This window comes from Marmota marmota, unplaced genomic scaffold (genome assembly GCF_001458135.2).
Source record: "Marmota marmota marmota unplaced genomic scaffold, marMar, whole genome shotgun sequence".
Lineage (NCBI taxonomy): Eukaryota > Metazoa > Chordata > Mammalia > Rodentia > Sciuridae > Marmota > Marmota marmota.
Genome location: NW_026000019.1, coordinates 28,664,657 through 28,735,518, shown reverse-complemented (window position 1 = coordinate 28,735,518; position 70,862 = coordinate 28,664,657). Strand labels below are relative to the sequence as shown.

The following is a 70,862-nucleotide window of genomic DNA, read 5'->3' as shown; positions in this document are numbered from 1 at the left end:
GCTGTTTCATAAACATGCTTAAGGAAAAACCATCTCAGAGCAAGATCCTAGACTGGAGACTTTTCAAATTAGGTAGGAAGTTGCATTAGGAATGACAAATACACAGCACATATATCCAGACTTTGGCTTTTCCAGGGCTATGTCAGATGCAACTAATTAATTATGACACGCTTTTCCCACTGAGCCCAGATGTAACCCTCAAGTTACCCCTACCAACCAATTAAAGTTAGGAACCGAGATGAAAGCTATTAGCCATTCCTGCCCCAGAAAATTCTTAAGATCCTTCCATTATTAAGAATGAATTATAAATTAAAGAATAAATGAACAGCCAGGCACTCGGGTACACACCTTTAATCCCAGCCACACAGGAGACCGAGGCAAGAGGATCACAAGTTCAAGGCCAGCCTGGGAAATTTAGGGAGATCCTCTTTCAAAATAGAATAATGAAAACGGTTGGAGATGTAGCTCAGTGGTCAAGCGCCCCTTGGTTCCAACCCCCAGTACCAGAAGAAGGAGAAGGAGAATAAGAGTGGGGAAACATTTGTATCAGTCAAGCTTCTTTAACAGAAATCAACTCTAGTCTTAACTAAAGTAAATAAAAAATTCACTAGAAAGTTGTGGGTAGCTCAGAGACCCAAAGAAAATGCTGACCAATCAGGTCACAGAAAGGACAAAGCCAGAGACCTTGGGGATGCAGACCCTGGGGCCTGAGTGGAAGTATTCTTTTCAGTTTTCTGTTCCCTGGTTACTCAGAGAAGATTCCGTTGCCAACAGTGAAGCTCGACTGGACTAGCTGGGACCACGGACTCTTTTTTTGGGGGCGGGGAGGGTGGCGGGAATAGGGTAGAATTATAGGACATCTTGTCAGAGGCAGCCGTTGGTTCAATAAAATAAAATACCAAGCCTAGCAGGTGGTGTGTGCCTGTGATCCCAGCTACTTGGGAGGCTGAAGCAGAGGACTGTAAGTTCAAGGCCAGCCTGGGCAACTTAGGGGGACCCTGTCTCAAAATAAAATTTAAAATGGTTGCGGGATTGTAGCATAGTGGTAGAGGCCCTCTGGATTTAATTCCAGTACCCTCCAAAAATAAAATAATGAAATATCTAAAAAAGAGAAGTTTGAACAGAAATCTGTAGAACAGGAAAGGCATCCGTCTGTTCATTCAGTAAGCATTTGCTTACTAGGTAAGCACCTGCTAATTATCAGCATCAATACAGTTTCAGAGATGACTAAATAGTAGCATCACTGTCCCTGTCCTCAAAGGACTCACAGTCACATCAGCAAATGATGCCAATGAGCAATCAGCCCCCAGCAGGAGCTCTTAGGCATATACTGTCCTGGGAGACGTCTGCCCCAGGGAGGGCCAACTGGGTCCCCAGGGAAAATAGTGAAAGGGCAGAAACTTTGGATTAGGAACAAAAGTTTCATTGACAGAAATTGAAAACGTAGGTGTGGCCTGGTAGTTTCCCGGGGCAGGTCTTGCCAGAGCAGCAGAGATTTCTTTAATCAGAGGTTGTCTTCAGCATCCCCGATAGAAAGATGCGGTCTGCTCACAAGGGCTGGGGCTGGAGCCTGGTCCCAGGGTGAAGTCTGGCCTGCCTGCCTGCATGCACGTTAGTGTGCTCAGTCCTGCCTGCCAGACCCTCCTGTTGGCCTTCAATCTGCACCCCCTGGCTGGGAAGGGTCCTCGGGAGTCTTCCAAGGTTGGATAAGTCGCTAAAACTCTGCCTAGCTGGACAGAAAATGAGGAGGTTTTCTGAGCTCCACCGGCTGCTCCCCACCTGCCCACTGGTCAGTCCACTCACCAGGTGCCCACCTTTGGTCAGCTTCATTGCAGGAGCTCAGAGCTCCAGGGTTCTCACCATGGTTCTCCTGACCAGGTCTGAGAACCAACACCCCCGCCCCAGTCCTTCCAGCCACCATCCCTGGTAATCTGGCCTTCTTCCTTCCTTGCTCAGAAATACCATGGGATTCCCTTGCCCCTCATCAATAACAATAACCCTACAGCCTAACCTTTCCAGAAAATTCCTAACAATCCCTACACATACTCAGAGCCTTGATTTCTGCCAGCCCTGAACACCCATGTGCAGCATGTCTCTGAATGAGAACATGAGAGATGCAGATGGTGGAAGGACTGACCACAGGTCTGGCCACTCCAGGAAAAAGGACAAGAAAGACAGGGGAGGACTGAGGCTCTCAGCTCACCTGCTGACCTGAAGCTTGGACAGTCAGGAGACAATGGAGCTACCCATTACTCGCCTGAGAGGGAATTCAAAACTGAAGGCCAAAATTAGCAGCCAGAGCCTCGGCCAATCCAAACAACAGTTAATGCAGAGCCTCTTCTCCGGGAGGCTGTGCCCCAAAGGACAAGCACCACAGGATGCCTGTCAGTCCTCGCCCTGTGCATCTGTCTCTGAAGGCCATAAGACAGAGAGCATCACCCTCACACCAAAGCAAGAAGGCGGCTGCTCTGGCTAGGGCTACAGAGGCCTGCTCTGGCTTTGCTCCACAGGCAGCACACCAAGGGGACACCCACCCAGTGCTCCCTCCCGACCTGATCACACTCCAGGAATCCAGGATCCTAGGATTTTCTCTCCAAATGGTAATTTGGGGACTCCTTGCCTGGATTCATCCTGCCAAAGACGGGCCAAACCACCTATTACCCTAAAGTCTGAGGATAGCTTTGAAGAGGGACCTGGATGAAGTCCAGAGCAGCCACATGAGTGGGCCCAAGGCCCTTCATGGTGCGGGATGGAGATGTGGCTGGAAAGAGAAGAGGTCTCTCCTAGGGCCTGGAGCAAGGGACTCGTTTTTCCTACACCATCAAGTTTTGGTATGAAACCCTAAAGAGTCCAAGATTTCTGAATCTAAACTTGACCTTGCAGTTTATTTAAAATAATAATAATAATAATAATAATTTTATGTAACAATTTGTTAGCTTGATTTATAATTATAAATGTTAAGGGCAGGCCTGAATATAAGAACTCCTCCCCTGACTTTCTTTTTTTTTTTATACTGAGGATTGAACCCAGGGACACTCTACCACCAAGCTACACTCCCAGCCCTTTTTAGTGTTTGTTTATTTGTTTGTTTGTTTGTTTGTTTTGGATGCCAGGGATTGAACCCAGGAGTGTTTAACCACTGAGACACAACCCTAGCCCTTTTTATCTTTTATTTAGAGACAGAGTCTCACTAAGTTCCCCAGACTGGCCTTGAACTGACTATCCCTCCTGCCCCAGCCCTCAGAGTAGCTGGGATTACAGGTGTGCATCACTATATCCAGCTTAATCATGAACTTTTTTTCTATCATAATTCCCATCTATCTCCTAAATCTGAGAACCCTCCAACCCCACCAATGACTAACAGCAACCCCCTAGTTCTCACTGCAGCTCAGGAGTAGCAGCACAGCACAAGAGGGCTGAAGTCAAACTTGGGACAGTAGACCCTGATTTCCCGAAAGACTGAACTGTCTGTCCCTCAGAGTTCATTCTCTCAGCCCACCTTTAATGAGCACCTACTAGGTGCCAGAGACATTGGGAATGCTTCTGTCAATTAGACAAACATCTCTGCACGCAGGAAGCTTGCAATCAAGTAGGGAGAGACAGACACTGAGTGAATAAGCACAAATGTTTGATTTAAATTGTGCTAAGCTCTGTAGAAGAAAATAACTGAAATCCTTGAGCAAGAATAGCAAGGGGCGCTGCAGGTGGTGATGCACACCTGTACCCCCAGCTGCTTGGGAGGCTGAGGCAAGAGGTTTGCAAGTTCAAGGCCAAGCTGGGCAACGTAGCAAGGTCTTGTCACAAAATAAAAAATCGAAAGGGCTGAGGCTATAGCTCAGTGTAGAAAGGACATTCAAGCTGCATCCAGCAGAGAGAGTAAGAATTAATAAAACAAAGGGTCTGAAGTGCCTGCACTCTGAGGAGCCAGCAGTGTGGAGCCCTTCTGGAAAGACCTTGGCATCTGTGAATGCACGAGGGGAGTCCCCATGGCCAGGGGTAATAAGCAGGAGGGACCCCGGGGAGGAGACAACAGCAGAGGTCAAGGAGGGCCTCGTTGGACATGGTAAGATTTAAATTTTAATTATAAATGTAAAAGGAGGCCACTATAGAGCTTTAAGAAGGGAAAAGACGTGATCAGACTTCTGAAAAAAAAAATCACTCTGGTGCTGTGTGGAGACTAGATTAAAGTAGGGAGACGGGAAGCAGGAAGATGAAGTAATTGCAGCCAACCTAGCAGAAAATGACAGTAGCTTGAAATCAAGATGGACACAGGGTGAAGAAAGAAGTGGATGGGTGCAGGAAAAATATATGGGAGCTAGAATAGGCAGGGCTCAGTAGCCTCCGTTCAAGGAGGGTCAAGAATGTCACAGGGTGTCTGACCTGAGCATCCAGGCAGATGGTGGTGCCATGCACATAAACCGGATATACCCACAGAAGAGTACATTGTAGAGTGAAGTTGAGAGTTCATTCATTGTTTTATTTATATTTATATTATTTATGTATTTGTTTTTATGGTCCTGGGGATAGAACTCAGGGGTGCTCTACCACTGAGCCACATCCCCATATCCTCTTTTTGAATTTTATGTTGAAACAGAGCAAACATTTGGAGGCTTAACAATATGCTGGGATGAATCATGAAAATTGTCATTCTTGCAAGGTTAAAAATGAGTCACATATAGGTAATTTTATATGCGTCAACCTAATCATTTCAATGGACATTTACTTGTAGGGGGAAAAAAAAAGAATCCTCCTGTGCCCTGACTCCACTCCCAGCTAGGACAATGAATGGGGACGTGCTTATAATCAGGTAGGTTTTCACACTGCAGGTCTGCCAGGTTCCTTCAACATGAACCTGAGGACAGAGGGACTGCAAGATATCTTTGGGTAAACAGAACCTCCCACAGCACCTTCAACCCCAACTGGTCCAGGGTCATGGTGTCCTGGTCAACTCCTTTGTCATCTGGCCAGAATTCTGCATACCAATTTTTAGAAAGTTCTGGAACATTCAGAACCCAAGATTCATAATGGTGGGGAGTGCTTGAGCTGCCTCAGTAGCCATGTGGAACTGTCCCTGATCCCAACCCTCCCCCGGAACCCATTCCACCTCAAGCCTACCCCTACAGCATTCAGGGTCCCACATGGAGTGTCCAAGTGGAGCCCCTGATGCTATTTAAGGGGGGGTATCCCAAGCAATGACAGTGACTTGGTCAGGTGGGTACGGTCAGACACAGAAGCCACAGTGTATTACTCACTGCAAAAGGAGCTGCTTTTCTAGATGCCATGACTGTTCCTCAGGGGTAAGTGGAGAGGAGCTGCCCCAGAGTTAGGAGGCTGGAGAAAGTCACCATTGCTGGACAGTGAGGAGGGTGCTTCTTATTATAGACCAGTACCTGCTAGCAAGGGGCTAACAAGCACAGGGCTGGAGCAGGGCTGAAACAGGCAATGTTTCTGGCAATCCAGCCACTCTGGGCTGCAGATGTCCTGTATCCTTCCCAGGGTGAATGGGTTCCATGAAGGAGGAGAAAGCAGAGAGTCTGGGCCATGGGGCAGGAATGTTCCTAGGACTGCAGAGAAGGATTCTATGATCTGTCATGTCCTATTCCTAGAAGCTGTGTCCATCTGGCCATCATTGTCCCCAGTGATTGTACTCCCCCCTCACTGCCCAGCCCCCGAGAAGATTGTCCAACCATCAGTTTGAGGGATGCACAAACATCCATCACTACCACTTCTCTTTACCTCTGGGGCCAGCACACCCTCAATGCTACCATCAGAGTGGCCTCATTCCTGCAGGGCTAAATCAACCATGCTCTGTAAACTGAAGAGAAGAGCAGTTCCCTTGCACTGTCTGCTTTGGGGAATCCTGGGGAAGATGGAGAGAAAGCTGGAGTGTTGGAGGGATGAGGCTTCAGTGGGCAGTGAGCAGCAGAAGTAAGGGCCTTTGGTCAGGAGCCAGATGGCCTGCTGGGAGCATATTGGTGGGCAGGCACACTTGACTCCTCTCCTCACTCCATCCCTAGCTCTCAGGGGCCTTAAGATGGAGGTGGCAGCTATCAGCAGTGCCCACTCACTCTCTGCTTTCCAGACGGGGCTCCTGTCTGTCCCCTGAACGTGACTTACTCATGCACTTTATCTCTTTATCCAGGATCTTCTCCCTAACTCCCAGCCCCGGCATGTACTCACTGATCTATCTTGCTTTCTAAGCAAATGATTACAGGCACAACCCCAGGCACTCCTACTTGCAGAAGCCTTCCCCCCGAATGATCTCATAGCATGTACACTTTCCAGGGAGCTGAGTCAACAATTGTATGTATCATTTTTAAATTTCTCCAAATGCATTTAAAGGTATCTCTTGGGAGACTGGTTGCTTCTGGAAGGATCAGGTTTAATACCCCAGTCCTACCACTCACTGGTGTAAATACATCACCAAAACATACTTCTAACTAAGTGAATGCAGAGGGTGAGGAATGTGCAGGTGGACAATACATGGCTACTGTTCAGACATCCCCTCCATTGAGGAAGCTAGGAATCCCAGGTTAGGCAATTCCAGGGCTACACCTCCCCTTTCCAGGCAGGATAACCAATAGGCTGGACTTCAACAACCCTCTAAACATCTTAGGAAATTCTCACCATCCATGAGAGATTGGGCTGCTTCTCACTAATGTCTTACCTTCTCAGGGGCCATGGCCTGGGGATTAATTCCTGTTGCAGGTGGTCCAACTCCCCCATCCCTTTTCTTTCTTTAACACAACATTTATTCTCCTTGGGAGGCTGAGGCAGAGGATCAGAAATTCAAGCCCAGCCTGGGAAACTTAGTGAGACCCTGTCTCAAATTTTTTTTAAAAAGAGCTGGGGTTATAACTCAGTGGTAGAGTGTTCCTGGGTTCAATTCCCCAGTACCGCAGGAGAGGAAGGGGATTAAAAAAAATATTTATTGAGTGCCTCCTACATGCCTGGCATTTTTTAGGAGCTTAAATACAATAGAGAATAAAACAGACCAAGATTCTGGCCTTGTGCTACCTCCTTGTAGAACTGGTAGGAGAGGGGAAGAAGGGATGAGTCCATTAGCAAAGATCACAACAAATGAATTATAAACCATGTTAGAAGGGAATGAGTGCTGCAAATTAAAGAAAAAAGTGGGGCATAAGGGCAGTGGGTCTCCTTGTACCATTATTTGAGGTCATCTTAAATAAGGTGGCTGTAATAGGCCTCACTGAGAGGAAGACAGGCAAGCCAAGATTTGAAGAACCGAGGATTTAGTCACTGGGGAGTCTTGGCAAAGAGGACAGCCAAGGCAACGGCCCTAAGGTGCTGGAGAAATGATCCAGTAGCTGGAGTGGAGAATACTAGAGAGAGACAACTGGTAAATCAGGTCAGAGAGGTGACAGAGAAGGCCTGGGGACCAGTGTAAGTTACTTGACATTGAGAAGTCATTTGTGGGGCTTGAGCAGAAAAAAAAAAATGATTTAACTATCACCCTGGCTTCTCTTTTGAGAATAAACTGCAGGAAGAAAGGAGGTATAGAGACCAGCCTGGACATCCTTGCTGAAACCCACACAAGAGATGAGGGGCAACTGGGAGCTCCAAGGTAACGGGAGAGAAGGTTGGATTCCGGCCCTGCTCTGAAGGCTGAGTCAGTAAGGCCTCCTGACTGGTTGCATGTGGTCAGAGGAGGTAAAGGACAGAGGCACCATGATCTGAGAGGGGGGGAGACAGTGGAATAATTTACGGTTGATCCAAGGTGGTTTGGGGGACGTGTTAAATTTCAGCTGTCTGTTAAATATGTAAGCAGAGCTGGACAATTGCCTATAATCCCAGTGACTTGGGAGGCTGAGACAAGAGGATCCCAAGTTTGAGGTCACCATAGGCAATTTAGTAAGACCCCCGTCTTTAAAATAAAATAAAAAGGCTGGGGATGTAAATCAAAAGATAGAGTATGGGGCTCGGGTTGTGGCTCAGCGGTAGAGCGCTCGCCTAGCACGTGAGAAGCCCTGGGTTCGATCCTCAGCACCACATAAAAATAAAATAAAGATATTGTGTGTATGTACAACTAAAAAAATATATTTTTTTTTTAAAAAAAAAAGATAGAGTATCACTGTGTTCCATCCCTTTGACCAATCAATCAATATATATCCAAGCAGACAAGCATGAAATGTAAGAGAGGGCCCTGGCTTGGGTGCCTAAATATGGGTGCTATCGGCACATAGATTTTAGGTGGCTAAGTAGGAAGATGGGGCAGCTGGGTGGGATATGACTCCTAGCCCCTCACTGTCTCAGGCTGAGTGCTCGATTCCTGGAAAGGCTGATGTTTACTGAGAGGAAGGAATCAGATTTCTCCCCAGGAACAATGTTATAATAGCAGGTGAGGCTCCTGACCAAGGATCTGTTGCTCAATTTTTTAATAGCACTGCTCAGAAACATGGCATATCCTCAAGTTCTTAACAAACCATTAGTGAGAAACCTGTATTCTGTACAGGAAAGAGCTTTGACAGAGTCGACTAGTCAGAGGAACAGGGACACCATGACCCAGCCCGTAGACATGGCAGCTTGCCCTCACCTGAAGAGCCGGAGCACTCGGGACTGATTCACAGGCCTGCCTGGCTCTGACTGCCCACTGTCCTGGAAAGCAAGCTGCACACGCCCCTTTGAGATGAGTTTGGGCTGGGCATGGTGGTGCACTCCCATGATCCCAGTCACTCTGGAGGCTGAGACAGGAGGATTGCAAGTCTGAGGCCAAGCCTGAACAATCTAGACTGTGTCTCAAAATAAAAAATAAAAAGTTCTGGGGATGTAGCTCAGTGGCAAAGTGCCTCTGGATTCAATCCTCAGTACAAAAAAAAGAGAGAGAGAGAGAGAGAGAGAGAGAGAGATTTGGGAGGATATGTTTGGCTCGTTCCATACTATCTGAAGCAGTGATAAAATATTTTATATATATATATATATTTAATATTTATTTTTTATTCACCCCATAATGAAATAAGAGGCTCTAGGACATATTCTATCCATCACTCCAATTTTTATCTACCAATTCAAATAGGTGTTGGTGTTTCAGCACTGGGGATTGAACACAGGGACACTCTATACTGAACTGAATCCCCAGTATTTTCTATTTGATTTTTTTGAGACAGTATTTCACTAAATTGCCAAAGCTGGCCTCCAACTTTTGATCCTCCTGTCTTAGCCTTCTGCGTAGCTGGTATTACAGGTGTGCGCCACCACACCCCACTCAGAAAGAAATTCTGAGCTCAAAAGGGAGTCGATGTTCAGAATGGAAGAGACAGGGCCCTCCTCTCAGGGGAAGTCCAGGCTGAGGGAGATGAGAGAAGGACAGGACACTCCCAAGGAAGGACATAGATAATAAAGGACACACCCTTTCCCTTGTCTGGAAGCAGGGAGAGACTGAGACAATGGGACTGGGCAAGGCCAAGTCGGCTTCCTGTGGAGGCGGGCCAGGAAAGAGGAGGAGAAGGGAGGTAGGGGAGCTCTCTCTGCAAGGAAAACTGACTTGGTCAGGGAGCTGAGGCTAGGTGACGGCTGAGGCTAGAGCAGGCACTGGGAGCCCAAATCCCAGCCTTTGGAGATAAAAAGCCAAAATGCTGCAAGCAGACAGGCAGAAGACGGGGACAGGCCAGAGAATGACAGGAGGAGAGTCCCCAGTTAGGGTACAGGTTTGCAGAGGGCTGGAGGAACCCATTTTCAATGCCGAGTTGATTTCCATGAAATTAAAGAAAAGCTATGTGCACCCTGTGGGGAAGGTCTCTCCTCAGCTTTGGGAAAGTTGTGTGGATGTTACCAAAGTCCTAGACCAGAGGCCTGATTCTGGGGTCCAACAAATCAGGTTCAGCCACTCGTCCCCCCCTCCAAAAACAAAAACAAACAAACAGACAGAGAAAAGGAAATGATGAAAAGCAGGAAAGGAACTTTAATTAGTTATACTGGGGAAAGAAGTGGACCCACATCCTCAGCCCTTTGAGGGTCTGACAGTGAGCTTGAGGTCTTATAGAAAGGGATATGAAGGTAAGAGTTGGGGGTTACCTAGTTGGAGGATTCGCACAGCTGCCAAAGCAGTTGATCTTGATCAGCTAAGGTCTGGTCCATCATTATTTTAGGGTTGACCAGGTGGGCCCTTATCAGAATAACAAAGTTGCTATTACCTAGAGGTATGTCTTGTCACAGGATGTTTGCCAATGAGACTTATTGTCCCTGGAATCCAAAGTGACTCAGAGCAAAGGAGACAGATGCAAATAGAGGCAGAGACACCAAATCTTTTAATCCTGCTTTTAGCTACCCATTGAACATTCCTGGACAAAGCGAAGACACTAAGACTTTAGGAATGATCCACCAGGCCTCCCTGGTGTCACAACCAATGCTTTAGAGGGCACCCCAGGTGGATACTAGGCCCAGAGGGCAGCAGGTATCTCCTGAGTTCCAGGAACTGAGAGCCCGTCGAAGGGGAATGGCACAGGAGGACACACCCTGGTCCAGGGAGGTGGCCCCAAGGACTCTGGAAGCTCATGAAGGACCCTGCCAAGCTTGTGTTTCAGGCACTCCCTGTTATTATTAGTATCACTGTTACTAATGAGAATTCTTGTCAATATTAATACCTGCATGTGACTCCAGGCTTCCTCAGAAGTGTGTCCAGGAGCCAGAAGGGCGGCATACTAGTTCTCCTACTTCAACACCTGCTGTTTCCTACATCCCATGCTCCTTCATCCACATGATGCAGTCTCCATGCTCAATCCCAAGGCTTCATTCTTCCTGCTCCAACCCCCTCCTTTTGGACCTCCCACTGCTCCAACTCCCACCTCTGTGTGGCTAGCTCTGTGCCTCCAGGCCTGTCCTCTTATGGGAGATGAAATTATAGATTAGGGATGTGGACCAACCATTTGCTGGGCACCCGCTATGCACCAGGCTGTGTGATATGCACATCACACAAAATAATCCCATCCTCTTCCGTTTCACAGATGAAGACGTGGAGATTCTGGGAGTTAAGTAATTATGAACTCAGGTCTGTCTGACTCCAAAACTGAGGCTCCTCTGCACATCTGGGGAGGGGAACATGGCTCACCCGCAAATATTTCTTACAATTTTCCTTTCTTCTTCCTTCTTTTCTATCCCCCATTCAGGACCCACCATCATCTATCTCACTTAGAGGGGTTCCCCCCCATCCTCCTCGGCCTAATTTCTGGCCTTTGTCAAGGGCTCCAGTCTCCTTCCTCCTGCACGGTGTCCCATGCCATTTGTCTTTTCCAGAGCATCCATATGGTTACCAAGGACCATGGTCACAGAGGGGTGGCCGATGGCCATCTTGTTCACTCTCCTGCAACAGGCACAGTGACCACACCTAAGCTCATCAAGATTTCCCAAAGCAGCCTCTCCTCCCCCTCCCCACTTCCCTTCAGCATACCCTTCCTGGCCCAAGCAGCAGCAACGGAATGCAATCAGGTTTGTTTCCATGCTCCAGGAATAAACGAAATGATTATTCCAGATGGGCTGGACAGATGAAGAATGTGAACTCCAGAGCAGGGTTTCCCAGGCTCTCACCAAATCAGGGTGACAATCCAGGAGAAGGCTCCTCGAGGAAGCTTGGAACCAGGGTTAAAGTTTTGATCCAGTCCCCTGCCTACTGCAGCCCACAGCCTGTGCACATCGACGTTAGTAGTTTTCTAACTCTGGAAGGATAATAGGTAATTACCCCAAATCTCTTGTTCCAGTGAGTCTGAAGATAAAATTAAGTTCCCTCCCCTAGTCACCCCAGTTTGGGGCTGTGGAATAACTGAAATGAAATGGACATCATTACATTTATTATCTCTATGTAGCTATGTCTATGTAAGCACTACTCGAAAAGGACTGCCTAGACAATTCACCGGAATTCCAACGGCTTTGAGAATTTGGAGATTAAGAAAAGATGGCTAGAAGATGACTTCCTAAATCTGGAGTGGAGAATCAGAGAATGCACTGAGGCAGCAAGGACTCAGAAGTGTCTCCAGGAGCCAGAGTGATGGCACACACTTGTAATCCCAGGGACTTGGCAGGCTGAGGCAAGAGGATCTCAAGTTCAAAGCAAGCCTGGGCAACTTAGCGAGACCCTGTCAAAATAAAAACTAAAAAGGGCTGTGGATGTAGTTCAATAGTGGAACACCCCTGGGTTCAATTCCCAGTATGGGGGGGGGGAAGAGTCTCTAGAATGAAATTCCCAAAGATGGATACTCTGGGAGGAAATTCATAGAAATTCTACGGATGATAAATTAGGTTTCTGATGACTATCCAAGAGTGGCCTTGGTTCCCAAGGAGATGTAAATTACCTCCATAATTTGTCAGTGGCCAAAGGAATTATAATTAGCCCTGGCAATTCTGAGGAGAGATGCAAAAGGCAGAACTAGGAAGAGGAATGGAGACAAGACACTTCAGGCTATTTGTGTCTCTCCGGAAATACTGACAAAAACAGAACTATCTTGAGATCCCCACACTTAAGGCAGCACTTGTATACCTAGTCTTCCACTTGACTGTTGCTAGGGTCTGGATAAGTGTCTCTCAAAGGCTAAGTGGTGAATAGCCTACGGTGCTATTGGGAGAGGGTGAAAACTTTCCTTCTTTCCTTCCTTTCTTCCTTCTTTCTTCCCCCTCCCCCACCCGCCCCTTCCTTTCCTTTCCTTTTTATGGTACTAGGAATTAAACCCAAGGGTGCTCTACCATGGAGCTACATTCCACAGCCCTTTATATTTTTTTTATTTTGAGACAAGTTCTCACTAAAGTTGCTGAGGATGGCTTCAAACTTGAGGTCCTCCTGCCTCGGACTGCAAAGGCCCTGGGATTATAAGTGGGNTGGGCCTAGTATCCACCTGGGGTGCCCTCTAAAGCATTGGTTGTGACACCAGGGAGGCCTGGTGGATCATTCCTAAAGTCTTAGTGTCTTCGCTTTGTCCAGGAATGTTCAATGGGTAGCTAAAAGCAGGATTAAAAGATTTGGTGTCTCTGCCTCTATTTGCATCTGTCTCCTTTGCTCTGAGTCACTTTGGATTCCAGGGACAATAAGTCTCATTGGCAAACATCCTGTGACAAGACATACCTCTAGGTAATAGCAACTTTGTTATTCTGATAAGGGCCCACCTGGTCAACCCTAAAATAATGATGGACCAGACCTTAGCTGATCAAGATCAACTGCTTTGGCAGCTGTGCGAATCCTCCAACTAGGTAACCCCCAACTCTTACCTTCATATCCCTTTCTATAAGACCTCAAGCTCACTGTCAGACCCTCAAAGGGCTGAGGATGTGGGTCCACTTCTTTCCCCAGTATAACTAATTAAAGTTCCTTTCCTTTTTATGGTACTAGGAATTAAACCCAAGGGTGCTCTACCATGGAGCTACATTCCACAGCCCTTTATATTTTTTTTATTTTGAGACAAGTTCTCACTAAAGTTGCTGAGGATGGCTTCAAACTTGAGGTCCTCCTGCCTCGGACTGCAAAGGCCCTGGGATTATAAGTGGGTGCCACTGTACTCAGCACGTGAAAACTTTAGAAAGTAGAGCTACAGGGAGGAAGTTAGATCACGAGAGGTGCCCTAGAAGGGGACGTTGGGACCTTGGCTCCTTATCTTCCTTTTTTCCTCTCTGCTTCCTACCTGCCATGAGGTGAGCATCTTCACAGCCATGATGTGCTGCTCTGCCACAGGCCCAAAGGCAACTGGACCAGGCAACCATGGACCGAAACCTCTGAAACCATGAGCCAACAAAACTCTTTCCTCTTCTGAAGTTAATTATCTCAGGGATTTTGTTGCAGTGACGCAAAGCTGACTAACACCTGGTGACGTGGTCCTAAATTTTGCAAGTCAATTGTTAAGTGCAGTCACTGATTAAAAGTAAAGTATTTAAGCTTACAATTAAATAAGTTATATTAAAACAAAGGTGGAAAGTACTGAAAACTCATCCTGATTTGATTATCTTACTACAGTTCTCTATTATTTAAGCTCTTGAGGCTATTCACTTTTATTCTATCTGAATTGTGGAAATACTACAACGGTCTGCTACTGAACCTTTCTCCTACTTCCATGCCACTAATATCAGGTTAACAGTTGAAAAGAGCCACAGTAGGAGTATTTACATCATAGAGCTTCAGCGATGCTACCAACCAGAGCATCCCTGCTCACCTCCCCACCCCAAGCCCAAAGCCACTGGTGAATATTTATCACAAGTGCCCTACTCCAGCATTAAACAAGGTTTCAGACAAGAGAAATGAACAAAAAAGAACAAAGTGTCCCTGCAGCAAAATCCTTGGAACAGAAAGCTCCCTTCCTCTCACCCTGGGACTTTGAGCAGGGTACCGGCTACAATTTTGGCTTTGGATTTAAGTACTCCCCTGGCTTCCTGCCTGAGCCACCCTAATCAGAAGTTGTTTCCAGATTCTCTCTGAAATCTCAGCTGCTTTTGAATGGGCTGAGCCATTGCCAGAGCCTCACTGTTTCCACCTCTCTGGTGAAGGCTAAGTCTAAGCATGGCTTCCTGGCTCCCAGAATAGGGCAGATAATATCACTCAACACAGTCCATATGGCCAAATGGTTGCCTCCGTCCCTCTGCATCTTGCAAGAAGCTGAGCTAAAGGAGCCCCAGGCTGGGAGCACCCTTTCCGGGTCAACCTCATCAGCCCCCTGTCTTAGGGCAAAAGTGTGCCAGGTTCAGTGCCCTGCTGAAGATCTAAATCTATCTGTAAACAAGACATCTGATACGTGCTCAGAAGTATGACCAAGTATGTGAAAGGATAAATGGTTCCCAAATTTTTCTGCTCCCTCTCTGTGCAGTTCCCCTTCCTGTAAACCCCTGCCCATTCCCTAATCACCCCATCTCCAAGCTTCCAGGCCAGTTGTCTCTGGTTCTCTTTGTCTCCCCACTGTCTCATCTCTCCTCCCAAGTTCTGTCAAGGCAGATCCAGCAATGCATTGCCCCTTTGCAAATACCCAAGCCATCTCCAGCAATTCCTGCTTATGTATTACCAGGCAGGGTTTAGGGATCCCTAAACCCAGTTACTCTAGAACCCACGCATACCCCATTTCAAGTTGCCCTAGGGTAGAATCAGAAAGAATTCAAAAGACTGCCTTCTTTCCAAAAAAAAAAAAAAGAGAGAGAGACAGAAAAGTATCAAGGCTCTCAGCAAGCAGGTGGCTGGGGAAAGACTAAATGTCCCTGAAGTACTATTCACTTCTGAAAATCCCCTACCTCTAGACCAGACAGGTGTCCAGTTCTATGTCTCTTGAACTTGACTGTATGGAGGACAACCGCTTAGTTCACAAGAGGCAGCTGAATCGGAAATATGATGCTCTGGACTCCCTGAGAGTAGAACTTGGACCAAGAGATAAAGGCTATATGGTTCAATAGAAGAAATGTTCTATTAAATAGCCTGCTGTGGGAGATAGTAAGCTGCCACAGGAGGGACATAAGAAGTTGGAATATCCTTTGTCAGGGATGCCACTGAAGGAATTCAGATTCAGAGGAACAGCCTGATGTTCTGGAGTTAAATATTTCTAGACCAAATTCTGAATTACTACATTTATTGCCTTGGTTGAGATAGCTAATACTCCTGAGCCTCAGTTTCTTCAAAGTAAAAGATGAATAAAGATAAAATATTTAAAAGCACCTGGCACTTAGTGGGTGCTCAATAAATTTAATTTCCTTCCTATAAATTGAANTCCTCTCTGTGGAAAACAACAGGCGGGCGGGTGAGCAGGCTCCTCCGCGGCACGGCGTGGGCACGGCCTGGGCAGAGCTGGGGGCTCTTGGCAACCTCTCGTCTCCCGCACCTCCCTCCACCTGCCCCTCTCCTCTTTCCCTTGGCCTCAACCTACTCTCCTTTCTGCACCTTCCTGGGCCGGCGACCCTGCAAGCGATCCCAGGTGCCACCGTCCCATCTTCCAGACAGGACTTGTCCACACGTGTTCGAACAACCCATCCAGGCGCCCTCCGTCTCTTTGTGAAGTTTCGCAGAACTATCACGTCTAATAGGGAGGGAGCCTTACAGTTCTGGGAGCTGCACTCCCCTAACCTTCTCAACTAACCCTGACCTTGCGCACTTTCTTCTCACCTCCTTTACCCATCAGTCTTCTCCATCTTTCCCTCCATCCCCAAGGCATTGCAATCATTAGCACTGCTAGTCTGGTTCTAGTTTTATTTCTAGTTTGCTTCTAATATAAGTTATTAGCACTATTCTTAACTCTTCTTCCATAAGCAGGTCAGAGTTCACACCGGCGCCACACAAGGGAAACGGGAAAAACCGTAGGCCCTGCCCTCCAGGAGCTTACAGTCTAGACAAGACAGACAGAAGGGTGCATAGGCTGGAGAGAAATGGAGGGCAGGGGAGCAGAGGTGGAGACTGGGAGGGGAAAGGGGGGAGACAGAAAGCCATGCGACGAGGTGCAGATCGACATGCTGCAGTCCCAGCACTCCGTGGTGATGGGTGGTGATGGCGGGCAGGTTTGGGGTGGGGTTCCCAGCCGGCCGGTGGCAGGCAGGGGTGAAGAGGGCAGGGCGCCGGTCCCCTGCGGCACAGCAGCATGCAGCATGCATCAGGTTTTACCTGATCTCACTAGCCAAGTCGCCGCCGCAGGCCCCTCCGCCGACCCCGCCGCCGTAGCCGAAGGCACCCCGGGCGCCACCAGACCCGGAGCCTCCGCAGCAGCAGCAGACGAGCCCCCAGATGCCCAACGCCAGGCAGGCCAGCATGAGCAAAGTGCCCAGTATGGCCCCGATGATCATTCCCACACGCCGCGTGTCTGTGGAGAGAAACGGAGGGGCGGGGTGGAGGGGATCAGGTTTCTGGCAGCCTGACCGATGCCTAACTAACCAGGAGTTGCCAGGGCAGGGATCTGTGGGAAAGACGACTGGAGCCCCTGGAATTTCCAGGCCCTGGGACACCCAGTGAGGAAGGTATGGGGAGATACAAGTTAACCCCTTATGTCTGCATGTTTATCCCAGAATTTCCAGTTACTCTAGCAGTAGAAAGACAGCTAAGACTCCAAAATAGAGCCAAGGGTCTGGGGATGTAGCTCAGTGGTAGAGTATTTGCCTAGCATGTGCCAGGCCCTGGGTTCCATCCCCTGTGCCTAGGGTGGTGGTGGGACACACACCCAGAAAATAAAGCCCAGTTCCCTCCCTCCAGTTCTACTCTCCCAGCCAAGAACCCTTAGAGCCAATGCACCTACCTGAGACCTTCACCTCCACCACACAAACACTGTAGCCCACATGGTTGGCCACTGTGCACTGATACAGTCCATCATCCTCTTTGGAAACACTTTTCAACACCAGCTCTCCATTGTTCAGGCCTGAAATTGGGGAGCATCAGAGGGAGATAGTAAGGCAGAGAATCTGGCATCTTACTAAAGTTCCCACAGCATCCTCAGCCCCTGTGGGGTAGGGGATGAGATGCCTCTTTGAAAAGTATGCAGGAGTACCCACACACACAGATCCACTCCACTCTCCAGGTGAGCCACCCCCCGCCCCCCAGACAGAGGTAAGGAAGGTCCACTCTCCCAGCAACACCATTAATTCACTCTGTGACATTGGGGAAAATCCCCTGCCTCTCCTCATTTGTACAGTGCAGACAGGATTAGGCCAGAGGAACACTAAGGTCCTTTCTAACTCTGTTATTCTTTAATCATTGATGTTGTTCACCTTTTCTATATGCAGAAATTTTATACACCTCATCCCCTTTAATCCTCATAGATCTCTGAAAGGTAGATGTTACTATTCCCTTTCCATGTGGCACAGAGAGGTTAAGCCATTTGTTTAAGACTATCAGCCAGTCGGTGTCCCAGCCAGGATTCAAGCCCAGCTCCTTCCATGGAAGCCCATGTTCCTTCCAAATTACCCATACTGCTTTTGACTGACTCCCCCACTTTTGCCTTCTCTTTTTCCTTCAATAGCAGCTGATGAGACAGTCCTAGAGGAGCAGTCTCCCACATAATTCCAGGTTTGACTTGGTGCCACTGATGAGCCAGTGAAAGCCCCAGCCGGTCCCAGAGTCCCTGATCATGCATGCATTCCCTCTCTGCCCTCTCCAAGGCCCGCTCACCTGGATTTATGGAGCTGTGGAATGACTCCTGATAGGACAGCTCAGAGTGGAAGCTGTGCTGGGAGTGGTAGGACCCAGCTCGGTAGGGGTGAGTGTGCCCGCTGATCTTGGCCCACCTGTAGGAAAGGGGCTGGGAGCCCCCGTTGGCAAAGCACTTCAGCACCACATCATTGCCCTTTGACATGTGGCCTTCAGCCCAACACATGGGTACTGCAGGACGAGCTGCAAGAAGGCAGGCAATTGTGAGCCAGGACCCAGGCTGGAGGCACAGCAGGCACAGAATGGCCAAGCTGCCTTAGCTCTAAAGCCTGGGGAAGGGGACCCCACGGGAATCTAGCCATACCTTGGACAGTAACAATGACCTTCCGGGTGGCCATGGTGGTCTTCTTCACCCGGCACTCGTAAGTGGCTGTGTCGGATACTTGCAGGTTCATGAGGTTGATGGAGGCATCATACTGGCTGGGGTCTGAGGCTGCAAAGCGAACCCTCTGCTGCAGATGGGGGAGGTTGCCATGGTTGATCCTTTTATCCTGGTAACTAAGGAACTGGGAAGAAGAGAGGAAAATAAAGGTGGTGAGACAGGCAGAGCCACAGACGTGCCAACTGCTCTGGGCAATTGACTAAACTCTGAGACTCAGTTTTCCCAGCTGAAAATGGTAATGATGATGCCCGACCCACTGACCTCTTAACAGAATGGGTGAGATCCCTCAAAGAAGTATAAGGTCAGGCTGGGAATTTCTTGAGGACAGAGACCACACCTCATCTTCCCTTTGGAATAGGGTGGGAGGAGGGAGAATGCCTGGCGAGCTTGATTCCCAGCTGCACAGTTTTTATGAGCCATTCCCTGAGAAGCCTTGGGGTTCTTGGAGAAGTACAGGGTCTTGGTTTCTTAAATTATTCTCCTTCTCCCCTCAGGATATTGGCTGCCCGACAGGTAGACATCACAAAGCACAGAGTAAGAAGAGCCCTGCACCCGGCACTCACCACATTCTCCCTATGCGAGGGGTCTGAGTTGACTTGCATCCACTCAATGTCCAGCCCATTGGGACCATAGTCCTCAGGGTCCAGGATATAGGGACAGCCCAGTCTCACATTATCACCTTCCGCAAGGTACAGGACCTCCTGGCCATCCCCGTTGATCCGCACAGCAGACAGCAGTGCTAGGGTAAGGGCAGAGCAGATGGGGTGAAGGAAAGCAGAGCCAGAGTTTGAGCAGTCAGCTTCAGCCTCTCCTTCCACCGTTTCCTGTCACCTGTCACCCAGGGCTCAGTGGGGCTTCGCTAGGGTGATCCTGCCCTAGTGAGTATGTGTGTGTGTGTGTGCGTGTGCGTGTGTGTGGTGTGTGTGTGTGCACACGCGCACATGCACATGCACATGCACATGAACTGAAAGAGGCATATCTGTGCATACTTATGTGACTTATTTATTCAGGCAGCAGTGTCTATGGGTGCTTGTTGGTCCATATATATTTTTTCCCTATGATTATGTAGGTTTGTATATGAATACTATTTGTAAATACATAGCTATTATGTATGCTTGTGTGTATGCATTATTGTGTGTATATGTGTATTTATGAATAAATATATACACAAATGTACATTGTATGCTTATGAGTATTTGTAGCTGCAAAGATATTCATACACACTACCATGCAGGATATCCACTTACATATTTACATGATAGTGTGGATGTTTGTGTATGTGTGTGTGTGTGTGTGTGTGTGTGTAGGCATGTGGAGCACCAAGAGTGGCTATTTGCTCCAATGGAAGAATCTGACTCCTTAAAAGTCAAATGTGGTGGGTCAAATGAGGTGCTCCTGCTCAAAAGCACAAGGATGGACACAATGACTTCTGGGGTCCCTTTCTAGCCTGAGAGGCAGATTGAGTGTGTCTGTGTGTCAGTATGTGTGTACATGTATGGGTATGTCTGTGTGTGTCTGCAGCTCTATGCCTCTGTATGGTATGTGACAATGTGTGCCTGACTCTGTAAGTACTCTAAGTGATAGTGTGTACCCTTGGGTGACACTGGGCACTGTCAGACAGTGACCCGGCTACATTTATATTGATGGGAAGTGATGGCATCTGCCTAGAACTAAGGCAGCATGAGATGAGCCTTGCATGACGATGTATGGCGTTATAGCTCATGTGTCCTTCCCCTGTATGACTGACACTCCCATATTCTCACTCCCACTGGGGCCCCTCCTGCCCCTGAGTCAGAGGCAGGTGGGCAGAGTTAGGAGCCAGGACCTGGAAGCTTAGAACTGAGCTCCTCTCCCTCCCTTCTCTGAAGCCCCAAGGCAAGCACTAGCCCCAACCGGTTAGACCAATAGAGGGATAAGAGGGAGGTTGGACCCAGGGCCCCACCCTGGGCACTCAGCACCCTGCCTCCCAGCCTCCAGCATCACTCCTCCCCAGGCCCCTCATCCAGCTTGTCCACTCTCCATCTACAGCTTTTTCTGAGTCAGCACATACTCTGGAGTTCCTGCCCCAAGTCTCAGCAATCATGTCCTTCCCTGGCTCAGGACACTTGCACTCTTAGAATCACAAACACAATTATACAGTGTCAGTGTTTACTTACATATTGACACATACCCATCCTTACAAGCCTTCAAAATGCAGCCACATACCCATGCAATCCCCTATTCCTACACACACACAGACACTGTCAGGTCTGTACAAACACGGGCGCATATTTGCAGGCAAACACAGTAATCCAAAAGACACGCCCACGGCCTGCTCATACAATTTCATCTGCATTCATTCAAGACCAGATGTATCTGAGAAGCCATGCTTGCCAGGTGAGGCCAGAGAGGCTAGTGAGAGTCCTGGGAACCCCGGCTGGGCCATCAGCCATGCCCTAATGCAGTTAGATTCCAGGGTGACCCAGAGCAGGCAGGCTGGCTGCTGGGGCTCTAACGGGACAGGAGGATGCCTCTTCCAGCACCAGGCCAAGGGAACACCAGCTCATTCCTGAGATAAGGATCCTAATGTCATCTGCCAGATCTTGGGGTGGCCCAAGGCAATTTAGAGATGAGCCAGAAGTCAGGTGCAAGAAGAGACTCCACCCTGGGAAAGAGCCACTGGAAGCAACCCTCCCAACAAGGAAGATTCTCTTCGCCCACACCATGGAGTCCAGTCAGGCAGGAGGGTAAGTATTCAGGAATAGGGGCTCGGGATGGAGGGATAGGCTGGAAGAAAAGTGTCTCCACCCTGTGTTAAGCTGAGTGTCTTTCTTCAATTGTCCCAGGCCAGGAAGCCTCACCCCAGCTTCTCAATCTCCTTAGAAGCTTTCTCAGCCTCCTCCCAAAGCTTCCAGCCTTTTCTGTACCTCCTCCCTCTTTGGAAGTTGTTCCTGGAGTCTCACCATGATTCCTCTTGCTGTGACACTGAGGAAGTACTTCCAAGGAATGTGAGAGAAAAGGGAGGCTGGGGAGAGGGAAGAAAGCCAGAGGGGATGAGAAATCTGGTTGGGAAGACTTGGGGAGAGAAAGGATCCTGAAGGAGTCAGTGGTGATTGTCCCCCCACAAAATTGCCAGGGGCTGGCTACCCTCTAGGAGGTGTCACCTCATTCCTAGTGACTACTCTCAGCTGGTAAAGCCTTTCTGAATTTCCCAGCTGTTTCCAGACAGGAAAGTGAGAGAGGGGAACTGAGAGAGGAGAGAAAAGTCACCTCCACAAGAAGGCACTGGAGCATAAATACACACGGCGTCTGTGCTCACCCACCTCCAGACACACACTGCAAACATGGAGATGTCCCAGCACTCCAGAGCACAGCGGAGCTTCCCGAGTGGGCTCTGCCAACCTCTTCAGACCCAGAGGACGTCACAGACATCCTGCCGTACATGCCAGAATCACACACGTACATACACACGCAGAGGCCGAAATGGTCCCCCCACCCCACCCTCCTTCCTACTTCGTCATAAATTCAGACCCCAGCTCAGTGGCTCTTGTTAGAACTTGCCCAACCTGGGCAGGCAGCCACCACATCCACACCTGATCCCTGCCCTCCAGCAGCACCCCAGCATGCTGAGGAGGCTCTGGAAAGAGCCATCTATCACCACTCTCATCTTGGAGAGGCCACAGACCTGAAACTCTCACAACACACGACGGAAGAAACATATCCATCCAGATTTAGCCCTTTCGAGGGAAGCAACTCCCCGGCCCCATGCTCTGGCCTAGGGAGAGCAGGCCCTCCCACTACAGAATATCCGGTGAAAACTGAGCCTTCCCAGGCTCCTCCTCAACCCCCACCCAGAGCTGCTGCTCACCTGACTCCTACCCCACCTCCAGCTCCCGCAGGTTACTCCAAGCCAGCCCCATCCTCCAGTTCACAGCAGGAACGCTGCACGTGGAGCACCTGCACATGTGTGAGCCCCACAGGCCTCAGACACCATGAAGAGCCACGCAGAGACCTCTGCACACGGACACTGCCCCCAAACCTTCAGGTACAGGTTCTCCTGGGGACAGGCCTCCCTCTTGACAGTATCCAAACCCAGGATGGTAGCAGGGTGAGGGTGGGTGGTCCCCTACCAGAACCTTGCAGGCCACCTTTGAGGCTCCTCTGGGAGTACTTGCTGCCCTTTTCCCGGCCCATCTGGCCTCACGCTGGGCATCCCTGCCCACTGCCCAGCCCCATACCTGGGCTCAGGCACAGGAGTAGAAGTTGGAAAGCTCCTCGAACTCCCATGTCTCTAGGCTCGGTATTTTTCCTCCGCCTGAGGTGGGTTCCCGTGGCCGGTGGTGGTGGGTGGAAGGCGCAGGTGGAGGGAGGGGGAGCCGAGGGCCCAGACACTGCCCCGGGTGGCAGGAAGGTGCAGTGAGTGCCCAGCTGGGGAGCAGCCAGAGTTATTTCTATGGGAGGGAGGGGGCCTGGTCCCCGCCTTGGGGAGGAGCCCCAATAACCCTAATTAGCGGGGTGACAGGATGGCCTACCCAGGCATTACCCAGCCCTCACCCAAGCTCTTCCCTGTCTTGAGAGTGGCACAAGGCGGCCAGCGGGACTTGTAATTAGGCACCTGTTAAACCTCCACTTCCTCCGGGCCACGTCCTCGGGGTGACAACAGTCGCCCCATTTGACAGCGTCCACAGAGCTCCCCTCACCACTCATTTGCTGCCTCCTTCCCTAGGGGAAGTGGGAAAGAGGAAGGAGAAGCCAGGCTTGGGGGGGAAAGAGAGGCCAGGCCAGCCTTGAAGAGTTAACACTAACAGGGGAGGGGCGGGGTGTTCTGACACACCCTCCCAGCTGCAGGCCCAACTGTCCAAATCCCGCCCCCTCCAAGCATCCCTGACCCTCCCGGAGGGACCCCTTCTAGGAGGAGGTCTGTGAGAAGGTTCTCCAGGGAAGGAGACCCTTCCCCCAGGCTGGGACCCAGGACTGGAAGGAAGGCCTGGCAGATGAAAGGGGTCCAGCCTTCCCCTAGAGGCCTCGGATCTTTCAAAGGGAGTAGGGCCCCCTGAGCTGAAAGAGGGAGAGGAGGGGTATGTGAGGGGACAAAGTCATCCCCGGCAACTGCACCCCCACCCATGCCTGACTCAAGGACTCCACGGGCATTGGGACCCCTGGGGACCAAAGGTGTCATGGAGGACCCAGCCCCTACGGCTCACACAGATCTAAAATGGTTCATGTTCAACTGAGGATTATAAAGATGGACCAGGGCATGTGGAGGGAGGGAGGTACAGGGATGGGGTAAGGGAAGGAGCGGCCCTGGTGAGGGAGGACTGTGTGAATATGTGCACCCTCACGCGGTGTATAGGTGGGAGGGAGGCAGGGTATCAGTGTCATTGAGTGAGGCTGGCCGCTCTCTATGTGCTTCCCGTGAAGGATGCCTTGGTAGCCTGGCTCCTATGCCCAGGAAGAGCCACCAGGCCTGAAGAGTCAATGAAGACCTGGTATAAACTGAGCCCTTGAGACCAAGGACCCCCGTGACCTTGACTGGTCATCAGGATGACAAAGATGGCGTAGTCCTAGGAAGGCTGGAATAATTGGGGTGGGTAGGGTCTCAACCAGCCCGAGGAAATAGAAAGATGGCTCTTGCTTTTGGTCCCCTCATGCCTCCCCCTGGACTCCAGGACTGCTCCACAGGAGGAAGGTCACGAGGGGCCCCATGCAACTGCTTGACTTCCTTCAAGGAGCCAGGAGCCCTCCCTTAGCCCTGACAGGGGTCTCAGTAAGGACAGAGGGGGAAGGGTCTTGGGGAGAGTTATGGGGCTCTGGGATGCTGTTGGGACCCACCCCTCTGGGAAAAACAGGAAAATTAAGGAAGCAAAGAGTCCATGCGTCTCTAAGTTCCAAACCCCTCTACCTGAACTCCCGACAAAAACAGGGTGCTCTGGGGCTTCCCAGATGTACACAGTGAATATCCTCATTTCCTTATTTATTTTTAGTTTTACGGGATTGTCTTGTGCCCTCTGGAGAACAGGGCTCATTATTTCCATTTTACAGATGGGGAAACAGAGGCCTGGAGAAACATGAGGATTTGGCTTAGTTGATACCGCTGGGGCCTAAGTAGGAGACAGCCAGACATCCTGACTCTTGGCCCAGCGAAGTCCAAAATAAATGGCTGGGTGAGAAGAAAGCGTAGAAGGTCAGTGGTAGGGGAAGGGGATAAAAGGTGGGATGAGGAAATGAGAGAGTGAAAGGAAAGGAGTGAAGGGAGGGAGTTTAATTGGGTTCTGAATTTGAGCTGATGTTGGAGTTGGGGTGAAAGCTGGAAGTGGGATTAAGTGTGGGATCAGTTGAAATTATAAATGAGGTTGAGGTCAGGTTTGAGGTTGGGATTGGAGCTTAACTTGACATTAGGGTTAAATTATAGTTGGAACTGAGGCTAGGGTTAGTGGCTGGGATTTGTGTTATGATAAGGAATAGGATTTTTAGTTTCATTTACAGATATGCTTAGGAATACATCTAGGGCTAACCTGAAGGCTCAGTTGAGATTGACCTAGGATTAGTTACAACTGGGTTAGAACCGGGTTTAGGATTTGAGTTAGAATAGGCTGTGGTTGGGGTTAAAACGTGCATTAAAGATATATGAATGGAGGATTCCCAGCAATCAAAAATGATATTTTATTTATGATACAGAAAGACATCAGCTTCCATCTGCTAAATTCAGGTTTGGCTGGAATAAGTCTGGGAGAATTCCAGTGGTACATATTGACTGGGATCCCAAGATTTGGGGGAGGGATCCCAATGTTCATGAGTCCATCTGTGGGTATGAAGTAACTTAATCCCATAACAAATGTAACCTCTGAAGACCTGTTCCACCACCCAAGCGCATGGTTTGGTCAAACTCCAATAAAGGCACTGGTAAGGGGATGCAAGAAGCTATTGGTAATGGAGAGAGCTCAGACACCAAGTTGAACCAGAAGAGAAGGCCCATGGGAAGGAGTCTTACTAGAGGGGAGCTCTGGTTTTGAAGCAGGAGATGGGGGTTGGGGAAGAATAAGGACCTAGGTGCTTCCAGAAGAATAGCCACTTTTCAGGAGACTATAAAGGGGGTTCTCAAAGCCTAAAAAGGCAGAGCATGATCATTGGTCCCCTTGACCTACTGATGGCTAATTGCCTCCTCCTTGCAATTTGGAGCCTATAAAAGAAGCTGCCAGCCTTCTTGCCTTGTGCCTTGAGCCCTGCAGGGTTTGGGGGGAGTGGTGATAGAGGGAGGGTACCGGGGATAGGTCCAACCCACAGTCCTCTCCCTGGGAGACCAGCCTACAGCCCATGCCTCTCTCTCTCTGGGCCATCCTCAGTAGGATGGGCCCCAATCCTGGGAGGCACCCTACTCCAACTCCTCCTTTTCCTTTCCCCCTATCCAGTCCTCACCCCAAACATTCCATTTCCCTGCCCACTTCTTTTTCAGGTCCCATAAAAGTCCAGGCAGATCTGAGAGTATTGGATTTCTCTCTCTCTGAGGTGGGTGGGGGGTGGTAGGAAGAGTAAGAAAAAGGAGGAGGAGGAGGAGAGGAACTTGGAGGAAATAATGACTAGTTAAGGGGCAGAGACTGAGACCATCAGAAATACATGTGGCATGAGAGAGAGAGTCATAGGAGGCAGAAAACTCCAGATCATAGCCTAGAACCCTGCGAAATCTCTAGCTTTTCGGGGGCAAAGGGCTCCAGTTTGAATGGCATTTGCTTCTATTCTAAGACATAAACAGAAAGTCTGAGACAGAGACCTAGAAAAGAGTGAACAGAGACACAGACGAGGAGGAAATAGGCAGGATAGGGACCTAAAGACCTGAAGCCAATCCTCTGAAATGAGGTGCAGCCCAATCCCAGAGCCTTTGGGGAAGGACGGGCAGAGGTCTCAGTCTACCTACTCTTCCTCTGAAGTTCTCTTTGCAGCAACTCATATGACCCTATAAGCCCTCCCCTCCCCTGCCTGGACTCTGCCCCAGGCCCCCTCCCTAGGCTCTGTAGGCATGGGCTCAAGCTCTCCATCTCCCCTGCCGTGGCCAGGACTCCCCATTTCTGTCAGCAGGTCCGACAGCCTCCTCTCCCTAGTCCCCATGTAGAACTAGGCTCACTCCCACAATACCTGAGGAGGAGCCACCTCCCAGAGAAAACCTTTGAGGAAAGAGCCCAGGCGCAGAAGTTACGACCATCCCATCCACCATTGTGGAGAGACAGGGTCTCGTTAGCCTTGGAGGCAGGTGCTCACAGAGTCTCCAAGAAGCCACTGCAGCTATTGTCTTTCCACCAGCTTTCAGTGAAGGTTTGTGGGGGGAGAACTGCCCCACCGGGTAAGGCCATGGTTGGATGAGAAGGGCAGGGGTTTCAGAGATAGGACAGGTGACATGACAGAAGCCGGATGATATCCAACAAGAAAAGGCTAGAGTTAGCTGGAGAAAGAGGGATGAGATCTATGTGTGGGGTTAAGTTTGAGGATGTGGGTTCAGGTTGGAGACTGAGGCTCAAATCGGGGCTGGCAGGTAAGAGCTTCAAACACCGGTGACCAAAGAGTCCTTGAGCCCCTGCTCAGATTTGCATCACAGAAGAAGAGGGACACTAAGAGGGAGCCTAGATATACCCAAATCTCTCCCATCAAGCAGCATCTTAGAACTGTCCCAGATTCATAAAAGAAAGCAGAACAATCATAGTCACCACCTCTGAAGGAGTGGCCTAACCCACCCTCCATCAGGAAAGAACAGTAACAAAGGGTTGTTGGTTGAAGGCCATCCACTGAACTGTTATCAAGCAATTAAATGAACAGAGACAAGAAGAAATCCCTTTTAAAGAGTGTGTGAAATCCTAATGACCAGAGGAATAAAAGACCCTGTTGATTAAAAAGTATCTTCACCTCCGAGAGATCAACCACATGCTGCAGAACCTTCATGCACTCTACAACTGGCTGGGCTTTGTGTTAGTCCCTAGAGACACTGATGGGGGACACAGACAAGTGAAGGGGCACCTAACCCACAGTGTGACAAGCTATGCTAATGTGCTCAAAGTCCAACTCAGTGGAAATGATGTTTAACTCGAAATTTGAAAGATTGTCCATTGATGTACCAGGAGGAAGACCAAGGGTGACCAGAGAAATATTTCAGTGTTTGGGAAATAAGCCAGGCACCAGATGAAGTGAGGAAGTGAGGTGAAACAACTGGTGATGATTTTTGGACTGTGGAGGGGAGATCCTTGAGAACTGAAGTTCTTGGAACCTTCTGCCCAACCCCCACAGAGCACCTCACTGAGATCAGCGCCAGGCCCTCGGATTGAGTTAGGTAACTAGGATCGATTGGCCTGATCCATACGTCTGTGAGTGGAGAAGGAGACTTTGTGATGTCTTAGTCCATATGTCCAGGGAAAGTTTGGCTTTTGAATTTGTAGAAATAAAATTCACCTTTGCTTTGCTACCTAGATTCAGTGGCTACATATCTGCAGAGGAGAACAGAGGTCCCCTTCAAGTGTTAGGGTGGCCCTGGGACTGCCTTGCCCAGGAAAAGGTGTGGGAGCTAACAGGCATCAGAGGGAAGTCGCTCCTGTAAGCCTGACCTGACCAGCCCTCACTCTGCCTTCCCTGTTTGTTTCCTGTTGCCTGGATACCAGAATAAGGGACTGAGAAGGGAAGGTGGCGCCAGAGGGATTGGGCCTCAGAGAGAACACCAACCACTCTGCCAGGGCTGGCCGGGGATGGAAGTATTAATCGGCAGGAAAGCAACAGGCCCAGCCCAAGGGAGAGAGAGCCAAAGTTCCCCTCCAGTTCCCTCCCCTAATTTCCTCCCTATAGAACCTCTTACCTGAATTGCTAGAGAGCCCTATGTTTCCAGAACTACATGCACCTCCCCATATAGGGTCAAACTGCACAGCTTACGGTAGGAGACAGCTGAAGGGGTTTTAATTATGAAAAAAAGAGCCTGGACTTGTTTTGTGTGATCCCAAAGAGCAGAAATAAGTCTATGCATTTGATGACAGGAAGACATATATTGACACTGAACTTTCTGAGCTCCAGGGCTGATCTAAGATGATTGGGTTGCATTATCAGATAGTGAGTGTCATGTCTGTCAGAATGTGCAAGCTCAGACTGCCCAGCTGTGGGAGATTAAAACACCAGAAGATCTTTGAGGTCCCTTTTGGCCTTGGCATTCTATAATTCGGCACTCATCCCCCCAGCCCAGAGATAATCTTTCTCCAGGGATCATGCAGAAAAAATCACTAGCTCTAGCAATTTCTTCTAAGCCCCAGGACCTTCTGCTCTCTACTCCCACCCAATGCTTTGGCTCCACTTTCTCTGAGTCTTTTAAGAAAGCCACCAAAACCTCAATGCTATTTCTGTCCCAGCCTCCAAGTTGTCAAAGGACACTAAGAAAACTGATCATCCCTTTCCAAAGTGAGGGTGGGGATGCAAAAATAAATGTGGAGCTTATACCTCATGGGGCGTATCCCAAGCTAGGAGAGGCCAGTGTGTGTGAGCTAAGACAAAAGGAAGGTTTGAGCTATTAGGCTATCCAATCAAGAAAGATATGTGATGTTGGAAATGAGGATCTTCCAGGAACTCTTGGCGTGAGTTCCCTGATAAATCTCAGAGTGCAGAAGGAGAGGTGGGTCACCTCGGAAAGCAGCCTTGGATGGGAGAGGGCCTCTCGTTGACCTTTAGGGAGCCATCTCCCAGGCTCCCACTCTTTGCATAATAGAGAATGACTTCTGCACCCAGACTTTTTGTCTGAGACTCCTGCGTCTCCCCTCTGCCATCACCTGAACACCTGCCACCCTTTCTCACCCCAAAAGCCCTGCCTGGCTTTGAACTCTCACAGACCCTTTCATCCAAGTCTAATCAAAGTGCTTTTACTGAAACCAATTAATGCCCAGCTGTGACCCAAGTCACAGATGGGGATGCTGGGCCTTCAAGGGCACTGGAGGACATCCCAGCACCCCACTGAGTCAGGGCCTGCCTGGATGGGCCACTGGGACAGGCTGCTGAATCATGCAGCCTTGAGCTGCTTCTGCTGCAGGTGCAAAGGTTCTGAGACCGCCCCCAAGCCACAGCAGAGCGTGGTGCCAGGAAGAAGCACGTGAGGGCAGATAGGACAGCGAGCCCAGCCAAAAGCTGAGGGAGACAGGCATACCTGCAGGCAGCTGCCTGCAGATCCGACTCAGTGCTCCATGGCTGGAAAATCCAACCTCTGGAGTTTTTCGGCTGAATCAGACTATCCTGACACTGTAAGGACTGCAAGAGCCCAAGGGCACGAGACAGGAAGCTAGTGCACACCTTGGTTTCTGTTTGTGTTTTTGTTGTTGTTACTTTTGTTTTTACCGGAGATTGAACCCAGGGTTGCCTTACCACTGAGCTACATCCCCAACCCTTTTTTCAAAATTTTTGAGACAGGGTCTCTCTAAATTGTGCAGGCTGGCCTTGAACTTGTGATCCTCCTGACCCAGCCTCTCAAATTGCTGGGATGACAGGTGTGTGTCACGGCACCCAGCACAGTATGTACCTTTATACATGAAATACTGTAAATGCAATATATAAAGAAATCAGATACCCATACCACAAAGTCAATAATAGCTTGGGCACTTTAAAAACAAAATATTTACTTCAGCAAAGACAGTGCGTCAGCGGCACTTCCTACATATCTTCAGATCTTCCTCAACATCACTCTGCTTCCTCATCTCTCTCAGTGTGGAAGGAGAGGTGGGTCACCGCAGGCAACAGCCGTGGATGGGAAAGGGCCTCTGGTTGATCTTTAGGGAACCATGCCCTTTTCTACAATTTTCCTCCAGGCTCCCACTCTTTGTAAGAGTAATAATAGCTGCCTCCCAGGTACCCCAAGACTGATGCAGTGGTTTAGAGGGATGCATTAGAGCGCATTTCCACCTCTGAGCATAAGCTGGGGAAAGCTGAATCGTCTTCAGCAGAAAGCAGCCCCACCAAAGGTCTGACCTCTAGCAGAAAGACTGAGACTGGTTATTCCTGATTCCTGAGCCTGGGGGGCCCATTAGAGTCCTCAACATCACACTCACTCCCTCTTTCCCTTGTCCCCAGGTCCCACCCCCACTCTGCAAGTTGGACTCACACAGCCCCCTGCTGGTTCTGCCACTCCTGTCACAATCCTGACCCACCAATCACCACTCAAGCCAGGAGACTTGCTCTGTAACTATTCCCAGGGCTGTTCCCAAGCCAGTGGGTAGAGGGTTTATTAAAAAACACCCTCACGGAGCTGGGTAGCCTACGATCTCAACTAGTCCCCCACTCTCAGAAGATTCCCACTTCTAGGAAGTAGGCTCCTGCTGGCAATCCAAGCCAGCCCTGGAGCCGAGGACACCTGTGTAGTGCTTCTCAAGAATCCTGAGAGAAGAAACAGAACCTCTCTTTTGTGGGCCAATTCCAAGACAGAATTTTTCCCCCCATACTGGAGATTGAACCCAAGGACATTCTACAACTGAACTACATCCCTACATCCCTAGTACCTTTTTTTTTTTTTTTTTTTTTTTGAGACAGCATCTGTCTCCCTAAATTACCCAGGCTGGCCTTGAACTTGTGATCCTCCTGACCCAGCTTCCCAAATTGCTGGGATTACAGGAATGTGCCACCACACCAAGCCAAAGATATGAAATTCTTAGACTGGAGGGGGCAACCCAGTGAGTGTCTCTCCCAAGCCATCTTCACTTGTTCAGAGGTGACCGTGTTCTCCTTTCTCCTGTAACTGCTCTGTGTCCAGGCCCTGTCCAGACAGTGTCACCCTTGGTCCTTGGGATCTGCCGTGAACCACAGCCCTGCTTTTTCACCAGCAGCAGCTCTTTGATTTCCACCTGTGAACATTTTTCTCAACATGGGTTCCCAAGTAGGCAGTGAGTACAAGAACCCCTTTCTCGGAGCCCACATTCTACAGGGGCCCACTCTTTCCCAGCCCTGAGATGGATGACCTAGGTGTGCACCTGACAAACTCCAGGCACCCAGGAAAGGCTCTTTCTGACCTTACTGGAGAAGAGGGTTCTCCAAGATAGGTAAGGGCTTATTCTTTGGACCTTGAAGGTCTCAAGATGAGGTCAGCAGGGTGCCAGAATTCTTGGTGGCACTGCTGTGTCGTTCTCTCACACTGGGCTCAGTGCCATGTCCTCCCAAGACCCTGAGACGGGCAGATATCAGCTGGTTGCAGTTAGGAGTGCTGAGTGGAGAAGACGAGACAGTCTTTTCCCCAAACAGCTGGGGGGGCTGCCGGCCTGGTTGGGTGAGGCGACAGTCTTCCCTAGTGGGGAAAGTAGAGACGGCAGCCACTCAGTCCTGAGGAAGGGGAAGCACAGGAAGCAGCTTGCTGACTCTCCCTGGGCCCCAGGAAAAGAGGACTCTTGCCCCAGGCCCTTGTAACCTGGCGTGGCAAACACCAAGGACGCGCCCAGCAGCTGTCCTCTGCCTCCTCTAGTGTAGGATGCAGGGAGGAAGACAAGACTAGGCTTTGGATCTGAGAAAAGAAGCAAACCCCTGGGGGTGGGGAGGAGCAGAGGGGCACCAGAGTTTGGGGAGTTAGGTGGAGGCCCTTTACCCCAAGGCACACAACACCAGGAAGTGCACCATCATTGGAATGTGGCTCTCCCACTCCAAATAACTCCCAGGGTCATTCCAAAAAGGCTGAGATTATTCTACAGGTACATAAAATTGGGGGAAGGCTGCAGAGAATCGGGAGACTGGCCCAAACAAGAGGCTTCCAGGAAGGGGCACCAGGGCTATTGTCGTCGCTGAATGCTCAGAGGGTGGCTGGTTCACAGCAGGTACTCTGTTAAGTATGTGAATGTGTGAATAAGGAGGAGTTTGGAGCAAAATGAGAAAAAGTCAAAACAGAAAAATGGTTTTGGGGAGCCCCACTTACGGGAGTGAGGTTGACTAGGGAAAGCCCAGCCACATGAGTGGGAGGGAAGCTGTGCTTGGGTAAGGAGCTGGGTCCTGGGTGTGCCCTGGCGGGGCGGGGCAGGTGTCTGTGTTGCAGTAGTACATGGACCAGGCTCCAACACCAGCCCCCTCCACAGATGTGGTCTGAATCGTGGTTGTGAGCCCCGGAAGCGCTCTCCCTCCCCAGCTTCACCCCACCCAGCCCTCACACCAGCCCTCCCCAACCCAGCATCTGCCTCAAGCCTTGAAATGCCTCCGAAGTGGCAAGTGGACACTGCAGGAGATGGCAAAAAGCCAGCAGAACCCAACTCTAAGGGACCCCCTGGTCTAGGACATCCTCCCACACTTGGGTCCCCATAACCTTTTTATTTATTTATGTATTGTGGTACTAGGGATTGAACTCAGGGTGCTCTACCACTGAGCTACATTCCCATTACTCCCTCCCCTTTTAAATTTTAAGTCAGGGTCTCAGGTACCCAGGCTGATGACCTCAAACTTGTGACCCTCCTAGCCTCAGCCCTCCCAAATCACTGGGATTACAATCACACCTGATTCCCCGGAATCTATTTTTCTCCACCTTTAATCCCCTGGAGCAACCATATCCCCACAACAACAACAATTATAAAAAAAAAAAAAAAAAAAAAAAAAAAGCTGTTCCTTAGAAAAGTAGAATAGGTTTAATCCAGAACTATGAAATGTCTAGGTTAGCAGCAATTAAGGACACCCAAAGACTGGGCAGAATCTGTCCCCTGAAGGCACCCTGAGGGTCACAGAGGCTCCCCCTCAGTTCACAGAGGTGGTGGGCAGGATGTTAGCTTTGCGCTCAGCTTCAATGCAGTATTTCTCAGGAAGGCCAGTGGCTCTGTGGAGAGAATGCAGGGAGGGTGTAAGGAAGGGTTGGACCAGAGTGGACGCAGTAGAAAGCAGGCCCCGGGTGAGGTTTACAACACCTGGGGACCCGTACTCCAGCCTTCCCCCATAATCCACCCCCCAAGCCAGTATACTGCCAAGGAGCTCCCAGAGAGCCAGGAAGACCCAGTCCCAGGACCTTCTGCTGGAGCCCAGTTTAGGGGTAAGCCTAGAGCCAGGAGAGGGGTCCCTCCCTGAACATATCTACGCTTTCCGGACTGCCGTGCCAGCATCTCTTAGGGGAAGTGAAAAGAGCCAGGGAAGAAAGGGTCCCAGTGCACCTCAACTCCTCGAGTTTTTTCTTCTTGATATCATCAATGCGCTCACGGCGCTTCTGGGCCTCCTCTTTAAGGCGCCGGCCCTCTTCGAAGGTGGCGATCCGGTTCTGCACCTGCTTCTGCTGGTTCTCTCGAACCTGGCGACGGAGCTCGTTGGCATGCTGTAAGCGCCCCGAGGCCTTTTTCTCCTCCTCCATCTTCTCCTTCTCAATCTGCTCTCTCTGAGCCCTGGGGGAGGGGCACAAGGAGTGGAAGGGTCTAGGCTGAGCTGGTCCTGCCAAGGGAAGGCGGGGCTCCTCTAAGGGAGACCACAGCCCTCAGGCCCCAGCCCACTTCTTCTGCAACTCAGGGATTAGCATGAAGGCAGTGTTCTGCCTCCTCCCACCAGCCAGAACCAGCCTCAGGATCATGCAACTGTAAGTCAGGGGCATGCTTTAAAGGGCCCCAGGCCTGGTGTAATGCTCTGCTGTCACCGTGGAGAAATTCTTAATAATTTTTTAACAAGGAGCTCCATAGTCTAATTTTTCATTGGGCTCTGCAAATTATGTAGCTGGTCCTACAACCAGGATTTCACCCCCTGGGAGCTATTTTTTCCTACTCTTCCCTCATAATAATGCATAACTCCTCTCCAGCTTGTTCTAATATATCTTCCTTCCTATCTTCTTCCCTTTCTCCCTTCCTTCCTTTCCTAACAATAATAACGTTAACAATCTGCATGCATATTAGAATCATCTGCAAGATTTCAAAAGATACTGATATCTGGGCTGCACCACACACCATTTAAATCACAATTTGTGGTAGAGCTTATCTGTATTTTTTTTAAAGGTCCCAGGCATTTCTAAGAACCACTTGGTAGGATAGATTAGGCAATATCTGCTTAATCAACAAGCTGAGAACAAAAGGCATCCCTCTGTCCAGAAACAGGTAGTCTCTAGGGAGGCCATACTTTGGGTTTGTTTTTTGTTTGGTTTTTGGTGGTATTGGGAATGGAACCGGGGGCTTCCCCCACGCTAAGCAAGGACTCTACCACTGAGCCACATCCCCAGCCTACTTTTGAAGTAGGAAAATTTGGATTGCTAGCTGTGGCAGAGGCACTCTTAAGAGAAAAGCCACCCCTCATGGAGGTCACATGGCCTGGAGACACTAGGTCTAGATGCTAATCTAGGACAGCAGGTAAAACTGAACTTCTCCAAAGGCTGGTCCAACTTTAATAACTGGCTAGTGCACATGCTTCAAGAAAACAAAGCAAAGCAGAGACAAATGGGTCAATGGCAAATGTAGAACTTTAATTTCATTCCATTAATATGTATTAGTGCCTGCTAAAGGCACACAGATGTCCAAGGGCACAAGGCCAGAGAGGAGAGGGGAGACATCTGGAAGGCAATCTGGAGCCCTAGGGCAGGATCTTTGGGAGCATTTAGGAAGCTGCCTGCTTTACCAGTGTCCAGTGACCACTGGCACAACCCCAAGGGCAGGGAAAGCTAGAGTCCCAAAGGGCATCACAGTTACTGGGTAAAACTGAACTTCTCCAAAGGCTGGTCCAACTTTTCCTGCTACTGTGCAGGAAAGATGGATAAATAAAGAGAGCTTGCAATCCTGCAGAAGACCAGGAATCTGGTTCTGGCAAGGACAGAGCTTTATGGAGAGCTGCTCTGCCTCCGTTAGGAGTCTAGATGGCCTGGTCTAGGACACCACTAACTGAAACAGGATAAAGAGAAAGGTCCTATAGCATGGAGACCAAGAAAACGAGGTCCAACTGTTCAAACTCCACTTATCTAAGCATAATTTCTGATTCCCCAAATTTCAATTTTGTCTGTTTTTGTTTTTTTTTTTCCTTTTGAAAAATTCTGATCTCACAGAGGCTGAACCAGAACAAAAAGGAAGCCGTTCCCAGTTAAGCCAGATCTGGTGGTAACAGATTTAACTGGTAAGAAATAGAGATGAAAACCGAAGGTACCTGTGATTACTGACTGCTTTGGGGGAGGGTCAGAACAATGATGGATATGAACGCTTAGCTTCCACTTATATGTCGGAATTACCACTGAGCCAAAAGTATACAAATAAAAGGATAAAGAGCTACTGTGCAGGAAAGATGGATAAATAAAAGTGAGGTCAAAATATGAACCTCTAACATCCTTCCTACAAAATAGGAAAAAGCGGTTTTGATTAATTTCTAATGCTCTCCGTGGCATCCAGCACAGAGCCTGGCTGGATGTGCTCAATACATTTTTGTCGAATCAGTGGCAAAGATATACTTTAAAGTCCTGCTCCAGTGACACGACCCTTAATGACTGAGGTTCTTCTGTCTCCCCCCTACCTTCTCCTACCTGAAGCTTCATCACTAATCTGCAGACAGATGGGGACGGGGTGGGGGGTGGTCAGAAGGGACTAGATAGACCTTTATTTACATTTTACTTCTCCAAGATAAATTATCCCCATAACCCTCAATTCCTTAAACACTTCCCAGATGCTATTTTCAAATTCTCTAATCCTGAAATACTTGGTTTGAGTGTTTTGTCGTTGTTGTTATTTGTTTGGGATTGTTTTTGCATTGGTTTTTGTGGGAGTTTGTTTGTTTGTTTGGGGCCATACTCCATACTGGAGATAGAACCTAGGGACACTCTATCACTGCACTACTTCCAGGACTTTTTTTTTTTTTTTTNGGCTTTTTTTTTTTTTTTTTTTTTTTGCAACAGAGTCTCAATAGATGAGAAACTTGAGTTGCTAAGGCTGGCCTCGAACTTTCCATCCTCCTGGCTCTAGCTGGGGGAGGCCTGCAACACCACCCCTGGATTACTGGGTGTCTGAAGTATGTCAACCGCCCATCTAGCTGGAGTACTGCATGGATGTGCATCTGTCTGTTAAACTGCCAGAACGCTCCCCTTCATGCACTGTGGCCCCTCCCTGCTGCAGAGCCCATGCTCGGTCCACTACAGGGCAGACACGAAGCCAAGATTCCCGAGCCCCTCCTACCGAAGAATCCTCTCGAACTCTTCCCGGTCCTGTTGCACCTGAACGGCGAGCCTGTGCTCCTTGAAAGCCACCTGTTCCATCCTTGTCTTCCGTAGTTTAGCCTCCGTTTCTATCTTCTTCTGTGCATCTTCCTTCTCCTTTCTGCGCCATTCTCTGTCCGCAGCCTCCTGGTTGCGCTTGGCCCGCAAGGCATCCTGGGAAGGTGGGGGGCCAGTGAGAGCCCCGAAAACCTCAGGTCCCGACCAGGCCCAGGTATCTTTGGGCTGTTTTCTAAAGCACCATGGGCTTCTCTGGCAGCAAATTATTTTAGGAAAGAATAAATGGAATCCTAGCCTAGAAACCTTTGGGTCAGAAGGTCCCCTGAGGGGGGGACCTTGAAGGCCAATGAATCTTGGCCTTCCACCCTGCTCAGTCCAGTTCTTTCCCTGTTCCTCAAACTCCTCCAGGCAGTCCCCTTCAGTGCTTCTAGTTTTACAAACTGCTAATGGTGGAGAGGCCATAGTTTCCTCTGGTGACATATTTCTTTGGTCACTTAAGGTGGAAATTTCTTTATGTTGCAGCCAAAGACTTTCTCTCGGATCTTAAGCCATGATTCTGCTCAAGCCTTACTGCCGTGGGCACTGGGGGGCAGAACCACCCCATCCTCCTCAGTCTACTATAGAAAGCCTGTGTCCTCTCTTTTATACCTCCATCCTTGAGGCTAGTTTATAGGCCGTCAAAGGTACAGCTGCTGCAGTGGCAGAGAAAGAGGGAAGTCAAGACCGAGAAGAAACAGGTACCTGTTCCGCTTGGTAATCCTGAGCCCTCTCCTGCAGGGCCCTCAGGCGGGTGAACTCCTTCTCTTTTTCCCTCCGGATTCTGTTCTGCTCAGCCTCAAACTCTGCTTCTCGAGCCTGCAAGGAAGCAAAGGCCTCATAGAACAGTTCTCATTGCCCCAGCCTTGCCCAGACAAACAGGGTCCCTGCAACACATTTTCCAACATCTCCCCTACCACTCCTTTTAAAACAGGCAAAAGAGGTCAGGCATACGGCACACATCTGTAATTTCACAACTCAGTGGCAAAAGGTGGGAGGATTCCAAGTTCAAGGCCAACCTCAGTAACTTAGTGAGACCCTCAAAATAAGAAGGAAAAAAATATTCTAGCTCAGAGGTAGAATATTCCTAGACTCAATCCCCCAGTACATTAAAAAAAAAAAAAAGAATAAAAAATAAAACAACATAGAATGAATGAACATAAAAAAAAAGAGCTAGCATCTGTAAAATGTTTCATTGTTGGAAAAAAGGCTTTCCCCTGCATTATCCTAGGCAATTCTGATCTTATGGGATGGATACTATCGATGAGAAAACTGATGTTCAGGAAGATCGAGGATCCTACCTAAGATCACCCAGTCAGTAAACTACCAAACAGGATTTGAACACAGCATCCTGAGCCCAGTTTTATACTCCTTCCATTACATCACAGTCTTCAAGTTGCAGGGCCACTGGGCCAAGTAACAAATGTGGCTCCCTGCCTGTCTTGTAAAAGCACAGCGCAGGTGAAGGTTATCTCATTAGTCCCTGGGCAAATGGCCAACCATCCTTTAGGCAATCCATAGTGGTTAACAGATACCTAAAGAATGAACCATCAAAATCAGTTCCCTTTACCACCTCTGTGAAAGAAATGGCCTATCTCTAAAGCTTCCAAACCACTATTTCTGTTATTATTTCCCCTCCCCTCCTCCTCCTTCTTCTCCTCCTCCTGTACTGAGTAGTGACCCAGGGGTGCTTTACCCACTGAGCTATATTCTCAGCTCTTTGTTATTTTGAGACGGGTCTTGCTAAGTTGCCGGGTTGGCCTCAAACTTGCCATCATCCTGCCTCGGCCTTCCAAGTCGCTGGGATTACAAGCGTGTACCACTGTGCCCACCTACCAACCACTGTTTCTCAAGCGACCAGTATTTCTCAAGACTAACAACAAAGGTTGAATGGAAATGTGATCTTCCTATAGAGAATCTCTGTCATCCCTCGTTCATCCTGCCCAACAAACTGTGCCAGCTGGTTCCTTTGTTCTACCTTGCCCTGTATGGCAGGGCAGGGAACTTGGGATGATTCCACAGCCAGTCTCTGCCTTTAGCTCTGAAGGGTTAGTTCTGGCTGCAACACCACTGAAAGGCACCAGTGGGAGGGGAAGGGCTAGTGACATATAGCCATGTGGGCACAGGGATGACCTGCCATGTGTATGACGACGGTCCCCTAAGATAATGTCACCCGTGGTGTTGGAGCCATCTTGGTTGGCATACACCTGTTATGTTCAACAATGATGAAATCACCTAATGACTCATTTCTCAGGATGTATCCCATCATTAAGTGACGTGTGATTGCACTTAGACACTTAAAGTGGATTGTAGAAGTGCCCAAGTATCTGATCCTTTTGCCAGTCTCCAGCCTCTCCCAGCATCATCTGCCTATGTCCTTTCCATGGAAGAATACAAGACATATTTCCCTCCTGCTCAGGGATGTACAGTTCCTCATCATACCACCCCTCCAGTTTCCTTCAAGGGCCAAGGCACCTGCCAACAATGGTTCTCAGCTCTCCAGCATCATTTCACCACCCTCCTTCCTCTTCATGACCACCACAGACTCTCAGCTGCAGTCAGCAACTCTGTTCACCTGCTTCTGCACATGATCAACTCATTATCACCACATCACCCATTCCGGGAAGCCACTGTTGGGTTCCATTCAGTATACACTGCATTACTCTGGGTTCTCTCAGCCGAGTCTAATATTGGACACACATTGAAGCATTCAGTATATTCTGAATCAATCAATGGCTACTTCCCATAGCTGTTATCAAGATTAAATGAGACAACAGAGCTAGGGGTGTAGCTCAGTGGTAGAGCATATGCAAGACCCAGAGTTCGATCCCCAATACCACAAAAAATAATAATAATAACACATGTAAAACCCTTAGCACAGAGCTTAAACACACAGTCTAAGTGCTCAGTAAATGGTGATTATGTAGTCATTGTTATGCGCAAACCACCTCCATAGATGTGCATTCTTGTTCCATTGCTTGCATATATCCGAAATCCAGTAAGAAAACTGAAGCCCAAAAAACTGAGTTTTCCTAAATGTTCAACATCTCTAGCAATTAGAGAAATGCAAATCAAAACTACACTGAGAGTCCATCTCACTCCAGTCAGAATGGCAATCATCAAGAATACAGGCAACAATAAATGTTGGCGAGGATGTGGGGGAAAAGGTATACTCATACACTGCTGGTGGGACTGCAAAATGGTGCAACCACTTTTGAAAGCAGCATGGAGATTCCTAAGAAAACTTGGAATGGAACCACCATTTGACCCAGTCATCCCACTCCTAGGTTTATACCCAAAGAACTTAAAATCAGCATACTATAGTGATGCAGCCACATCAATGTTTATAGCAGCTCAATTCACAATAGCTAAACTACAGAACCAACCTAGGTGCCCTTTAACAGATGAACGGATAAAAAAATCAGTGGTATACATTCACAATGGAATATTACAAAGCCTTAAAGAAGAATGAAATGACATTTGCAAGTAAATGGACGGAACTGGAGAATATTTCACTAAGTGAAATAAGCCAATCCCAAAGAATCAAAGGCCAAATATTTTCTCTGATATGTGGATGCTAATTCACATAGGGGTTGGGGAGATAGTGGTATTTTGGACTAAACAGAGGAGAGTGAAGGAAGGGGAGAGGGGATGGGGGTAGGAATGATAGTAGAATGAATCTGACATTATTACCCTATGTGCATATATGATTACATGACCTAAGTAACATGTATGTACTATCATGTATAAATAATTAAAGCAAATAAAAAATAAATTAAAAAAATAAAATAACAGAGCTTTCTTGACTTTCATTTTCTGTGATTTTGTATTCAGCATAAATGGGCATACCAAGTATGCCTTTCCAAATTATAACCACAGGCCAGGTACAGTAAGTAGTACACGTTTATAATCCCAGTTACTTAGGAGGCTGAGATAAAAAAAATCGCAGATTCAAGGTCTGTCTCAGAAACTTAGTGAGACACTGTCTCAAAAAAAAAAAAGGTCTGGGGATATGGCTCAGTGGTAGAGCAGGGCTAGGTTCAATCCCCAGTACCACAAGAAAAGAAAATCATAACCACACCCTCTCCCCACCCTTCATGAAGAACCCCTCTACCTGTTCTTCATGAAGGAGCATAGAAAAGTGAAATGTTTTCTGTTGTCATGAAACTTGAAAATTTGCAGAGGAGACAAAACTGACACACGAAGAAATAATTTTCCTGCCACTTTGATTCCTTCTTCCTCTTTTCCCATACACCACATTCATTCTAAATCACGCTTACAAGGCTTCCCTTGTACTTTCCACAGACGCCAATCGTTTTATCACTCCGTTTTGCCCCAGAAAGAGTCCACACATGTGTGAGCTAGAGCCACCCGTAACCGTCTGCAGACAAGGCTCTTTGCTTCACTGGTTGTCTTTGCAAGGGGAGGGACAAGTCTTTGTTTTCCGAGTCTAGCACCCAATATAGGATGCTCAACACGGGAATTTTCACAAGGAATTTACGGGGTTACCAAGTCATGAGGAATCTACAAAAACTTCACTTTCACCAATCATTTTCATTTACTTCCATTCCTGCACATGACCCACAGACCAACTTCTAACGAAGGTGTTAATCAGGATAATCACGCACTAATTTGGATGTCCTTTCTAGGATATTCTGTTAATGAACAAGTCAGGCCAAGGAGAAGGGAGGGGGTGCCAGGTCCTTGAACAAAGGATGTACATTTTTAAAGTGCAGACGTGGCTACCTTCTGTAGGAATCCCCTGTCCTGGTTACAGACATGCCATTCGGGCTCAGAGGCCCCTGTCATCTGAAACCAGGTCCTTACCATCTTCTTCTTGGTGAACTCCATCACCATCTGGTCGGCCAAGTTTTCCTGAGCCAGCAGCTCTGCTTTCTTTCTCTGGTTCTCATCGTTGATGCGCTTGATCTCAGCTTGCATCTGCACTTTCTCCTGATGCCTTCGTTCCAGGTCCTGCAGTGCAAGCAAGAAAGCCTTGGAGTTCAAAGAGGCAAGAAGAAGCTCCTGTCTTCCCGACAGTAAAAAAAGCTCCTGTCTCTCTGACGGGGGTGGGGCAGGAGATGCAAATGGACACAGATGTGCTGCCTGCAGCCCAAACCTGTTCTTTCAAGGGCTGACGGTGACTGCTACCAGTGGCCTCTTCACCGTCTTCACCCACCTTGAGTTTGTCATGGCCTCTGTCACTGCTGGTCGCCAGACGCTTTTAGGAAGTGGAGGCTCTTAAACTTCCACTCTGTGGCCCCCACATATTCCATAAATCCTAGTCGTGTGGCTTTTCTCCTGTGCCGTCCTCCTGCCTTCAATTTCCTTCTATTTTTAAACTCGATTTTTTTTTCTTTTTTTCACTTATTTTTTGACTGATAAGCACAAACTTTCAATTTCCATTCAGCAGTAATAACTAAGAAAATAAATATTGCCTGGAAAAGCTGATCCCAGCCACTGGGGAGGCAGAGGCAGAAGGACCACAAATTCAAGGCCAGCACGGGCAAATTTAATAGGACCCTGACAGGAAAAAAAATAAAAATAAAGAGGTCTGGGGATGTAGCTTGGTGTAGATTCAATCCCCAGTACTGAAAAAAAAATAATTAAAAATAAAAATGTATCCACGTGTGTGTGTGTGTGTGTGTGTGTGTGTGTGTGTGGTCCCCTAAGTGAGTACTTTCTATTCATTGGGTCACTTTATATAGGCTATCTTTTTTTTTTTTTTTTGGTACCAAGGATTAAACTCAGGGGCACTTGACCACTGAGTCACATCCCCAGCCCTATATTTGGTATTTTATTTAGAGACAGGGTCTCACTGAGTTGCTTAGTGCCTCGCTTTTGCTGAGGCTGGCTTTGAATGGGCCATCCTCCTGCCTCAGCCTTCTGAGCTGCTGGGATGACAGGCATGCACCACTGTGCCTGGCAGTATGGGCTATCTTTATTACCTAAATCTACCCAAAAATGAGGAAAGTAGGCCTTGTGTAGGTGAAGAAACCGAAACAAAGCAATAACTGACATTCCCAAGACCACACAGCTAATATACCCTACGGCCAGAATTTTGAAACCTGCTCTGTCTGAATTAAAGTTTTACCCTCCTACAGAAATCCTCCTGGATTATTCCAATCTTCCATTCTCTCTCCCTTTATGAATTCCCTCTGTACTGAGGTGATGCCACATTTCTTGAGAGTTGATCATACACAACCTTGTAGAGTCCTGTTCATTTCATAGGTGCTCACTGAGTCCCAGCTAGAGGACAGGGACCTGTGTCACATCCCCTTTCTTCACCAAAAGTATCTTGCTCAATTCAAGCAATACTTAAACTCTTGATAAATGAGAACTACAGAGAGTGGCACATGAGGTGGGGGGGGGGGGAGGTCTTAGACTCAGAAATGTGTTTCTGAGCAATGGAGAGCAGAGTACCAACATGACCCTGAGGGATAAAATCCTTTCTAAGGAAAGAACCCCCGCCTTTTCCAGCCCTGAGCCTCCAAAATCTCTCAATGATCAGATGTTCTGAGCCCAGGCACAAAGCAAAAGGGCGTTGCAATCTTGTGCAGCGGCCCACAAGCCAGCACCTCTGATCAGTCTCAGACTCCTCCTTGCTTCAAACTCTTCTACCCACCAGCTCACCCCACCTCCCATACTATTTACAGCTCCCTACATTTCTTCAAAGACTAAATCCTTCCGGGGCCTTCCAGCTCCTCCTCGGCTCCGCTTCTGCCCTGATACACTCAAGCCATGCAACCCTGCCTGTGTGTCCTCCTCCAGGGCTTGGCTCGCAGCCCAATTCGGGACTCCCTCCTCCATGAAACCTCTGAGCCAGGGAAGCACAGCAACCATCTCCTCCAAGCTCACGTGGTGCCTGAGTCACGACCGGGTACATTTCCCCACTCTCTCTGTCCTCCTCTGCTCGTTCCACTCTTCTCCTTTTCCAGTTTCGAGCCTGTTGCCACCCCATGCCTTATTTAATCTCCTTGACACTCAAGGCTAAGGAAGCTGCTGATCTCTGGTCCAGAACACACATGCAATCGGGTATTTGTTGGCTTACTTCTTTACCTACTTATGCACTCTCTGGTTTGTTGGTTTGGTCGGTTCATTTCATTTCCGAGGAACAGAATGACTTTCCCTGTTTCTCATCTTTGAAGACTTTCAAAGCAGCCCAGAGAAACTCCCTGCACTCTGTCTCCATCTTGCTAGCAAGGTGGGAAAGCTGCCCTTGCACCCCCTGAGATGACAGGGCAGCTCTAAAGCTGGGCAGGCACAGGGATCTGTCCTGAAGTTGCCTAATAATACTTCCTGGAGGCTCGGGGAGTGCCTATTGGAGGGACATCCAAAGGACAATGACACAACGTCAATGTGATGGTGTTGCCTCACTGACTCCTGGAATTTCTAGTGTGGCCACCAAGTCCCGATCCCCACCATCTAGTTGGGTTTTCCCGTTTTGTTTCTCCCTTCCCTGCATGTTTGCCCCACACCTCTCCTTCCTGACCCTCTCTGACCCCCTCTCTCTTCACCAGGAACTGAAGTAACTTGGCCAGGTCTTTCTGTCTTCTTGACCCCCTCAGTCCCCTTCTCAAGCACCTCACCAAACCATGTGCCCTCGGCTTCTCCAGCTATCCAGGTGATCTTCCTCCCACCCTTCACCCTGGGGCCTCACTCTGCAGGACCTTCATGATTTGAAGTCTGAGGACCTTCTGAGGACCTTCATAATTTGAAGTCTGCCCGACTGTGGGACTCTTTACAGTCCCCAGTCACTCACCACTATGGAATGCACTGGTCGACATTTGTGGATGTTTATCAAATGTAAACATGGGAGAGGGGCAAAAAAAAAAAGTACTCCACAAGTTAAATGGTACCATGAAGAAAAAGAATCAGACAAACCAATGCAGGACATTTTTAAGGCACGCGGCCTGGGGCTAGGGCTCAGTGGTAGAACACTAGCCTAGCCTAGGCAAGACCCTGGGTCCAATCCCCAAAACTACCAAAAGAGAAAAAGAAAAAAGGTAGCCTAAGGCATATGACCTGTATGCTTCAAAATTAATGCATGGTGAGGGGGATGGGGGATAAGACGGTTAAAGGGTACAGGGACACAGTGAATAGCAGGAATCATTTCTATGTTCTGTAGCACGGAGGGATAATTACAGCTGACAACAATTAATTGAACATTTCAAAACAGCTAGTAAGGAAGATTTTCAATGTTCCCAACACAAAGAAATAATAAGTGTCTAAAATGATGGATGGGCTAGTTTCTCTGATCTGACCATTATACATTGTATACATGCAATGTATACGATATGCAATGTGCTCCATAAAGATGCACAATTACTGTGTTGATTAAAACTAAAAATACATTTTAAACAATGAATCAATCAGCAAATGAGGAAACTCTTCTAAATCAAAACGTACTAAAGAGACTTAACCAGCTGTAATGTACAAACCTTGATTGGAGCCTGTTTTGAAAAGAAGAAAAGAGTTGAAAGTACATTTTTGAACAACTGAGGACACCTGAATATGAATTTTGTATTAGGTGATAAGAGGGAATCATTGGATTAGAGTTTTTGATGGAGGATGTGATAAATGGTACTGTTGGCATGTCAGAGTGACCTGGTTCTTCAGAAATGCAGGCTGATGCAATTGGTGACTACATGTCAAGATGTCTGTAATTTAAACTAGATTAACAATTAGCAAAATATGTATATACACCTAGAAAGAAACAAGCCACGGTTGGGAGAAGTGGCCCACACCTGTAATCCCAGCTAATCAGGAGGTCGAGACAGAAGGATCTCAGGTTTGAGATCAGACTGGGCAACTTAGAGAGACCCTGTCTCAAAATACAAAAATGAAAAAAAAAAAAAAAGCTGGGAGTGTAGCTCGGGATATAGCTCTCTGGATTCAATGCCCAGTACTGAAAAAGAAAGAAAAAAACAAGCCACTAAAACAAATTGTTAGCAATTGTTAAATCTAAATGAAAAATTGATGGGTGTGATACAGTGTTTTCACCTTTTCTGTGTGAAATTTTTTGAATAAAAAAAAAATTGAAAGGAAAAAAACAAATCAATGCTCCAAATCCCTGCTGTGTCCCCTCTCACTGTGCTTTTGTTTACTGAAACAGATCAGATAAGGCAAATAAAAGAGGAGTTTTTAAGTCTATTCAGTTTGGGCAGGTATTTCATCAGTTTTTTGTTTGGTTTGGTTTGGTTTTGCAATAGATATTCCTACTAATTTTATTTGGGCTAACAGGAAGAAAAGGGTTGGCTCCACAACACAATTAATGACCATGGGATGCTTCGCACTTTGAAAGAGGTAACAGCGGGGAGCCTGGAACTAAGACACTGCTACTGTTCATACAAACTAGATAACAGACCTAGATAATTGAGGGAAAACTGTAAAACGTCCCTGTGTTTATTTGTGCAAAGCATGCAGCCAGTATATTTCCTTTATGTGTCTGTTCACATGGATATGTCACTGAGACCCAAAGTCCCCAGGAGACAGGGACAGTATCTATCCAAATCACTGCTCATCCCCCAGCAGGGCACCATGGCCAAATAAATGTTTAACATGGCATTAAAAGGTTGATGGTGACGATGTTGTGAAATGAGCATGTGCCTAACAGAAATCAGTCCACACCCTGAATCCCCAAATCTTGGAGTACTTTGCTGTGGTTGCTGGAGGAAACTTGGCATGACCTGTCTAGCCCTGTTACCCGAAGGTCTTCCTCCTGGAGCTGTTCCAAATACTCCAGCATCTGTTCCTTCTCCTGCTCCCGCTGCTCCGAAAGCAGAGATCGCTCTTCCCGGTTCCTTTCCATCTGCTTCACAATGTGCCGTCTTCCCCTAGGAGGGAACAGCACCACAGTGTCTCAGGAACCAGGGGTCCACGTCTCTCTGCTCTAACCTCCATCCAAATAATCCCCAAGACAGGCAGTTTCAGGGACAATTTGACACATGCCCCTTAACCTGGATATGCTTGATGGGTCCAGACCAAAGTCCTTCCCCAGCAAGTCCTGGGGGATCGGTCCCTCTTTTCTCAGCTATTGGCTCTGGGGACCCATCCTTCCTGAGATTCCTCTCCAATCTGTTTGCCCAGGAGTCACCCGATGGTTTAATACAGCTTCTCTTTTTCAATATGTAACTAGTTACTAGAATCCTGTTCTTCCCAAGTCTTCTCAGAGTATGGGAAGCTAGCATGGTATGCTAACCTCACAGAACTGCACAGAATTTAAAAGTCTAATTCCTCTAGTGCTTCTGCTATCACCCAGTTTATCTTGTCTTCCCCGCCTGGCGTGACAACTGTCTTTTTTACATTCTCCCTCACGTTTGCTACTGTCGGCTGCTGGTAGACAGGGCTGAGTCTGACGAAGTCTCTCCACTGGGCAAAGCCCAAGCTCAACAGTAAGAAGCAGAGAGAGTAGGTCTACAATCAGCACTTCCAGGGATCCCTGTGTGTACTGGGATGTCAATGAACTTGGAAGCATGCAGACCCCACATCATGAGTCAAGCCTGGGAGAATGGGAGAAGACAAGATAAGGATAGAAATCAAGGGCAGTAGTATGAGATTCCCATTCTGATGGAGCACTTGAATGGCTTCACACTTCAGATGAAATAAGCAGGAGCAGTGAGCGAAAGATCTTCATGGAAGCCGGACTGGGCTCAACCAGGTCAAATCATTGGCTCTGCCTAATGAGGCAGAAGTTTTCCCTTTATCGGAGCTATTTATGCAGAAGGTAAACAGCCACTTAGCCACTAAAATAACTTTAACTGGGAGCCTAAGATGGTCTACTGGGTAGCGACTAGAAGCACAGAGATGAATGGTTCAAGAGCTTACAAAGCACAATTCTCTTTAGATAAAACTGCCCTCCCACGTGGCATGAAAACTGCTCATAGAAGTAATTCATGTATCATGGTTCATATTCTAACTCTAGGACACTCTGATTCTGTAATCTACCTACCCTAGGACTTTCCCTTTTCTGCAAAATGAAAAAAGGGAAAATGAATTTATTCATCCTAATGTGAATGAAGTACCTATTCCAGGCTGAACACCCTGCAAGGCCCAGGAGCTTCAGAAATGAATGCCAGGACCTCTGTGCTCAATAAGCTCCCAGTCTAGCGAGGACCAGGGAGCCACAGCACAAGAAGTGGCACCTGAGAGTATAAATACAGAAAGGCAGGGTACAGACAAGGAAGCCACTAAGCCTGCCTGGTGAAGTGAGGGAGGGTTATCAGGGGAGGTGACAGCAAAGTCACATTCTACAGAAAGAAAAAGATCCCCACGTAGATCCTTCGCTCACTGCTCCTGCTTATTTCATCTGAAGAGTGAAGCCATTCAAGTGCTCCATCAGAATGGGAATCTCATGTTGCTTCCCTTGATTTTTATCCTGATCTTGTCTTCTCCCATTTTTCCTTTTCCAGGAGGGAAAAGAAGAAGAAGGGTAGTCAGTCAAAAAAAAGAGGGAACAACAAAAGTCATGAAAATTGCAGCCACTTGTAATGGCAGACGCCTGTAATCCCAGCTACCCAGGAGGCTGAGGCAGGAGGCTCACAAGTTCAAGGTTAGCCTGGGCAACTTAATGAGACCCTGTCTCAAAATTAAAAAAAAAAAAAAAAAAATTAGAAGAGCTAAGGGTGTAGCTCAGTGGTAGAGCACCCCCAGGTTCAATCCCCAGTACTGAAAAATAAAAAATTGTGAACCTGTGACAAGAAGCCTGAATTGTGGCCAGATTGAGAAGCACCTGTTATGATCTTGGAAACAGGCTGTAAAACTTCTAGGATTCTCTGCCCCGTTCCATAGGGGTAATAGATGATGATGACCACCAGGCCTCACCTCCTCCCTCTTTTCAAAGCGACGTGGACCTCAAGAGGTATGGAAATGACTTAGCGCAGAAATGCCCAAGCCACATCCTTACCGTACTCTTTCTTCTCTCCTCTTCCTGTCCAGTTCCTCCTGCCTTTGAATGGACTTCTGTCGCTCCACTTCCATCATCTGATTCAACCGCTTCTCCTCTGCATCCAGTTCTTTTTGTATCTGCTGCTTCTCTAGGATTTGGGCATCCCGGATGGCATGGCACTTGGCATTGAGGATAATCTAAGGAATGGAGACCAAAGTGAGGCACTAGACCTGGGGGCAAGGACAGGAAGGGATGCCCTGTGGGTCCAAGGAAGTTTAAGGGGGAGAAATGGAAGCAGAATATCTTGAAGTGTACTGGCATTGTGCATGGCTGATCACAAATCCAGAGAAGCAAGAACATTCTGGTATTTGTTTTCCTCTTATAAATTCCTGGGTTCCTACTAGATGCTAGGGTCTGTGCAAGGACAGATCCAGAATAGCTTCTTTCAAAGTGTTATAGTGTTTGGGGGTTAATGGATTGTCCTTTGGGACCCATGAGCCCCAAGTTAAGCTCAGTGAAGTTAAAACAGTCTAATGAGATCAGGCCACTAGAAGTATAATAAGCTGGAAGAGCCCAATGTGTTACAAAAAGGGATGAAAATCCTGGGTCCATCCATAAAAACCAAGATGTAAAAGCCTTGGGAAATAAAAGGAGGGATATGTAAAAAAGATTGACCTGGAAGACAGAAATCAGAGATGAAGGTGTTGGGGAATTGGCATTTTTCATTTGGTCAGGAAATGGACCGCATGCAAAAGGAATCACAAAATAGAATTTCAAACGAGTCCCTGGTCTTTATGCTCTCCGCTAAAGGATGCACTCTGAGTACTCAAAACAAATCCCATTGCCTCAGCCACCCTCTGTGGCCAGAATTGAACTAGCAGGATAAAAATAAAAAGCAATATCCTCCCATTTGTTTATGAATCATGGTTCAAAAAGGATCTCCTACATCTTAGCTTATTTGATCCTGCCAATAATTCTGCCAAGTAGTGTTACCGTCCTCATTTTACAAATGAAGGAAGTGAGGCTCAGAGAGGACAAGAGGACTTGCTCAAGGTCACACAGCAAGCAGGTAGCAGAGTCGGTCCTCTCTGATCACAAGGACTATCTTGACAGGTATACCTTTCCCCCACTCCCCAGCTCACCCCCACCGCCTCGCACCCACCGCTTCCTCACCTTGCCCTGTGCGTGAATTCACGAGGAAGTAGAGGGTGGCGGTGAGATAAGGCACCCACCTTACTCATGTCCTTGAGCTCCTCCTCCTGCTCCACCCGCAGCTTGTCGGCCCTCTGCAGGAGGTTCTGGGCCCGCTCCTTGGCCACCTCTTCCAGCTCACTGAGCTTCCTGTTGCTCCTCCACACCATTTCCTTCTGTTTCATGATCTTCTTGCGAGTCGCCACTGCATCCTAAAGGAGGTGAGTCTGGATCGGTGGAGGGGTTGTCCCCCTGTGCTCTGTGCCTTAGCCCATCACACCATCAGAACTGGGCATTTGCACAACCTGGCTTTATTCTCTGCCCTCTCCTTGGCCCAAGTAGCCCCCATTCCCTTCCAGGCATTTCTCTGATCGCCATTCTGCAACATTTCTTTCTTTCTTTCTTTCTTTTTTTTTTTTTTTTAGTTGGAGATGGACAAAATACCTTGATTTTACTTATTTTTTACGTGGTGCTAAGGGTCGAACCCAGGGTTTCGCGGGTGTTAGGCAAGCGCTGTACCACTGAGCCGTAACCCCAGCCCGGCTGCAACATTTCTAACTAAGTACACATCCACCCCTCATTTCAGGACCCTCAAAGTAGGGTCAGTTCTCACTATCTTGAGACGCTATCCTCTCCCCAGAACTTTTTTTCTTTTCTATGTGGTATTGGAGATGGAACTCAAGAGTGGCAGGGTTCTTTACCACTAAGCCAAATCCCCAGCCCTTTCTGTTTTTCATTTTGAGACAGGGTTTCACTAAACTGCCCAGGCTGGCCAACGAACTTTCGACTCTCCGGCCTCGGCCTCCTGAGTTTTGCTGGGATTACAGGTGTGTGCCACCTTTCCCGGATCCCCCGAACACTTCTATTCTGCCACCCATCTGCAGAGATCAAGGTTTAGGGAAGTAAGCTACCACAATGGCTTCCTTCTCCTTCTTGAAGGCCTGCTCCCTGGCCTCCATTTCTTCTGTGGTCGGGACGTGGGATGCCCCTTTGATTCGCTCAAACTCCTCAGGGCTGATGATCAGGGATTCTCCAGAGGGATCCTTTGATGGGACACTGACACAGCAATGAATGGAGTTAGTGGAGAGAGAGCCAAAGCCCCGGGCACCCTGCTCCAGACTCTCTCGCCCTCCCTGCGCCATGCCAACCCTCCAGCACGGACTCAGTCAGTCACAGGGGAGACTGCAACTGCACAGTCATTGAAGTTAAGGGCCTTAGGTAAGCAGTGTAGACTGAAAAGACACATTTTAAATTCTTTTTCTCTAAGGTCCAGCTCATAGGCTACCTTCTCTGTTCAGCTGGCCAAGACTCTCCCGACCCACACCCACCCTGCCACCGGGCCCCATAGATCACCTCCTCCTCTGAGCCCCCACCACACCCTGTTCTTCGTGCCTACATCCTGGCCAAAGGGGTGCAGACTCTGTCCTAACAATACTGATGGCCTAGTCTCTGGCACAGTGATTGGTACCGAGTGAGCACTCCAAACCAAGCTGTTGAACTGAACCTTAAAAAGAGATTATTTCTGATGACATATAAAGGGCAAGGGGACGCCAGACAAGGTTGAAATAGATGCTGGTGAGAAATGTAAATATCCCTGTCCATCCAGCTTAGAGAGAAGCTTTGAACCCTAAATATTAATTAAAATCTCTGATCAACAACTGCTGGAGACATGTCTATAGACCTCTCCTTGTAGCTGCCCAACGCATTCAACAAATCTATAGCTAATTATAATGATTACAAACAAATGACAGACATTAAAGATGGGGGAGGAAACGGCTGGGGGGTAGGAATTAAAGCTGCTTCTGGGTGAGGCAATTAACAGGTACAAGGCCATAAGACGCAGACGGTATAAACCAGGAAGTGAAATCTCATCTAATAAAACCAGTGTGTGTGTCGGGGGAGGGAGTATTCAAGAGGTAGACCAAATGAGTGAGTGTATGTGGGACTCAGCCAGGTGACATGGCCCAGCTTGGATCTGGAGTGACAGATCTAAGTGACAGATCTGAATCTAAGTATGGAAAAAGGACCAGTGCTTGATTCCCAGTGCATCTTCAGCACAAGACCACTCCAAAGAAGGAACCCTTTCTCAGGGCCCCAGGCCTGGCTGCACAGGATGCTGACCACATCTGGCTGTTGGATGCTGGGGCTGGCCAGACCAAGCTCAATAAGGGGCTGTGGTCAGGCCCAGCTCCTACACTATGACCAGCTGTTCTTCCCCAGCTTATGACTCAGTCAGCATTTTCTGGGAATTCAAGTTTTTAGCGGGTAGAGCCAGAGTAGGAAGAACAGTTACAGAGAGTGAAGCACTAACTAATACGAGAGCTAAACCACTGAGCATCATGTTGGCCCGTTGCTTTTTTTCTGAGCTTGGCTTGAACCCCGGACGTAGGAGGGATCCATGCAAGGGCTGCGCCGCTCCAGTCGGGAAGCAAGGCTGAGCTAATCCCAAAGGAACCCAAGGAGCTCCTCAGATAGCCTCAGAGTCTGGGAAGGCCAATTAGGCATCTGGTCAGTTTCCCTTCGCTTCAGATTCTTAATGCAGCCAAAAGGAAGTGACTCATCTGGATCACTTCCCTTTACCAGGTTTGCTAATAGAGACTTAGAGAGGACCCACTAAGCGCCTCCCCTCTCCCAGTTCCTTAGATCCTTTAGCCAGCAGAAGAGAGAGAGGAAAAGCAGCTGGGAATGATGGGCAAGAGTAAACACAGCAAGGGACAAAGAAGAGAGGCCCGGATGAAGAAGAAAGACCCATGAAACTAAAGGGGGAAAGGAATAGGAAAGAAGCAGGGATTGGGCCCGCAGAAGGAAACCTGGTGAGTTTCCCCGTCTCCCCGCAAAATTCTTCAGAGGTAGTACAGGCTGAGTGAGGGAGACCGTGGGGGCTCACATGAGTTCTCGGACCATGTCCCGGGTGATGAGCTGGATGGTCTCTGGCTTGTGATCCAGGCCCAGGGCCGTGAGAGTTCTCCGGATGGTGTGCTCATCTCGGAGCAGCACGAGGGGGCTGTCGCTCTGGCCCTGGGCCAGGGGCTGTGAAGTCAGAAAGACAGCTTTAGAAGCTGGTCACCGCACTTCCTGCTGTTTAGTCCTGACTGCACATGAAGCCTTCCCCTGTCCTGTGCTTTCCACCCCACCCAGGGGCAGGGGAGGCTTGCTGGGCCCAGACTGCAGGACCACCATGAGTACTGGGAAAGCAGCACCGTGCTCTTTATTTGAACGTGGCTGGACGCTCGGTACTGACCGACTCTTCTGAGAGCTAGGCCTCCTGTTCTCAGCACAGCATGGTCAGGGACAGTAGCAAGAAGAGGGGAGGAGAGGAGTTGCTAGTGTGTATCTAGCCCGACTTTAAGATCATCAGGAATGACAAATAGATTTTTGGTCTCTAGGTTCTCCTCTCTTCATAGAAGATTCTCCTCTATCAAAGCAGGAATTCTTATCTCTCCTGGATTACATTGCGATTTTGAAGCAATATAATTTGTTATAGACTAATACAGTTTATGATATTAGTAATTTTTCTTTCTAATAATGAATCCCTTTGAACACTTTCTAATCATTAATTTGTGTCAAACCAAAAATAAATAAATAAATAAAAGCCATACTGAAGGAGTTACACATAGCTAATTGGCCAGAGACACGCTCTTAAAATCCAAGATGGTGAAAAAAAATCAAGGAGTTAGAATTTAGCAAAAATTAATACAGATTAGATTATGATTTTTTTTAAAACTTCTGACTGTGACAGAGTCAGATAACAAGAAAAATGCTTATTTCTGGGATTGACAAAACACAGGAGAGAATTCATTTGTCATTAGTGCATCAAGTGGGACCCTGACGGGCGGCGGGGTGTGGCCTTGCCTATCCTAAGAACTTTCCACACAGTCCGGAGCCCTGCTGCCACCTGGTGCCCATCTCGGCTTCCAGGCGAGCACCACTCGGTCAAGCCACAGGCCACTTCTGCCCCCTACTGCCCACTAAGAGACTTCCTGGACTCTCACCCTCCCTTAAGGCCAAAAAAACTGGGATGGGATCAGAATTTTTCCTTTTTATTAGCCAGCACAACTGCTCCTGGACCACTTGGCCACTTCCACACCTCTCTTTGCTATTACTAGAAAACTCCATATGGACCCGAAATAAACAAAAACCAAATGTAAGTGAAATTGCATTTCTTTGATTCTTTCCCTTAAAAATAGGAAAATTGTGGCAAAGTGGGAATCTTCTAAATGGAAAAAAAAAAATGCCCATCTTGAAGCCTCTGGAAAGTCTGCTCCTCTCCACAACCTCCTCAGCTGCCACAGGTATTCACACCACCTACCATCTTCCCCCACCGCCCGCCCTTGGAACTGGGGATTGAACCCAGGAGCACTCTACCACTGAGCCTCATCCTCAGCCCTTTTAATTTTTGAGACATGATCTCACTAAGTTTCCCAGGCAGTCTTCAAATTTGCAATCTTCCTGCCTCAGTTTCTTGATTCACTGGGATTACGTGCATGTGCCACCACATCCAGCTCACAGCTCGTTCTTCTCTCTCTTCTCTTTCTCTGAATCTTTCACAATCCCACTCTCCGTGTCTCATTCTCTATTTCTCCTTCCTTCTCGCCTATGGAACTGTTTCAGAGGAATTCTCTACCTCTCCCTTTCTTGACTAAAGGGATGGTCAACCTTGTAGTCTGAACGAGGCTTGCAAATAAAAACCTTCCCATTTCCCAAATCTAAGTAATTGTTTCAGTTGAGCAAGTGAGAAAGGAGGTCATTTGTGTTGTACTCTGATGCTCTTCTTTGGTGGAAGGGGAAGAAGTTCCTTTACGTCTTCAAGCTGTGCCCACCAGCCCTCAGTGCTTCATCCTGAGGCTTTCGTTGAGCGACGGCGGAGCTCTCTGTGGCTGAGCCTCCCTTTGACATCACACCAGATCTTAAATGCTGAGAGGGAAGAAGCCAGGCAGCCCCGTTTACACAGGCCATGCTAGAGGCCACACTAGAGATCAGAGATCAACAGTACTGGTCTCGGGATTCCCCTCTGTTCTTTGTCTGAGATTTATCTAACAAAGTGTGATGACTTTGACCTGTGCGGCACTGGTCTGGGTCACTGCCCAGGTGACAGATACATGGAGGGACTTGCTGAGGGCTACTTTTTTTTTTTTTTCTAGTACTGGATATTGAATTCAAGAGTGCTATACCACCGAGCTACATCCCTAGCCCTTTTTAGTTTTTATTTTGAAACAGAGTCTCACTAAGTCAGACTTCCCAGGCTGCCCTCAAACTTGCAATCCTCCTGCTCCAGCCTCCCAAATCACTGGGATGATAGGCATGCACCACTGCACCCAGTTCTGAGGGTTACCTTGACACCTCCAAAGAGGCTCTCGTCTGCTTCAGAGTTCATAGCTTTGGTCCGATAGCGAGTCCTATTTCGTGACCTGTTGGAAGCTGAAGAAGAGGAGCTCAAGATGCCAGTTGTGCTTAACGGCTGGAAAAAGAAAAAAAAAATTGGGGTCATCATAACTGAGTGGCATTCAGACTCTGGGCAGAAAACCCTGTCAGCCCATGTTGGGAACAGAGGGTAGGCATGTGGGGAAAGTTAAGGAGAGCACTTGTGTGAGCCCTGAAACATGGGGGACAAATAGCAATAGGTAGACCGCATCCTCACAGAAGCAGGAGAGTCCCTTGGCAGAGACAAGGCACACTGGCTCCATGAGAAGGAGCATTTCGGTAGCCCCTGCGGCTGAAGAAGACCAAATTGGTCACGCAGTATGGAAGAAAGGATAAAGGAGACAGAGGTGGCAGGAAAGGAGTGACACTTCAACTCATTACTCATGTGCTTCCAGTGTCCCATATGAACAACCTCTCATGAGGCAATTCAATCTACGCCCCAGAAATATAAAGGGTTTTCTTTGCCTCCAGTCTTCTCAGCTTCAGCTCCAGGCCCCCCTCACAAATGATGTATTAATTGACCTCTCCTCCATGCCTTGCAATCTCACAAGGTCATGGCAGGGATCCGAGGACAGAAAGGATGGAAAAGCACTTCCCCCACTACTGAGCATGTGGTCGACACTTTAATACACTTTAGGCTATAGATGAAAGATGAATGATCACCAGTAAGGCAAACCAGTTAACCAGTTCCTAATATCCACTATGTGGCTTTTCTCTCCCAGAACTCCTTTAGTGTACATTAGTCATTTAAGCCCCAGGATCTTCTTGTGTTTGCCAACTTTCCATTGTAATCATTGTGGGAATCAGGGCTCATCGACGAAGGAAACAGAAAACACCAGGTGTTTGTCTTCCTACTTGGGCAAGGAAGCTAGGCTTAGCCAATTGAAATCACCCCAAGCTGACAATGCCTAGGGAAATTACTAATGCAAGAAGCAGAATCAAGAAAGTCTTTCTGATAGAGGCAGCATGGCCAGCCATACCCAGAGTCAGGGGTAACACTGGTAAGGACACAGGTAGCAGCATCCTGCAATCCAAGCTGACAGTGTTAGGGGACAATGGTGTACCAAAGGGTCTTATGAGATCCTTTCTACTTTTGATTGGGCCTTGGTTCCTGCCATCTGTTTGTTCCTATTTTCTAAGCCTAGTTTCCCGGCTTGGGTGTCAAATCAGTGAGCTCTCCAAAATCCTCTCAACACATTCCCTTCTACTTTAGAGTCTTGCTATGTTACTTATAACCGAGAATTCCAATTCAACACCCTTCATTCTACAAGGTCAATCCAACTGCAGGAGGATGGATCAATCCAATCTCTAGGAGGCAGTTTGTACAAGGAATTTTTTTTTCCCCTATACTGGGAATTGAACCCAGGGACACTCTACCACTGAGCAACATTTCCACTAAATTGCCAAGACTAGCCTCAAACCTGTAGTCCTCCTGCCTCAGCCTATCCCATCTCCTGCCCAAGTCCCTGGGGTTACAAGGATGTACCACCACACCCAACTCCAGGCTTAATCTAAAACTGATTCAAATCTGTCTTTGGAGAAGCCCACATGCCCACCTACCCCGAAACGCACGCACACACACAAACACACACAACACAGCTCTATAAGCTGGGCTACCTTGAGGGAATGGGCTAGACATATTGGGTCCCTCCAAGCCTGGGAATCAGCAGCCATCAAGGGGACAGGGTAAACAGAAATAAACCATGCATTCCAGGTCACTGAACACCGGACAGTGTTTTGAAAGCTCTCTGATCTGCCATTACCAACCAGAACCCCCAAGCACCTGTTCCACCTGTATCAAGGTTTTCACACTAAATTGGGCAATTATTCTCCAGCTGGCTCTGTTCCGAACAATGAGCACTGCTGTGTGTGCCTTTCCCTTGCCGCCTGGCACAGCCAGCAAAAAGCTTAAGAGGGAACCTCCCTTTACATCCTCAGGCAGCCCCAATACAGCAGAGCAGAAAAGCTTGGATTTATTAAAAGGTAAATATAGCAGCCCCGAGGATGCCTAATAACAGCCTCTGAAGGGTTATTATATGGTGGGTGGTGAGCGACTGCTCCTCTTTCCACCAAAAATAGAATAAGAGGAAATGAACAGAAACTGCAGTAGGTGGGATTGAGACCAAACATTGGGAATAACTGGAAAAGATGGAAGAGGCTTTGGATCGTGAGGGATGGTCTAGAGTTCTGTACATAATTAAGAATGTGCCTGACACACCGTGGGAACCCAATATGCATTTGATGAAGAGCAGTGAATGAGGCTGAGCAAGATGACTCTCAAGGCATGCAGACCACACAGAGATGGGTGCTTTGGGGAAACACATCTGCCCTGCTCCAAGTCACTCCACCAATCCACGTTTTCCAGATCACGTATGTGGTCTGCATTGTGGATAATAATGTATGTGAAAGGGCTTTGGAGTACAGATGGAAAGTATTATTATTGTTTTGCATTTGTTTTCCTGTTTCTTTTCAAGGGCTCCTACAGGTTTTCTCTTTGTGTGTCGGGTCTACCGGGCTCTAGTTCCCTCGAGGGCTCAAGCTGCATCTTCTCCTTCCTGTGTTCTTAGTGCCATGGTCCAGGGCAGTAACCACAGGAAATAATTGATTGCCCGCGTTTAAAAGTCAGAGCAGAGGAAGGAGAACAGATGACCACAGAAAAGTGGCCACTGGTCAGGACAAAGGGAAGCTCTGAGCTCTAGGATTGGGTGTCTGAGAAAACCTCATTTGAGAACTGCTGAGTTTGAAGCCAAAAGCCTTACCCCAGGGTTAGAATAATCAGTTTTGCCAAGAGTAACAAGAAGGATTCAGGAGGTCACTACGTAAAAGTACTAGAAAAAAAATGAAAAACCAAGCAGAAATGGAAAGTTGGATCCCTCTGGGCTGGAAGCAATAGCCAAGAGGTTCTTTTAGGAGGTGAAGTGCTGATTTTACATCTTGCATGACAAAATAAATATCTCCAAGAAGCTGAGCAGTGGCCAGAGAGAAGCCCAACTAGTCCTGCTTGGAGTGAGGGGAGACAGTTCTTGAAGGGAACGTAGCACTCCCCAGCTCCCAATAGCTAAGGAGGCAAGGGGGGATTGGGAAAGATGAGGACAGATAAAGATGCCACCCCTGCTTGGATATGTTCATCTTAGTGACTCAGCTAACTCTCCATACACCATATCCTCCCAGGAGCATGCGAACCCAGTTAGATAAGTGGAGGTGGATACCAAGTTCAAGGCCAGCCTCAGCAACTTATGGAGACCCTCAGCAACTTAGCAAGACCCTGTCTCAAAATAAAAAATGAAAAGGACTGGGGATAAAATTAAAAGTTCTATGATGAAGTGCCCTGGGTTCAATCTCCAGTACCAAAAATAAATAAATAAAAATGTGACCAGAGCTAGGGGCTCTTTGAGACAGATGCAGGAAGATTAGCTGTTAAATGGATATTGATTTATACTTATTGATATAGGGTGTTCTTCATAACACATATATTTGCGGGGACAGGTACTGGGGATTGAACCCAGGTTGCTCTACTACTGAGCTACGTTCCCAGCCCTTTTTATTTTGAGACAGGGTCTCACTAAATTGCCTAGGCTGGCCTCAAACTGATGATCCTCCTGCCTCCACCTGCTGAGTAGCTGGGATTACAGGGGTGTGCCACCACACCCAGTTCAAAACATAGTTAGTTTTAAAGAAAACGCATTCTGAGAAATATATAGGTATTACTGCAAAAATGTTTGTATGGAGGATATACACACAAAATGTGTCACTAAAGCATCTTCACAAAGACGCTTAACAGTTATTTCAAATAAGCTTTACTGTCATAAGACATTTCTTGTATTAAATAGTTTTTTCCCCGAAGTAGGTAACTATTTTTTATGACCAGGAAAAATAATAAAACTATTTTTAGTTGAAAATAAAGTGTAACAGTGGGCTTGGAGCCCTGACTCTGATGGCAAGAGTATGGAGCCCATATAAACCACAGCACTGCACATGCTGGGATCCAGGATGTTTAATGCAAATTTAACAAGACAAAGCTGGAGCAGGACTGGAATGAGTCAGTGTGGAGTTTCCCTGACGTCATTGCAACACCTGTCAACTGAAAAAAGACAAAGGCATGTCCTTTCCTAGATGTCCTCTGCACCCTGGGATCTTGTTCCTCTTTTGTATATAGAATTACCACAGGCTGGCAAATTCAGACTTTAGACTCTTAGCTTGGTCTCACTTCCCTTTGTGTAGATTTTGGTTACCAAGAAGATGGGTATGCTCACACCCAAGGACCCTTGCCTTTTATTCTGAATGATCCAGTCAGTTATCCTCTTTCTTCAAATGGATCAGGTTGCCTATCTATACTGAGGTCCCTGACCCTCCTTTCGGAGGATATTATTAATCATAACCTTTGTAAGAGTCCTGTGGGTCTGTCCAACCCTAAACCTCCCCACCCTGCCACCTCTTTTCACTCCTCCTCACCCTCTCAAAAGCTAGTGAATAGGCTGGGCGTAATAGCACATGCCTGTCAATCTAGCAGCTCGAGAGGCTGAGGCAGGAGGATCACAAGTTCAAAGCCAGCCTCAGCAACAGTGAGGTGCTAAGCACTTCAGTGAGTCCTTGTCTATAAATTAAAAAAAAAATACAAACTAGGGCTGGGGATGTGGCTCAGTAGTTGAATGCCCCTGAATTCAATCCCCAGTACCCCCAAATTTAAAATAAATAAATAAAACAAGCTAGTGAGAAACAAAGCATGGTGAAACATCTAAGTAAGCCCAGCAACTCAGGAGGCTAAGGCCATATGATCACAAGTTCAAGGCCAGCCTAGCAAGACCCTGTCTCAAAATAAAAAATATAAAGGATTGGGGATGTAGCTCAGTGGTAGAGCATCCCTGGGTTTGATCCCAAGTACTGTCAAAAATTTTTAAAAAGCTAGAGAGTAGCACCACACGTGCATACACGTACACACACACACACATACACACACTGTCTGCCAGCAATCACTTTGACTCACTGCTTCTCCAAGATGTCCATATGCCCATCTTGTCTGAGGGATTTTAGAAGAGCTCACTCAGCTGGCCAAACACCTTCCCTGAGTGGCCCTAGGGTAGGGAATCCCTGAGCCTGTGATCCACAAGTCTTGTCCAGTTGTAACTTACTAATTCATGAGGGCTTGGAAATAGAAAACTTTTAAACAGGAGAAAATGAGAGTTCCATTACTGTATGCAAGAACAAACAGACATTTAAGGACATGCCAGGTGTGATGCTAGAGCCTCACATACATAATATATACCCTGTGCCAAGGGAAGGGGAGACACTGAATCAAATAAAATGCATAACTGAAAGGGGACTTCATTTCAGAGAGTCCTCAAAAGTTGGGAATTGCTCTTTATTGAAGACATTTTTATTTCACAATTAACAAAGTTCTTCTAAAATACATTAAGTCCCAGAAGAGCAACACAGCCTCTGAGCCTGAAATGTCTTCAAAATTACACCCAAGTAGCCACCTTTAGCACTGGTATGCCAGACATTCTACAGTGAGTTTCAATAATTATTGAAATGAGTCAGTGCGCCTCCCTCAACCCTTCCAGAGCCAATACACTCAAGCACAAGTGTCCTCCTCATAGCTCCTCCCTTGTTGTCCTTTTCTATGTTCAGGACCCTATGCAAATTTCAAGCATGCCAGACCTATCCCAATCTCTCTTCAGGGCCTGGCGAAAGGGGACCATTCCTGTTCATTATAAATGAATGAATGTCTATTGACGCCCAATGAATGATCCAAAGCCCTGCTAACAGAAGAGAAAATGAGACTCAGGAACATGAGGTGACCTACCCAAAATCACCCTATTGCTTGTTAATGGCATAACAGGTACTAAAACCCATTATTTGGCTTCCTCACCAGTATTTTTCTCCACAGCACATCCCACAATCCCCATCCTTGGCGACATCAGCTTGATAGGGTGGGGAAGAGGGTCAGAACCTCCCTTTCTCCCCAATTCTTCCACTTAGCCCCATTGCACGTTGACAATCCCTACCAACCCCGCCCCTAATTCCTCTTTTGAACACCTCCCTGGTCTTCCTTTGCTTTTTCCAAGGTTGCTCTACCCACTCCCAGACTTTCCTGGCCTTCAGACCCAGACCCAACTTCTGCCCTTGCCAGGCCCCACTTTACCCCCTAACCCAGTTCAGGACACCTGAACAACGGCGGCCCAGAGCCTCACCATCTCTGCGGCCTCCTCCGCAGCCCGCACTGCCTCAGGGCACTTGATGTTGACGCGTTCCCATGGCAACCAGAAGCCCGCGCTCCCCGGCCTGGCCCCGCCCCAGGCCCCGCCCCTCCCAGCTCCGGAGGGAGGAAGACCAGAGCTCCTCCCTCCGACCTTCCCCTCCCGGCTCCAGAGCGGGAACAGTGGCTGTAAAGGGTTGAGCCGACGGGCTGCGCCCTCCTTTGGCTGAAAGGAGTGGCATTATACAATTGTCTTAGACCGGACTCGAGCCGTAAAGACCCTGGGGCGACTCACTGCCAGCTAGCTGCCCCAAGAGCTAGACCTAGCCGGGGTCAAGTTTTTCCCCAGACCCCCTCCTCCCCCGGGGTTACCATGGTTACCGTTGCCCCAGTGCGCGGGAGGCGCCTAGCCAAACCTGATCCTCCTGAGTTTGATCCACCTCCTGCGAAGCCAGCAGCCTTAGACCAAACAAATTTCACAATAGGAAGGGGAGTCCATTAGACCAAAGAAAAAACTTCCGGCTTTGGATCTGTGCTTGCCATCTCAGGAGCAGTTTCTTCAAAGGCGTGCCTCAGACTTCCCTCTCCAAAGTCTGGGAGAGCTTATTAAAAATAAAAGTAAAAACTGGGCGCTCTGGCACATGCCTGTAACCCCAGGGACTCGGGGTTGAGACAGGAGGTTCGCAAGTTCGAGGCCAGCCTGGGCAACTAAGTGAGACCCTGTCTCAAAAAGGGCTGGGAATGCAGCTCAGTGGTAGTGCACCACAGGGTTCAAGCCCCAGTACTGGAGGGATGGGGGAATAAAAAAATCTATGAAACTGGCTTTGGGGAGCTTCTTCCCCCGCCCCCCCCTACTGAAAAGATAGCCCAGGGATGCTCTATTATTGAGCTTCATCCTCAGCCCTTTTTAATTATTTTTTCTTTTGAGACAGGGTCTCATTAAGCATACCCCATACAACAGGTTGGGAACCTGCTCTTTACACTTTTTCATTTGTATGTTTTGAGGAATTTAATAATATTCTCAATTTGATTCTTCCCTTTTACCTCCCAACCTTCAGGGGCAGAGTCCAGCCTACATGCTCCAAGCCTCACAAAGCCTTCCCACCAGCCACGATGTTTTTCCTTCTTCAGGTGTTGATTAGCTGAGGAAGTAACTCTGCAATTCTGCGACCCCTGCCTCACTCCCAAACCTCTCCAAACCCTAGCAGCAGTCTTTCTGAACCTTACTCCAACTTAAGCATGGAAAGCCCCTTGGGGAATGGAGGAAGCGAGACAGGGCCACCTGCTGCAGCTTCTAAAGAACTTATTCCAGCAAGCTTCACATTCCTTCCCTAGATTTCCTAGCCCTTATCTCCTATGGGATCCTCAAGAGTATAAAATTGCACTCCTTTCTCCCGGAAGCTCCACGGAGTGTTAGATCCAAGAGGGGAGGGGAAAACTTAAAAGAATGACACAGTCCTTGAGTGGCTTGGGAGGGAAGGAAGGAACTCTTCTGTTTCTAGCCACACTCTCGCCCTGCCTTGGTATTAGAACCCCCCTTTCCTGCAGCCCAGGAGAACAAGTCACCCTCACTGGGGATCAGATGCTTCCAGAAGGTTTTTTACTCAATTTTCTGCCACATTCCTCTGAGGTAGTAATTGTCTCCATAACGAAAGAGGTAGAAATTGTCCCCGTAACCACTGAGGCCAAGAGAGATAACCGTCCAAACAAAGATTGTGTTCTTTTCTCCACCCAGACTGACGTGTGTGTGTGTGTGTGTGTATGTGTGTGTGTGTGTGTTAGTTACTAGGTATTTAACACAGATGTGCTCTACCTCTGAGCTACATCTCCAGCCCAGGTTTTTACTTTCTTTTGAGACAGGGTCTGGTCTTCACTACAATCCTAAGAGTACAGGCATGTGCCACCACACCTAGCAGCCTGGCTCTTTTGAAGCAAAGGTATAAAGTTGAGGCAGGCAGGAGGAGATGGCAGAGTACACCTTAAGGAAATCACCTTCAGAGGTGATAATTTGAATTGACCTCAAAGCAAACAAACTCTAGACTTCCTGTTCATAGGAAGACTCACTAAAACTCACAGCAGGGCCCTAAGCTATGTCACTTTAGTCATGTATTTCTGTAACTTTGCGAAAGTAATCAACTTAGGGATACATGTATTTTGGATTTGGTGAAAAAATGTTTGCATGGATTCCATCACTTGCATTATAGTTAAGTTACTATCTGCTGTCCTGGTGTGGGAAAGGCTTCCTGGAAGAGCCTTTCACTGGATGTCCGGACAGCCATGTACTGGCCATATTCTTCATATGACTATGTGCTATGAAGTCTGACACAAAAAGCATCAGCAAAGTGAAAGAGAAACAGGTTTAAAATGTACAAATTCAGAAGCCAGTCTGTGAAAAAAAAAATCATTCTAACCATCAGTGGAGTAAAATTTTAAGTAAAATTTTAATTTAAAATTGTGTTCTTATCAATGCCTCCTCGGGCCAAGAAGAGACAGGGTCATACAGCATATACAATTATACATTATGTATCTCATCAGAGAAAAAGCTGATAAACTAGTTGACTATTGTTTTTCCGGCACTTGATGTTTTCTTTTTGTATTCCTCTCTTAAATAGAGTATTTTAAACACACATACCTACTTGAACTTTTCTAAATATAATGAGATGGTCTTTCTATTTTAAAACTATTCATGTCTTGTGTATTAGTTTTATGCTGCTGCTGTAACAAATGACTACAAATTTAGTAACTTAAAATTACAACATGCATTTATTACAGCTCTAGAGTTTGACCCCAGTCTCACCAGGCTAAAATCAAGCTATCAACAGGGCTGCCTTCCTTCTGTAGACTCTAGTACATCCTAAGGCTTCCTGTATTCCTTGGCTGATAGCCCCCTTCCTCCATCTGCAAAGCCAGGATCTATGCCTTTCTCTGACCTTTCTGTAGTAGTCATGTCTCTCTGCTCTGATTTTAAGGACTCAGAAGATTAGGTTCTGCCTACCTGGAAAATCAAAGATAATCTCCCCATCTCAGGCTCCTTAACTTTATCTTATCTGCAAAGTCCTTTTTGCCATATAAGGTAAATATTCACTAATACTAGGGATTAAGGGGTGGAAGTTTGGGTGCTGGAATTGGGGTGGCAGGGGAATACCTCATCCTGTCCATCACACCTTGCAATATAAAAGGATATTTTAAGGACTCTGTATTTTCAAAGACTTGAAAGAGAAACAAAATGTAAGCCATTTATTTAAAAAGTTGATACAACTTGAATCTGCCATTTGAAACTGCATTTGGGGAAGTCTCTTTGAAGATTTCAATAATACAAGTAAAAATTAACAGATTTCTGAGTTGGATGTATAGCAACAGTATATTTTTTGCCTTTGTCACCTATATTTGAATTTATATATTAAAGAACATGAGGGCTGGGGATATAGCTCAGATGGTAGAGTGCTTGCCTCGCAGGTACAAGGCCCTGGGTTCAATCCCCAGCACTACGAAAAAAAAAAAAAAAAAAGAAGAACATGAAATTGACTTTAAATCAATGATTCATGAAAACAAAAGTGATAAAGACAAGCCATGAAATCAGTAGAAATTATTTTGAAATTCAAAAGCAAATTATCACATAAATTTCAGATCATTCCAAAAAGGTAATTCAATAAGAGGAATAGACAAATTTTGAATAGAGTAAGTAAGCACTTAGATGGCTTTGTAATCCAGTTAACAAGGAGAAGAAAATCACTTGAACAATTGGGAAAAATATGAAATTTCTCGTTGATTTAACAGAAAGCATTGGCGTGGATGGAAAGTACGTGAAACTCATATTGGTACACTAGAATGAGACAAACTGATTAATGAGTGTCATCAATTCAAAGAACAGTTAAGATTAATTACTGAACAATGCTCTGAAATCCTACAACTCACATAAAAAAGAAATTTAGGGCAGATTTTCCCAAATTTGACAACCATCATAAAAATCGACATGATTTTACCCACAACAAATTGTGAAATGAAAATTTCTAATCTATTAATAATAATAAAAGTGTTGATCAATCCGAGTCAGGGGAAAGAATGAATTACCTTTCTATTCTCTCTATTAAAATTAATACGATAAAATCATTGCCAGACGAAGAGACAAAGAATATGCAATCAAAAAGACAGGGATTTAAAAAGAGCTTTTTTGAGTTGCTTTAGGTAGTTAATTCATATAAATCTTAGGTTGCTCTTCTACATGTAATAATGTTTATAGTATTTGTTAGGCTTTACGTTTATAATTTGTTGCGATTTCTTTTATTATTCTAAATAATAATCAATAATTTGGCATTGCGTTTCCAAAACTCCAGACCCTATAAAACCAGATTCCAGCCATGATAAGCAGGGAGGCTACTGTTCCCTTCTCTGGAAAACTTGGCTCCGGTGGGTCTGGGGTAAGTGCCCTTGCTCTCCCCTCCCACCCCCAGCCAATTCTGCCCACTCCTCCCTTCACTATTTCTTTCCCCTCTTTTCCCTCCTTTTTCTCATCTCATTTCTACTTTTATCTCTGGAATCCTTTTCCGTCTACTTGGGTCCCCAAGCTTTCATTTCATTCTCCTCCTGTCCCCTGTCCCCTGTTCATCCTATTCTCCCTGCCCAGCAAGCCAAGGGGTGAGAACAGTGGGGAAGGTTAAGAGGTTAAAGATGCCAGAGGAAAAGGGCAGGTCCAGGTTCTCGGCTCAACCCTGACTCCACCCCTGGCTGCCTGCCCCTCCTACCGACCGAGCCAGCACTCCTGGAGAAGTGTCAAAATAAAGTTTGAATGCCAGCCGGCAGGCCGGAGCCAGGAGAGAAGCTGAGTCCTGAGGAGCCACGAGCAGAGGAGCCTGATCAGAGCCCAGCAGTCTCCTGCTGGACTTGGCCCTGGCATTGACTCCCCACCTCCTACTGCGCCTTGGAGCCTTGCTGGGTGCACTGACTCCCACCCTGCTACACCCCGCCCCCCACACACCCCAGATGCTCCCTACACTGGCCAGTGCAGGAGACATAGGAAGTTCAATTCTGTGATGAATAAGCATATTGAAATGGGAGGAGCCTGGGAAACAAGGTCCAGCAGAGGCAGTTGGCTGAAATGAAAAGTCTGGCTTCTCACTTAAGCATGTGTCCTGCCTGTCTAAGAGCAATGAGAAGGGATCCTGGCTCCTTGCTTCTAGCTCTCTGTCCCCTCTGCATCCCCCACCCAGTGAAATACATTTAGGAACCTGCACTTCCCAACACTAGGATTCTAGATGTTGAAGCAGGATGAGAATACAGAAGGTCAGGAAGTTGGACCAGGGGTGGCCAGGCCATTGATTTAGAAAGAGATGGGGTCTCCACGTTCCTGTGTGGAGTAGAGTATGTGTTATGCACATGTGGGTTTTGATTAGTGGTAATGTTTTTGGGGGGGTTTCCCCCCTCACATTTTCTCAAAACTTCTTTGCTAAGTCCTGAGAGTTGCCCAGGATAGGGCCCTCCCTCCTTCCCTCTGGACCTTCCCCATTGCCCTACACAACCTCTGTTCCCATTGTAAGAGTGCCCATTTGGTCCTCAGTAGCACACTGTTTCTTCTACCTAGTCATAATATCATCTAGGATCTCCTGGAGGAAGTCCCCCCATACTGTGTTCCCTGGGGGGAATGCAGTGAGAGTCAGATCAGCAAAGTTTGAACCCTGGCCTGAACCTGGTTTCCTCATCCATGAGATGGGGTAATAGCCCCAAAGAGAGATACTACGAAGATAAGGCCAGGCTTGAAGAAAAGTTGCTTTGCACAGCACCCTGCAGTTTTCTTCCCCCTTTCTCTCCCCTGTGCACAGCAATATGGTGGTGGTGGGGGGGTGTCTTTGTCTTCAGTGCAGCATAAACACCACCCGTCATCAGGAAACAGATCATAAATCTCTGCATGGATACTGGAGAGGCTGTTTTACTGTCCCCCTTCTTCCGGGAACACTTGAACTCTCCAAACTGCCCTACATTCTTTCTAAATGAAAGTAAGTCTCAAAACATAAATAAATACTCAAATGCACGAATTATTTTATTCTGTTTCTTGCCTTCCCTTCTTTAAAATTCCCTTTCTCTTCCCTGTTCTTAAAGACCAGTAGGCTTTCCTGCTCCAGCTCAGGAGACTATCTGGGGCAGAGGGACAGGAGGATCTGAAAAGCAGGAAGAAATTTGAAATGAGGGAGAAAGAGTAGGGGCTGGGGCAGGAGGCGGGGTGGAAGTGAGGACTGCTGGAAGGTGTTTGGGGCTGGAGGCCCTAAGTCTAGAGAAGGGAGAGGGAAAGGAGGTCAGGAGGGCACAGGGCAAAGGACACAGTGATATTGGTACCTTTCCAGGAGGGGTCAGGTCATACAGAGAGTTGCCCAGGATAGGGCCCCCCTCCTTCCCTCTGGACCTGCCCCCATCGCCCTATACGTACAGAGGAAGTGATACACCAGGGTAAAGACAGAGAGAGCCCCTCCTGGTCACCAATACTCTTCCTCACATTCCCCGAGGCACACACCCTCCCAGGCCAAAGCGAAAAACATCAACAAATCAGCAGCCTCTCTCCCTTCTTGAACATCTCCACCCTCCTGCCTGCCCAGGTCCTTGGACTGGCGTTACCCCGGTGCCCTGGACACTCCTCCACATGCCTGGCACCAACCTTCCCTCCTACGTGACCAGCATGGGCCATGGACTGGGTGGCGGATGCTGAGATAAGGCCAAGGAGGGGAAAACCGCCAAAGTCAGGAAGTTACAAAGCCTGGTTCCCCTGGCAACCCCACCACAGTCACCAAACAGTGCAGGGTCGGTGAGGAGGAGGGGGAAGGACAACTCCCAGTTCATAGCTTGGACGAGAGCCCTCTCAGACCTCAATTTTCTGGTTGCAGAAACTTCTCTCCCATCTCCTAGGACTGTGCAGCCTAAGGATGGTGGAGGACGCCTGTTTAAAAAGCAAATCCAAGACACCAACCCCTCCCAGCTTCACCCCAGGTTCTGTGTCTGTAAATAGGTCTAACTGGAATCTGCATTTCTGACTAGCATTCCCGATGATTCTGACACTGGCAGGTCCTAGGACTTCACTCAGAGAACAGGGTGTGTTTCAAGAAGCTGGGACTCCCTGTGACGATTTAGGAGAAAATACAAGGTGGGGCCTGGATAACCCCCATCATCCTATGTCTCCTGGGGTCTGTAGCAACCCCATCTCCAGGACTGCTTGACTCTGGATATTTTTCTTTTTTTTCCCTTTCGTGTGTGTGTGTGTGTGTGTGTGTGTGTGTGTGAGAGAGAGAGAGAGAGAGAGGAGAGAGAGAGAGAGAGAGAGAGATGAAACCCAGGAGCCCTCTACTACTGAGCTACATCCCCAGACCTTTTTATTTTTTATTTTGAGACAGGGTCTCACTCAACGGCCCAGGCTGGCCTTGAATTTATAATCCCTCTTGCCTCAGCCTCTCAGGTACTTGGATCACAGGTGTTCACCACCACGCTCGGCCAGCTTTGGGTATTTTCAACATCAAGTGGGTGACCAGGAATCCTACAGTTTCTAGGCTGCAGTTTTTCTCTTCTCTGCAAAGAGCATGGAGGGCGAGGATCTGGCTCAGTGGTAGAGCGCTGGTCTCACATGTTTGAGGCACTGGGTTTGATTCTCAGCATCATATATAAATAAATGAATAAAATAAAGGTCCATCAACACCCAGCGGTGCCCCCCTCATTTCTTGGGGCTGGGGATATACGGTTGGTAGAGTGCTTGCCTCACATGCGCAAGGCCCTGGGTTCAATCCCTATCACTCCAAAAAAAAAAAAAAAAAAACCCAAAACAAAACAAAGAACTAAAGCATTACCAGGAGGTAACAGATATGCAAGTGCCTTGAATGATCCACTCTGGGGTATTGTCCTGGTGGTAGTTTTTCTTGCTGGAGGTAAAAGTGAGGTTGTCTAAGGGAGGGCTAAGAAGGTCAAGGGTCCTTGAGAATAGAAACCCAGGCAGCAGGATCCAGGGCCTAAGCCGCAGGCACTCTCTCTAGTTCCCACCTAAAGCAGCCACATCTCCTTGGACTGCAGAGGTGTCTGAGGCAAAGCTGAACTTCCGGTACTCCTTGCCAAGCATGACCTCTCCCTTCCCCCACTGCCCCGTCTCCACTCACAGGAAAACCGCAGCTCAAACCAGCCACAGACTGAACCCTTCCCCTGGGTCAGCCATCTCACAGGCGAGCACCAGGAGAGGGTGAGCAATAGCTTGAACTTCTGTTCCTAAAACGTTAAGTCTCAACGTTTTGTCCACTAGCTGAGCTCAGAGAGTTACTCTACTCCAGCCTCAGTGTGTTCATCTGTAAAATGGAAGAAATTAACTCATTTTCTCCCATAGATGTGGAACACCTAGAAAAACTTAAATCCAGCCAGCTGTGGTAGCGTACACCTGTAATCTAGAGACTGAGGCAAGAGGATCTCAAAAAATAAAAAGGACTGGGGATGTGGTAAAACACCCCTGGGCTCAATATTCAGTATCCAAAAAACCCTTTAATATATAATTAGATGATATAAAGAGAACTATATTATAGCAATAATATGTTATTATATTATTGTAATATGATATTCATTGTTATATTTATATTATTATATTATTGATATAATAATTATACTGTAATATAGTAATTAAAATATCAATTAATAATATATATAAGCTCTAGATTATGATTTCCAACCTATTTTAATGCACCTGTGCTAATTTCATTGAAATATTCACAAAATTGAAACCTGGGACTATTGGTTTGATATTTTGTGATAGTACCCACTTCTCCTGAATTTCCTATCCTGTTGCATTGCTGAAACCAAAGGATGTCTTTCTTGACCCCTCTCCCTCTCCTTTACAGAGAGAGAGCACCAAATAACTTGAGCTTCATTTTCTTCTTGCCATCTCCACTATCCTGCCCTTAACCCAGGCCACTGTCCTTTCGGCCCAGACTACTACAATAACTTACTAAGCCTGCCTGTCACAGATCTCCCCAATCTTAGGCCGTTCTCTACCCGGGAGCCTCACAGAACTCTCTGAATAAAACACAATAGGCAACTGTTCATTCTCATGCTTAAAATCCTTCCAGGGCTTCCCTTCCCCTCAATGAAACGCCCAATATTAGCCAGGCATGGTGGCACACGCCTGTAATCCCCGTGACTCAGAAGGCTGAGGCAGGAGGATTGCAATCAAAACCAGCCTGAATAACTTAGAGAGACCCAGTTTCAAAATAAAAAATAAAAAGGACTGGGGATGTAGCTCAGTGGTAGAGCATCCCTGGGTTCAATTCCCAGTATCACACTCACAAAAAAAAAAAAAGAAAGAAAGAAAGAAAAGTTAGTGGACATCCTCCTCTTCAAAATGCTTCAGTCCCACAGGGACCCATATTCCTCTCCTAGAACCCCAATGTCCTGTCAACAGTGGGGTAAGTGATATAACAGCCCCAGTGTATGTGGCTGAGGGGGTGTTTGATCCTTCACACTCATCCCAACCCCAGTGATAGTGATTTGTCCTTCCCTAACAATCCCTTCACACCCCAACTCAGGTCTCTTTGACTACCCCAATCATAGGCAGGA

At 47.7% G+C, this 70,862-nt stretch overlaps 2 protein-coding genes across 3 annotated transcripts; both read right to left on the bottom strand.

Annotated features, from left to right (window-relative positions):
• Nucleotides 1-15,679: 15,679 nt before the first annotated feature.
• On the bottom strand, nt 15,680-22,890 carry Vsig8 (V-set and immunoglobulin domain containing 8). Of its 2 annotated transcripts, none has more exons than XM_015492026.2 (6): nt 22,694-22,890; nt 19,040-19,215; nt 18,399-18,600; nt 18,056-18,277; nt 17,187-17,306; nt 15,680-16,757 (listed from the first exon to the last, which is right to left on the bottom strand). In XM_015492026.2, the coding sequence occupies exons 1-6, from the start codon at nt 22,740-22,742 to the stop codon at nt 16,558-16,560; spliced, it is 969 nt and encodes a 322-aa protein (XP_015347512.1). In that variant the 5' UTR covers nt 22,743-22,890; the 3' UTR covers nt 15,680-16,557. The 2 variants fall into 2 exon arrangements, with proteins under 2 accessions (XP_015347512.1, XP_048666151.1); XM_048810194.1 differs by lacking the exon at nt 22,694-22,890 and adding an exon at nt 22,141-22,285.
• Nucleotides 22,891-33,021: 10,131 nt separating this feature from the next.
• On the bottom strand, nt 33,022-61,389 carry Cfap45 (cilia and flagella associated protein 45). The gene is made up of 12 exons (XM_015491652.2): nt 61,294-61,389; nt 55,014-55,139; nt 52,569-52,711; nt 50,593-50,737; nt 49,723-49,893; nt 48,509-48,687; nt 46,310-46,439; nt 41,431-41,577; nt 37,309-37,422; nt 36,530-36,723; nt 33,560-33,784; nt 33,022-33,231 (listed from the first exon to the last, which is right to left on the bottom strand). The coding sequence occupies exons 1-12, from the start codon at nt 61,294-61,296 to the stop codon at nt 33,153-33,155; spliced, it is 1,656 nt and encodes a 551-aa protein (XP_015347138.2). The 5' UTR covers nt 61,297-61,389; the 3' UTR covers nt 33,022-33,152.
• Between the last annotated feature and the right edge of the window lie 9,473 nt (nt 61,390-70,862).

Coding starts and splice junctions, on each gene's coding strand:
- Vsig8 (XM_015492026.2), bottom strand. CDS start 22,742: ATGGGAGTTCGAGGAGCTTTCCAACTTCTACTCCTGTGCCTGAGCCCA. Junction 19,216..22,693: donor ACTCCTGTGCCTGAGCCCAG/GTATGGGGCTGG, acceptor CCCTTACCCTAG/CACTGCTGTCTGCTGTGCGG. Junction 17,307..18,055: donor CCACAGCTCCATAAATCCAG/GTGAGCGGGCCT, acceptor CCCCAATTTCAG/GCCTGAACAATGGAGAGCTG.
- Cfap45 (XM_015491652.2), bottom strand. Junction 36,724..37,308: donor AGGATTACCAAGCGGAACAG/GTACCTGTTTCT, acceptor CCACCTTCCCAG/GATGCCTTGCGGGCCAAGCG. Junction 33,232..33,559: donor AAAAAACTCGAGGAGTTGAG/GTGCACTGGGAC, acceptor TTCTCTCCACAG/AGCCACTGGCCTTCCTGAGA.